General features: G+C 38.8%; 3 protein-coding genes across 4 annotated transcripts; 2 read left to right on the plus strand and 1 right to left on the minus strand.

The window, feature by feature from the left end:
• Positions 1-4,414: 4,414 nt before the first annotated feature.
• Positions 4,415-9,489, minus strand: si:dkey-226l10.6 (telomere zinc finger-associated protein). Of its 2 annotated transcripts, none has more exons than XM_042399921.1 (2): positions 9,005-9,489; positions 4,415-7,429 (listed from the first exon to the last, which is right to left on the minus strand). In XM_042399921.1, exons 1-2 carry the CDS (start codon positions 9,377-9,379, stop codon positions 6,275-6,277), a joined length of 1,530 nt encoding a protein of 509 aa, XP_042255855.1. In that variant the 5' UTR covers positions 9,380-9,489; the 3' UTR covers positions 4,415-6,274. The 2 variants fall into 2 exon arrangements, with proteins under 2 accessions (XP_042255855.1, XP_042255857.1); XM_042399923.1 differs by lacking the exon at positions 9,005-9,489 and adding an exon at positions 8,439-8,961.
• Positions 9,490-10,433: 944 nt separating this feature from the next.
• eif1axb (eukaryotic translation initiation factor 1A X-linked b) lies at positions 10,434-18,870 on the plus strand. The gene is made up of 7 exons (XM_042400040.1): positions 10,434-10,607; positions 11,762-11,845; positions 14,076-14,179; positions 14,473-14,523; positions 15,825-15,906; positions 16,151-16,242; positions 17,360-18,870. The coding sequence occupies exons 1-7, from the start codon at positions 10,592-10,594 to the stop codon at positions 17,363-17,365; spliced, it is 435 nt and encodes a 144-aa protein (XP_042255974.1). The 5' UTR covers positions 10,434-10,591; the 3' UTR covers positions 17,366-18,870.
• A 1,357-nt stretch (positions 18,871-20,227) lies between these two features.
• map7d2b (MAP7 domain containing 2b) lies at positions 20,228-56,962 on the plus strand. Its single transcript, XM_042400225.1, is given in 18 exon segments — positions 20,228-21,092; positions 22,334-22,417; positions 23,132-23,197; positions 26,411-26,571; positions 34,172-34,322; positions 38,615-38,704; positions 43,234-43,323; positions 44,797-44,915; positions 46,783-46,856; positions 46,982-47,033; positions 47,035-47,191; positions 48,465-48,603; positions 49,179-49,359; positions 50,285-50,389; positions 52,056-52,119; positions 52,761-52,905; positions 53,421-53,698; positions 54,959-56,962. Coding segments are annotated over 17 exon segments (1,986 nt in total). The 5' UTR covers positions 20,228-21,055; the 3' UTR covers positions 53,692-53,698; positions 54,959-56,962.
• The last annotated feature ends 15,127 nt before the right edge of the window (positions 56,963-72,089 follow it).

A 72,089-nucleotide genomic window follows, 5' to 3' on the forward strand; every position in this document is an offset into this window, starting at 1 on the left:
AAAAAAAAAAAAAAAAAAAAAGGCAAGAGAGCTTCCTGCTTCCACAAACGATCGGCGGCGTGAGAACACTTGAAACCCGGATCTGTACGAGCCGACTGATCATCATCTCTGTGTGTGTGTGTGTGTGCGGCCGACGGAGCTGAACTGTAAATACATAACGTGTCGAGCAACTCAGGTTTCTATGAATTAAGACAATGATGCATTTCCATTTGTCCGGGAGGAGGCGGATGTACATAATAAGCACATAGATGTTGGAGATGATGAGACGAGAGGCGACATTCATCAGACATGCTGTGTTGATAAAACAAAGAGTGTTATTCCAAAACCCGATGGATACATTTCATCTTTACTGATGTTATTATGTCATCGACGCTCTTAAATCAACAAAAGAAATCATTTAGTTTAAAGGAAAACAGAAAACTATCAGCCTTTTCCTTTAAATTTCTTCTGGTTTTGGAATGAAACTCTTCTTGTATCATGTGACCGACCTGATGTCAGCTGGTTTGTGATCTGAATGTGTTTATGTCTGTCAGCAAAGCCCTTTAAAACAAAACAAAACAAAACAAAAACAGCAGACTGTGTTAAAACTGTAGCAGAAAAAAAAACTCAGCAGGCTTCACATCCACCTGCAGCCATGTTGGAGGTCTGTCAGTGAAGCAGTTAAAGGGTCAGTTCACCCAAATTACAAGAAGACACACGGTGTTATTCACTTTAAGGAGCTCAGCGTTTTGAGAAATATCAATCTCATGAATGTGTGTTAAGCACAGAGCTAGCTTAGCTTAGCCTAGCTTAGCTTAGCATAAAGACTGAAAGCGGGGGGAAACTGCTAGCCTAGCTCTTTTGAAGCAAACACAATCCGCCTATCAGCACCTCTAAAGCTCATTAATTAACAGATTGTATCTCATTTATTTAATCCGTACACAAACGGATGATTCATTGGCTGCCGGTTGGAGTCTCTGCTGGTTGCCTGGCAACCGTTACAATGACAACAAGACTCCAGGAAGTTAATCCTTAATGTCTTTTTTACACCTCAATTTTTGTCAGGATAAAAGAAACAACTTGTAGGTGGATTTTGTTAACTGGGGACAGGCTATCAGTTTCCCTTTGTTTCCAGTCTTTATGCTAAGCTAAGCTAACCGGCTGCTGGTTGTAGCTTCACATTTAACAAACAGACACAAGAGTTGTGATGATCTTCTCATCTTACTCTCAGTGAGAGAGTGAGAAGGGCTGCAACTAATTATTATGTTCATTATCGATTAATCTTCTGATTATTTCTTCTTCTTTTTTTAATCTCTTAAAATGTCAGTAAACTGTTACGCAATGTCCGACACAGTTTCCCACAGTTTACTATCATGTACGACAAAGAAAAGCATCTAAATGTCACATCTGAGAAGCTGCAACCAGACCATTTTTGGCATTTTTGCTTTAAAACAAACGACTAAAGCGATCGATTGATTATCACAACAGTTGCAGATCGAGTCATTGACTTATTGTCCAAAAATCGGAGAAAAACATCCCTTTAAAATGCTCCGAAAAAAAAAAGAAATTTGAACATCCAAATCCACGACAACTAAGCAAACTGAGGAAGACAGTGTGATCCGATCGAAAGCTTCTGAAGAGCCACTGAGCTGTGAAAATCTTTATTTGTGTGCGTGTGTGTGTGCGTGAACTGGCCTTTTAAATACAACACAGAATCAATCACAGGGATCAGTTTTGAAATGATCGACTGTAAATACGACAGATCCGAGTGTTGATCTCACGGTTTTTCGGTATTCAGGGTCTTTCCGCAGACGTCCGTGTGTCAGCGTCATGGTCGCCTTCTGCAGTAACCTAAAGCTGAACCTGTGTGTGCCTCTGCTGCAAAAAAAAACAACAACAACAAAAAAACTCCTCTGAACTGTGATGATTTTTGAGGAGGAGTCACGAACTGTGTCGACTAAAGACAATCAGCGAGCACTAAACATAAAGTCACGTCCTCTCTCTCTCTCTCTCTCTCTGCGCCAGACGTCCTGCATCCGTCTAAAACCAGGATTCATTCATCCTGCAGCTACTCTTCTTCCTCTCTGTGGTCATCTGAATGTCTGTCAACATAAGGGATTTAACTTTACTGCTCTGTTTCTTTGGTATGTTTTATACATACATATATATACATATATATATGTATAAGAAATATATAAATGTTGATCTTTGCCTCGTCTATCGTTGTACAGCTTTGGGAAAAAAAAGGAATGTAAAAGGAATGATTTTTCTTTCTGTAATTATAAAACAGGGGAATAGCTTTCTCTCTTCTTTCTCTCCATCTCACTCCTCCTCCTCCTCCTCTTCTTCTTCTTCCTCCTCCTCTTCCTTCTCTATCTGATCTGTCAGAGATGCATTCAGCCCTGCTGCTACGCCAGCTCTCTGTTTTTGTACCTGCAGTGAGAGTTGGACTTTCTATGAAAAATAATAAAAAAGGATAATCAGCTAACGAGGCGTCGTGACTTTTATTGAACAGAAGCATCGATTCCAACACGATGGAGGAGAATCCAACACTTTCTTAGTTGTTTTATGTTAATTCTCTTGATTCTGTTGATAATTTCCAGGGTTTTTTTTCTAAAAAGGTAGTTAAAAAAATAAAGAATGTTACATTAAAGGGGACATAAGATGCTTTTAGTGACTTTTTTGTCATTTTTATACTGTTATGATGTCAGATGTTGGATGTTAAACATGGTCAAAGCTCAAGATGTAAAAACGTTCCCTGCAAGTCTAAAGTCAGGGCTGATTCTGCTCTGATGCTCCGTTTGTGACGTCATGACCACAAACAGCTGTTCCTTCAGTTAATCATTGTTGCTAAAGTTACAGATTTCCTAATTCCAGAGTACAGTTTTCTTTCCTTCCTTTATTCAGACGTTGGTTTTATTGGTGCAGGTTTTCAGGTTTTGAAAAATGACATTTACAAACTTCAACAGCGACACATCTTCTCAAAACCAGTTTCTCCTCTTCAACAGATCTCAGTGATGAATTTTCAGCTTCTGACTCAATAAATAGCAACATTTCCCTTTAATGACGTCAGAAAATTAAAAAAGACGCAACTGAGAGAATAAAAAACAAAATGTTTTACATTCCTGCATTAAAAACTCCAAAAACACTCATAAAGTTTCATATTTAATACTGAAAATCTGCTTTTTGATTCTGCATGACATCACCGCCAAACATTTCTAAAACATTAATCAAACATTATTTAAACTGAATTCTTTCGTTCCCGGCCGCCGTGTTTCTGTTAACGTCTATAAAAACAAGCTGCAGATACTTGAATCTTCGTTTAGTTGTTTTTGTTGCTGCAGTTTCAATCAAAGACTAACTAGATCTTTTAGGTTTGATGAGGAGCTCCAAACATCTGAGACTTGATTTAAGAAAAGTAAAACTGCAACAATTAATCGATCAGAAAATAAACCAGCGACTGTTTTGAAAGTTTACTATTCAGTAGTGTGAACCAAACAGCATTTATTAAATAATTGAGATAGTGATTGATTCAATAATCAACTAAAAACTCAACCTCATGGTGGAGCCAGAAGAAAGTCAGAAGATCATCAGAGTGGAACGTCTGAACCGAATGTTTTGCCGATTGATCAGGTTGATGTTGAAACGTTTCACAGCGCGAGTCAAAGCTTTGCTGGAGGCGCTGCAGGAATATTTACTGAATATCTTTTGTAAATTTATAAATTTGATGAGAATCCATCACAGAGTTCTTGAGATATTTCACTCTGAACCAAGGCTGCAACGATTAATCGATGAAAACTAATTTTAAAAGCAATTATTTTGATCATCATTGATTGTTTGAGTCACTTTTCAAACATAAAAACATTTCCTCCAAGTTTTTATATCATTTAAAGTATCAAACAGACAATAATTTGGGGTTTTTGTCACTTTATAGACCGAACAACTAATCAATTCTCTGAACCATAAATGTCGACCTCATGGTGGCGCTGGAGGAGGAGTCAGAGGATCAGAGTCGGCAGGATTCATCCTCTGACCAACATGAACAACATTTCATAACAATTCATCTGATATTGTTGAGATATTTGAGTTCGGACCATCAGATCAACCCCAGAATATAAAGACAGATGATGTGAACCAGATAAAGTGACTGTTTGTTTTTTTTTAATCAATCCAACTGTGTGACCATAAAACCAGAACTTCAATCTGACAACGTAAAAATATAAACCGACACATCAGAAACACGACGAGTTCCTACAAGTTTATGGATGAATCTTTAAACTGTAAAAACCGTCTGTAGTGATGCAAAGAACAAGATTCATTTATAATAAAATGTGCAGAAACACTTGAATCCTTTATATCAAACAGTCATTGACACAGATATTAATATTCCATCTTTTCTTTTCTATTGAAAGAAACCTGCAGTAGATCAGTAGAATCAGAGGCAGCTGCATTTATTCAGCGTTTAACTTGTTTTTACAGTTTAACCTGAAATCAGTCGGTTAAGTTACTTCCTGCATGTAAACGTCAGCGCTTTAATAAACCGTCTACTGGGACTGAGATGAAACTGGAAACAAGTCACGAGTGATACAGAATATACAGTATTTACACACACATGCACTGACTCATAACACAAATACAGCACAAACACTGGCAGGACTGCATGTTTAACGGCTTATTCACCATGTTTTCCCTTTTTTTCTTTTACAACCTGGGTCTTATTTACATTCACCTGCTCGCTGATTAATCATTTCAGTCATTTTTCAAACAAAAACAGCAAATATTCTCTGCTTTCAGCTCCTTCCATGCAACAATTGACAGCTTTTCTGTTTAATATCAGTTTAAACTGAACGTCTTTGGGTTTAATCGGACAAAACAAAACATTAGAAGTCAATCAACAGAAGATTTTTTAACATGATGGCAAAAACTTTGCTGGTTTCAGCTTTTCAAACTTGACGATTTCAGGCTTTTCTGTGTAACATGATAGTAAACTGCTGATCTGAAGACGTCTCCTGATAATAATATTAATCATGAAAATAATCTTTAGTTGCAGCCGAAGGTTTCATCAACACGATACCTGATAATTAAAATAATAACTGCAGAAAGACTCATCAGTTATGATCATATGTTACTGAATCTGATGAAGTGGATGATTACATGATTGACACTTGAACTCTTCTCTTTCGTTTTTGTGACGTCTTTTCACACAAAAAAATCTGTTTGTTGCTTGTAATTGCGAATAAATGTGTGAATCTTTCACAGCTCATGCTGAGTCACAGGAGTGGGAACTGTTTGTAAAATGTGTCAAAATGAGAGATTTGGTGACATTTGAGAAATAAACTCACTCTCTGGAGGAGAGTTACATAAGAAGATTGATGCTTTTCTCAGTAAATATGAAGCTGGAGCAGCTGGTTAGCTTAGCGTAGCTTAGCATAAAGACTAGAAACAGCTAGCCGGAGCCTGTCTGAAGCCCCTTTTCCACCACATGATACCTGCTCCACTCTTGGTTTTCCTCCTCTTGTCCTAAATCCATAACAGAGCACTTCCTTGTTTTATGACTGACGCGGCACACATGTTGAAGCTGCCACAGAGTTAAGTAGAGTTAAGTTGAGTCGAGCCGATGCCATGTTCTGGAAACACGGCATAAAGGTAACAAAATCTGACTACCAGCACCTAAAGCTAACAGATTAACATACAATATCTTATTTATTTAATCTGTAAAAAATACAAATTAGCTGTTCTTCAGAGGCGTTATATGTCAAACATTTTTCAGTCACAGTGACTCACTGAGATTCCTGGAAGAGAAACAGTTTTACAAATAACTCAGACAAGCCTTTGTTCAGAGCCAGGCAAGCTGTTTCCTCCTGTTTCCAGTCTTTATGCTAAGCTAAGCTAACAGGCTGCTGGCTCCAGCTTCATATTTACTGTACAGATGAAGCTGGTTTAGAAAAAGCTAACACATCAACATGATGGTAAAAATGACAAAAACAAGACCCAGGTTGTGACAAAAAAATCTAAATCTCCTTCGATTCCCACTGATACCAAACTGTGTTATTCTACTCAACACTGACGGCGCCTCCACCGGATGGCACAAAGTACAAACAACTTGATGCAAATGTCAAAGTAACAGGGAGGATTTGATGCTGGATAAATGTGAAACACAAACAGCTGAGTTCTTGTCCTAAGACCAGTTCAGACCAGTCAAAGATGCATAAATGACAGACGTGGGTCTGACACAGAGGAGGTCGCTGAGCTGGTGCTACTTTAGTCTCAAACACTGACGGAAACTGATGTGGAGTCAGAAGTCAGAGTCGTCTGTAGCGGAGTTGTCTGCGCTGGTGGAGACTCCGTGTGTCAGCAGGTGGTTTTCTGCAGCTTCCAGCATCTTCTGCTTCTTGTCGTGGTTTTTCAAGTGGACGCTCAGACCCCGCTCTGTCATTTCGTAGATCTTGCACTTGGCGCAGTAGTACGGCGACACGCCGACGTGCCTGAACTGATCCGACAGGTACGACACCAGCGACTTGAAGCCTTTGTTGCAGATGTCACAGCGGGGGATGATGCCCGGATGCTGCGCCTCCAGGTGTCTCCTCAGCCCCCACCTCGACCCTTTGAAGCCCGCCTTCTCCCCGCCCTCCTCCTCCTCCTCCTTGCTGTCGGAGCAGAGGAAACAGGTGAACACCGCGTCATGGTTGGCGTGGCGACGCGTGTGGACGTCCAGTTCCAGCTGCGTGCGGACCGTCTGCTTGCACGATGAGCAGAAGAAGGTTTTCTTCCCCTCCATGTTGTGCATCAGTTTTAGATGCACGGCGAGGCCCGACGCTCGCTTGAAGCACCTGCCGGGCGGCGGGCACAGCGAGCACTTCAGCTGTCTTTTATCTGAGCCCGTGTTCATCCCCATGACCTCGCTGTAGTCCTCGCCCAGCTCCAACACACTCTTGTTGCTATTAAAGCTCGCCCCCTCCTCCTTTTTCACCTCTTCTTCCTCTGTGATCATCTTCCTCTTCTGCCTCACCTCAGGTCTCTGCCTGGTCGGTCTGGACGGCTTCGGCGTCACAGGTGAAGCAGCTCTGGCGGGCTCGCTTGCTGCAGGATGTCTAATAATTGGCTTTTTGGCCGGTAGTGATCGGTCCACAGACATGGTAAACTGGTAACTCTCTCCCTCCTCTTCAGGATTTGAATACTCGATGACGTAGACGCCGTCTTCCTCTTCCTCCTCCCCGACAACCTCCTCCGCCGCGGGCAGCGAGTACTCCACCTCGTAATACCCTGACCCCTCATCCTTCAGCTTCCCCCCCGCCTGAGACTGCTCCTCTGCGATGTGGGTGTCATCTATTCTCACCACTGTTATCTGGTCCATCGCACCTGCACTGTCCCAGTGTCCGTTTCCTGTCATGACCGAGGATGACGTCCCTTTTCCTGCAGTCCCACCTCGGACCGCCAGGTGTTCAGAAGACTTGAAACAAGATGGAAAGAAAACAGATTGCTTTATGTTGTTCTTACGTTGTAAATAGATTAAACCTGCAGGAGCTGATTTTTGTCCACTTGATGTGAACACAATGTTGACATAACTTATGTTGTATGTATGTTAGTAGAGCTGCAACGATTACTCAATTAAGCCATTGACAGAAGATTAATTGGCAACTATCATTGATAATCAAATTAAAGTTTCAGTCATTTTTTAAAAGGAAAAATGTGATGATTTGAAGCTCATATGCGTCATACATGACAGTAAACTGAATATCTACATATGAGTTGTTAACAGCTCCACCAAATAGTGATTTTTCCCTCTAAACTTCTCACATGCTTTCATTTCAATAAATGTTCAAATGATCCAATATTTCAGCAAAAATCAAAGATTTGAGAAAATTCCAAAAACTGAAAACAGATTTGTGTATCAGAACTTTGTTTTTTCTTCTTTCCTCTCCCATTAATCATCTCACCACCCCTCAGATTTATCTGCTGACCCTTTGGAGGGGCCCGACCCCTAGGTTGGGAACCACTGGACTAAACTAGCTAACTGTATATAAAGTAGTGTAAACTAGCTCCACCTCCAGCAGCTACAACAGTAACATGCTGCTCTAACACTGATGCTTCACTATTAATAATCTAATGATGTCATATATAATAATATATCAGTCAGAGGGACCAAACCACTACTTTTACTGCAATACTTTAACTACATCAAGCTCATAATACTTATGTACTTTTACTGCAACACTTTAACTACATCAAGCTCATAATACTTATGTACTTTTATTGAAATACTTTAACTACATCAAGCTCATAATACTTATGTACTTTTAACTAAACAACTGCATGCAGGACTTTTACTTGTACTGGAGTGTTTGTACATTGCTGTACTGGTACTTTTACTTAAGTAGAGGATCTGAGTACTTCTTCCACAACTGAACATTGTGTATAAAAACTTTTCTTATCCCGTATCCTCTTGGACAAATACTCACCATGATCCTGCTGCTGAAGTCAGCCATCACAGCCAAACAAAACTGCAGCTAGCTTAGCAACCAGGTAGCTAACGTGCAAAGTGAAGTAGATATATGTTGAAACCAGGACTATTTTTTCCACTTTGCGCCAGTTGGCTATTTAACGGTTAAAGCGTAGAGTTAAAATACACGTCTGAATGTCCAGAAAAAGAAGATACTCAAGCTTTACTCGGTGCAGGAGGAGGGCAGCTTTCGTTTACAGGCAAAGCAAAGCAGAGCTCCCCTAAAATGTCTATTTCTTTCTGGGAAAATAAAAAAACCACAACAGCACGGCGGAGGGACACGTCGCCCCCTGGCGGCGCGGATGAATATAAACTGAAACGGAGACGCAGCCTCTACAAACAGTTTGGCGGCTTTTTTAAGTTTACAGTAAACATTCATTGACAGAAAGTTCAACACACATCACTAAAATAATACAAATAATACAATATATATATAAAACACAATAACTTAACTATGGCTGCAACTAAAGATCATTTTTATTATGATAATCTGCCGATTATATTTTTATAGAAACAATTACTTACCGGACGCGATTTACATTTCCGTCGAGCTGAGTCTCTGATGAGTCCTCCGCCGCTGGCAGCAGTACCAGAAGCTGCAGCTGCGTGTACCGAAGGAACCGCACCAGTTATCAGCCTCACCCGGTCCTGGCTCCGAAATCCCATCCTGAACGCCATCATATCACCGGGAGCGTAGTCCTCCTGTCTAAAATGAGCGCCACAAACGACTGCGTTTTGCGTTACGCATGCAGTGGTGAAGTCCGGTCTCTTAACCTGCACAAAATGCACCCAGGCACGAAAACTAGCTTCGTTCTTCTTGTTGTCAGGAAAACTGTGCACTCGATGTCCTGACAGGTTGGAATTTGTGCAACCTGCACAAACACAATAATTCACCATCATGAAAAAATGGCAAATTGCGAAGATAAGCTAGAGAAATATGCCGATACACAAACCGCTCAAACTCATCTACACCGGTAGAGTTTGGCTCCCTTATGTGACGTAATATGACGCGTTATGGTCGTGCGGTAACCCCAGATTTGCGAAAAATCTCGCGAGTGACATTTTTAACCATAACCATATTTCCTTAATCCTAACCAAATGCTTTTGTGCCTAAACCTATTGTCATGTATTGTCATGTCATAAAACATAATTGTTTTTTACAACACGCATAATGAAGAAACAAGGTATACAAATCTCGCGAGAGTTCCACAAATCCAGGGTAACCATGTCCTTTTACTGTTTTTAAGGCTGCTGCTCAAAACTGCTATTTTTCCTTCTGAATTTTTGCCTTAATTCTTTGTAAAATTAATAAAATCATAAATTGACTTTTCAAAATTAAATAATTTAGTAAAAAAATCAACCTGAAAGTTGCTCTTTAACTTTTTTTTAAGTTTCAATGGACAGTAAACATTCATAAACAGGAAGTTCAACACATATCACTGAAATAATGGAATAAAAATAATACAATACAAATATAAAACACACATAACTTAATTAGGGCTGAGACTAATGATTATTTTCTTTATTTATTAATCTGTTGATTATTTTCTCGACCAGTTGTTTGGTCTATAAAATGTCAGAAATAGTAAAAAAATGAAAATCATTGTTTCCCAAACCTCAAGGTGACGTCCTAAAATGTCTTGTTTTGTCCCAGCCAACAGTTCAAAACCCCAAAATATTCAGTTTACTGTCAAAGAGGACTAAAGAAACCAGAAAATATTCACATTTAAGAAGTTATTCCAAAGAGTCTCACAAAAGGGAAAAAGTAAGTGAACAGCAGTCTTAGGGGACTTACAACAAAATGTATAACTGATATTTAAATCTTTTCTGATTTTTAAAAATTATATCTCTCTTTATGTAGCTGGGTCCCTTTTTGAAATTCGACCCATATAATTGTCTCTGTAACAATCACCTGTTACAATAAAGCAACGCGGTTTTGAATATGTTAGCAGACGCATGCGCACACCGGCATATCGGCGAGTATCAGCGGTGACTAGCTAGCTTCTCGTAGCGTTCACTCAGTTGAGATCTGATCTGTAAACAGTTAACTTATTGTTCAACAGTAAGTCGTATCTACCCAGCGGGATTAACGTGACCGAGGCGTGAAAGAATATGCCCAAAAATAAAGGTAAGAGACGGAGGGATGTGAACGTCTGTGTGTTTTTAAAGTTGATAGTGTTTGTCGAGCCCGCCGTGGACACACGCAGCGAAAACGTGACACCGAGCAGCTAATGCTCGTTAGCAACACGGACTACACTCATTTACACAGTCGCCATCTGTGAAGCCGTGTGTCTCTGTCACCGGGGTTAATTAATCTGAGATAATGATCATGATTAAGTTATCTTGGATCAGTGAAAGTTTTCTAACACTTGTTCGGGGTTTGTAAATCCGTCTCTAGCTGCCACAGCTAACTAGCTCCATGCTAGTTAAACCCCACCCGTGTGGCCCGTGACATCTGTGACTTTATTTAACAGGTAACCATATAGTAGGTTATTAAAGTATTCTGAAAATGTAATTTGAACCTCCTAATCAGATAAGGCCTCGTAAATTATACTTAAATTAGCCGATTAGCGAGGTAAGTTGGAATAAACGCTGCTCGTCATTCTGAAAGTTATCTACTTCTGTCAGGCACAGAGAGGCTAAACACGCATTTAAATTAATATAATGCCAACGTTACAGCTATAGTAGGTTAATTAACTCATTTGAAAATCGTATTTTAGCCTCCTAATAAGATAAGAATTCTTAAATGTCACTTTCTCTACTTCTGTCAGGCACAGAAGGATAAACCCTCAGAGGAAGTGGCGTCAACTAGAAGTTTCACACAGTGAAGCACAAAGAGCTGAACAACAACTGAACTGTTGTATTTTAGATTCATATTTTGATCATATTTAAGTTGTCTGTATATGTAAATTATTCAGGTATCAATATTTAGTAAACTCAAATCTAACATCCATGGACAACCATGCATCTGACTACTGTAGCAATATCCTGTTCTTTCTGCTCTATTTATTTATTTATTTATTTGAGTTTGTCTAGTTAGTTATTGTATATAATTTAGCCTTTAATTGCACTTGTTTCTTCTTATTTTGGCTGTTGTAACATTTTAATTTACCTTTTGGGATTAATAACATAACTATCGATGCATCTCTCTCTGGAGACACAAAGAGGGAATGTGATAACTGTAAATGTGTCAGATATGATTGATATGACTGAAGCCTCATATAAGCTTCATATCAACTTTTAAATGTATTAAATCTAACTGATCTCTGCTTGTGTTTACAGGTAAGGGAGGAAAGAATCGGCGACGTGGAAAGAACGAAAATGAGTCTGAGAAGAGAGAGCTGGTGTTCAAAGAGGACGGACAGGGTGAGTTCTGGTTCTGGTGCGGTTTCCAGTTGGTTTTGGGTTGGAGGAGCCATCTGCTGACTGCAAAGTTACACCAAAGACTGTCAACTATACATCCACCTCTCTCTGATTCTGTGCTACTCAAAAAGATAGAGAATGGTTAGATAAGACATTGGTTTTACCATTAACTGCAGCTAACGATCATTATCATTTATCAATTAATCTGTTGATTATTTCCTCAATTAATCAATTCGTTTTTTGGTCCATAAAATGGTGAAATATGTCGATCATTGTTTCCCAAATCTCAAGGTGATGGCTTCAAACGTCTTGTTTTGTCCACAACACAAAGATATTTAGTTTACTGTCATAGAAACCAGCAAATAATCACATTTAAGAAGCTCAATCAATTAATCCATTATTAAAATAATTGGCAATTAATTTAATAGTTGGCATCTAATCAATTAATTGTTGCAGCTCTAAAGTCAATCAAATATACAAGAAGAATATGGTCTGAATAGGTCAGCGTGGGACAGTTGCCCGTATCATAATAGTAGATATAAATAAGAGTTAACAGCTCTGTAACTAACAGTGGTAGAAACCTGAGAAAAGATCTGACTACAGCTGTAACTATTAAACAATTAATAAATAAAATTAATTGACAAACTTTCTTTTTAAAGCAAAAATCCTCAAAATTCACAGGTTTCATAAATGGGACTATTTGCTTATTTTTCCTCATCTTCTATGATAGTAAACTGAATACTTTTTGGCTTTAAGCTGTTGATCAAACAGAAGAAGCAATTTTTAAAATGACAGAAACTTTAGAAACTGTAAAGACCAGTTTTTAGTTTTTAGTGTTTCTGACATTTTGTAGACTAAAGGAGTCAGTCTCTGCTGCAACGTTACGTCTGAGAAGATCATGTTTGGTATTTTTGTTTACAAAAATTCTCTCGTTCAGCTTCTTAAATGTGAATATTTTCTGGTTTCTTTCGTCGTCTATGACAGTAAACTGAAGATCTTTGTGTTTGTGGATAAAACAAGACATTTTAAGTTGTCTGTTGGGTTTTTGGGAAACAGGGATCAACAATTTTCTGACACTTTATAGACCAAATGACTAATCAATTAATCAAGGAAATAATCGACAGATGAATCGATAATGTAAATAATTGTTAGTTGCAGAACTAAAAAAATTGATCAAAATAGTTATTGATTCAGATTTCTGTCAAATGTAATTTCAGCACTAATATGATGTTCTAAAAGTCCTGATAAATGAAAGACGGTCGACACATCCAGTTACCTACAAAGAAAGATGAAAACATTCTGAAACTGTGAAAAATACCAATTTGGAGAAATATCTCTTCAGAAGTGATGTTTTGGAGAGTTGTCTCATCAAGCTACAGGCTGAAATATATCTGAATCTGTCCTGAGAGCTTCATGAGATGGAAACTTCAGCCTTAAAAATATTATAACTACAGGATCATCTCAAAATATTGATATCATTTTCTTATATAAATATAATTATTATTATTATCTGTTAATATTTGGAAAGAATCTGTCCTGATGCTGCATTATGTTACATAATAATGACAGTTTAACCGGAAGGATTTTTCTGTCATATTCACAATTATTTCAGAGGAACAACAAAATCATTCTTTACATTTCACAACATTAAAAATCCCTCAATACGATTACAACAACAGACAATGAATATAAAAATATGATGTACTTCCTCATTCTTGAGCTTTTTCAGTGAGCAGCACGGACGTCATGTGACTAAATATATATATATATTCCAACACTGGGATGATTCTGCTGTTTCCACCTGTTTTAACCCCAAACAATCATCCTCTTCTATTGTCAAACAGTAGAAGCTTCCTGTTCAACACCACTGATGTCGAGGCCTTTTTCTATTTTCCCTCTTCAGCTCTTCATGCTTTCATCCTGCACTTTTCTATCAAATTAAATGTCCACAGTCACTGCAGAGTTTGATATCCGTAGTAGGATAGTAGTAGTAGTGTTTAATTTCATTTTATTCTCATAAACTGTATGTTTATCATAAATATTTCATCTACTTACCATCTCATTGTCATATAACAGTTTTTGTGTCTAATCTTGTGTTTGTGCAGTTTTCCATCCAGATATTCACCTGTTAACTGACTTTTAATGTGTTAACTGTCTATATAAGTATTAATGTGTCATTTTTATTTATTTTTTACTGTGAACTGAGCATCCTCTGCTCTCCTGTGTCTTCCAGAATATGCTCAGGTGATTAAAATGTTGGGGAACGGACGTCTGGAGGCCATGTGCTTTGATGGAACCAAACGGCTTTGCCACATCAGAGGAAAACTCCGGAAAAAGGTAGGAATGTCCCGACGCTCCTCTCGCACCTTTCCCCCCCCCGGCACACATAGAGGAAACCCCCTGACGTAATGCTGAGTCAGCTTTCTCTCAGTGGTCAGTCAGCCACAGTTAATGTGGCACTATGGACTCAGTTGACCGTGTGTGTGTGTGTGTGTGTGTGTGTGTGTGTGTGTGTGTGTGTGTGTGTGAGGGTCATAAAGTGCAGTTTGTTGTGATGTGTGTGTGTGTGTGTGTGTGTGTGTGTGTAACACGAGGTAATCTTTGCTCTGCTCCTCTTTGTTTTCCTCCAGGTTTGGATCAACACGTCAGACATCATCCTGGTGGGACTGAGAGATTACCAGGTGTGTTGGTCGCTCACACTCGACACGGATCAGACCGTTAACGCCGTACTGACCCTCATCTCACATCTCCTTACTGTCCTCAGTTCATAAAGCAGCATCTCATCCAACTTTTAAAGGTTTTTGTGCTCTGAAATGGAAAACAGGAGCAGTTAGAGACGTACAATCTGTTTGTTTCTGAAGTGGAGAAACAATTTGAGCTTTTGAAATAGAAAGATTTATAGCTGCAACGATTAGCTGATTAATGGAAAGGAAATTAATCAGCAACTATTTAGATAATTGATCTCTTTTATTCAAAGTGAAAATGTTAAATGTGCTGTTTTCAGCTTCTTAAACGTGAGGATTGAATGACTTTGGGGAATTATAACGGCCATTTTTCACCATTTTCTGACATTTTAATGGACCAAACAACTGACCAATTAATGAGAAAACGCTCAACAGATCAATCAATAATGAAAATAATCCTCAGTTGCACCATAAAAAGAAACTAATTTACTATCAGAGCTGAAATGTAATAATAATATAATATAAATAATCTGTAGAATCTGTGTCCTGCTGTGGATTTAGAGACTTTAAATCTTTCATCACAAACCTTCATGGATGTGACGCCTCACATCTGCGTCCTCCATCCGTCTGTGCTCCATAAGAGTAGTTAATGTTACAGATATGATTTGGATTGTGATATAAAATATAATAATGTTAAACAGAATATGATCCTGTTACGTAACTCCCCCCCTTCCTCCTACTGCCACCGCCCCCCCCCCCCCCCCCCCCCCCCCAGCGATCAGATCGTCTATCAGTGATCTCGACGATATGAAAATAGAAACGATCAGCCAACATATTTATCTTCATTTGCGGGTGATAATCATGTGTGGAACAGGATGTTGGCCCAAATATTCAGCCATGTAACACTTCAGAGACTTATATCTTTTTTAAGATAAAGTGTTGTGTTATAGATTCACAGATGCAGCCTTTCACACGTTCTCTATTTGACTGTCTCAGTTTCGTTTTCGGTAAAATGTGGTTCAAATTGGATTTAAAAAAAAAAAATTGGATTCAACTTTATTGTCAAGTACTGAGACGACGAAGCATCTAACCAGACGTGCAAAACAGAACAAAAAAAGTGCCAAATTACAAACATAATGCATAAATATGTTAGGAAGGATATGTACAATAGAGTATATGATAAAGATTTTGGTTCGGTTTTCTTCATATCAGTCAAACTGTCTGGTGTCTGCATCTTCCTCAGAGCCTTTCTGATATCTGTAAACATGTTGACATGAACTCTGCAACCTCTGTTTCAGGATAACAAAGCTGATGTCATCCTCAAGTACAACGCAGACGAGGCTCGCAGTTTGAAAGCCTACGGAGAGCTTCCCGAGCACGGTGAGTTACAGCCGGCGTCACGTCGACACCACAGCTGCTTTATTTAGAGTGTAACTGCATCCATAAACCTCACGTAGCCGCTCCGACCTGCTGGGTTTTATTTACACGCAGTTGTTGAGTTTAAACAGCAGAGGTCCTCGTTTCCCTGACAAATAATCACAACTTCAGTGCAGAATGTTGTGTGTTTGTGTCTGTTTCAGTTCCATATTGTCACAATAATCATTTCCTGTTTTCCTTCATGCAGCCAAAATCAACGAGACAGACACCTTCGGACCTGGAGACGACGACGAGATCCAGTTTGATGACATTGGCGATGATGATGAGGACATTGATGATGTAAGATCCTTGATGACGTCTTTTAATTCATGAGTTTAGTTAATGAGAGTAAGACTGCAACTGCACAGGAACTGATAATATGCAGTTAAAATATACAACATTTTCTCATTTAATGCAGGAATTATCTGATCAAAATATAAATAAACAGGATTATGAATCTGAACCAGCAGTCGATATTTGACAGTTTCAGTCAGTAAAGAGATGCAGCCGACAATTATTTTCATTATTGATTGATCACTTGGTCAATTAAATGTTATAGAATTGTTCATAAATGCTGTTCATAATTTCAGAAGTCCAGTTCAGACCAAAGATTTACGTCAAGATGAAACCGTCACAGGGGAAAGTTGCAGTGGTGTAAACTGTCAGCTGGACTGAAGCCGACTGATGGCGTCGTTCATATTTTAAGACGTTACAGATTATATCCAGCTGCAAAAAAAGCCGTCAGTTAGGACAGACGTACAGAAAATGGTTGTCATGGAGACGATACACCGTCTCGTCTAGTCACATTGCTGTAAACTGGCAGGTTTTTGCAGAGCGGCATGTTGCAGGTAGTTGCAGTTTTCTACTCGTCTTGTCATGAATCTTTAGCTTCAGAGCTCTGTGACGTCTTCTCACAAACAGTCCTAAACTGCAAAATGTTCAAATTACTGTTATATGTCAGAGGAAAAACAGCAAATCCTCACGTGTTAGTTGGAAGAAGAGAATATTTGGCATTGTTGCTTAAAAAATGACTAAAACAATTATTCAGTTATCAGAATAGTTGCTGATTAACTTTCTATCAATGGACTATTGATAACTTTCCCCTGTTCACAGCTTCTCAAACATGTGACAATAAATTGAATATCTTTGGGGCTTAGTCAGGACATAATCAGCTGTTTGAAGACATGAAGTCATCTCAGGCTTTAGGAATTAGTTTTGATTGATGATAAATAAAGTATTTGCTAATGAAACTAATTATTAGCTGCAGCCTCATTCCTGACATGATGAAAGCTGGAGAAACATCGTCAGTGATGTTTGAGCAGAACTAACGATGATGCAGTTTCTCTTTAAGGACAACGTGCATGAAACCAATGTCATGTGAGGCTAAACCATTCTGTTTTCTCTCCTTTTCTTCCAGATCTAAAGACCTACTACGAGACGGGGAAGGAGGGATTTTGCTAGAGATGCTCCGATTGGGATATTTTGAGCCGATACAGCGCACCGATAATAATTATTTTTATTAAGATCAGCCTATGCCAATCCAATACAGTTTATTAATATACAGTATGTTTCCATTTATTCCAGTTTGTTTACCATCAATAAGATGTCTTTGTAGAAAACTTTTAAGTGCATTTCACATAAGGAGGAAAATCAGTACATCAGTACTTTTTGAGTTTATCGTTGAATGAATGAGATGCTGCTTTAAGTAGGACTGTGTCAGTTATGGCTCGTAGCAGCTGGAGGGTGAAGCTGCAGGCTGCCTGGTCGACGGACGGAGACGCAGGACAGTTTGCTTTCTCTGCCTTCACGCGGCTGGATTGGAGAATCAGAGTAGGCTGATCACCAGCATCATATTGGAGGTGAATATCAGGAGCATCGCTAGAGTTTTTATCTGTTTTTTTTTTTTTTTTTTTTCTGCTCTGAACGTCAACAAAAAATCAAAAAAATCAACATCTCATTCACTGAGTTTTTCTTCCTTTTTTTTTTTCCTTATGTAATGTCCAAGAAACACTCGCGCCGATACCATGACTGCAAAATATCTCACACCTAATGCGTCATCTTTTTAAAAATGTATTTATATTGATTTCACATTATGTGGAATTTAGCAAGAAGTACAGAATCTCTGGATTCGCCAATAAAAAGATAAACCATTTCGTGTTTTTTTTGTTTTTGTTTTTTTTTCCCCCTCTGGCAGTCTGTATCATTGTAGTTGTAGCATGTAAGACAGTTAATAAAGTTTTAGACAGTTTGAAAGCTGTTTATCGATGACAGAAGAAAGAAAATAACACTGAGTCTGTATCTTTGTCATTTTGTTAACGTCATATTCCACTGACAACTATGGACGCACTTCCTGTGCTGTGCTCATTTTTTTTTTTTTTTTTTTTTTTTTGGATTGAAACCGCGGCCACGAATGAAGGCGAACTCTCTCTCCCCTTGAAATCAAAAGAAGAAGAAGAATCGAAATGTATTTTTCTATTGTTTCCCTTATTTGTGTTTCTGTCTTGTTTTTTTTGTTCTCCATGTTCTGTTTTTGAACTCTCCGTCGCTGCTCGCTCGCTCTGTGGCTTCGACACAACGCAGTGAAGCTCGGGCCGGTCGGCCGCTCTGTCTCACGCCGGACCAGCGGTTCCCAAACGTGCACCAGTAAAACCTCAGATCAGAGCCGTCTGTCTTACACATTCTCTCAACCTCTAAAAAAGAAATTAAAGAACAGTCACATACAACACATTATATCTATTTTCCTTCCCCCCCCCCCCCCCCCCCCCCCCCCCCTCTGGGAACTTCCCCATGTTCCCTGAGGGGGGGCCAGCACCTCAGTTTGGGAACCACTGCTCTAGACTTCATGGGGCCCTGTTGTTGTAACTCTGAATTAATAAAAATGTACTATGATGCTTGAAGGCTGGGTTTCCAATAAAGATCTTAACTCTACTGACCTGGGATAGTGATTTTTGGGCGGGGGCGATACGTGCACTTCCTGTGCTGTGCGGAGGGTGGCGAGATGGAGCTGGACTAGAAGAAGCTCTGAGGTCAACTGGTCTTCAAGACCTCCAGGCTCAGAACATCCAGAGTCTGGCAGATTCTTATGTGCTGCAGCAGCCTGACATCACTTATTACACATTCAGTATACAGAACAGTACACAACAACAACCAACCCTTGTTGTCTGTATGTAACTAGTCCCATTAACATTGTACATATACAAACACTGTATGATATATAATGTATGTATAGTGTGTATGTGTACAAGACAATAAAAACTAAAGTCTGACATTACATGAAGAGACAGAAGCAACTGTGGCAACTTCTCCGAGATGCCCTTTTGTCATTTTTTTGAAGCAAAAATGTGTCTGGTAGCAGCTTCTCAAATGTGAATATGTGATTGTTTTCCAGCAAAACTCAACATCTTTGTGTTTTTGACTGTCGGTCAGACAAAACAAGTCATCTGAATATGTTAATTTAGACTTCAGGGAGTCATTTTCTGCATTTTTCAATATTTTCTGACATTTTATACACTGAACAATCAATCGATTATTAAAGAAAATAACTGTCAGACCTATTAATAATGAAAATAATAGATGTTTGCAGCCTACAATGGAATAACACTACTCTGCTGTCAGTTTTCTTTGTGAAGTTTGATAAAACAACTTTATGACAAATAAGCTCAACCTGCATGTAGACTGAGCTCCTCAGACAGGAACAGTCAGCATGTCCTTTTAAATCGCCTCTGATAACACATTTCTTTCAAAAGGATTTTGAATAATCTCTTTGAAATATTTTATTTAAATTCTGTTTTTACTATTAGCTATTAGTATTTTGCCTCTGAAAACATATTTAACCTTGTTCCCTCAGTTTTGGAAAATGTGTCTGCATGTTGTTTTTTGCATTTTCATTTTGTCCTTGTAAAGCACTTTGTAATCTCTGGTTTTGATAAGTTCTATATAAATAAACATTATCATTAGTATAATTACGATAATTATTATTATGTAAACTAAAAATATTAAAGTCGCCAAACTAGATTTTACAGAGTCCCAGAAGGACCTGTCAGAGCTCAGAGTGAACTTCAGTGGCTCAAATTTCAAACAAATTTGCGATTAATTAAATTATGTGGAGTCTTTTGATAAGGAGAAAACCTTTAGTGTGTGTCACTAAGTATAGAACAATAGAAAAAGTCAGAATTCAGTAAATCATCACGCTTGTGTTTATTTTGTTTAATTTCATTTATTTCAGTAAAAAAATATTTATTTGTTTTATTTATAGCGCTGCCATCTGACATAACTCAACATATATGACTGCAAACGGCACTGACCCATATCACGTTAACATCACGTCATCGCTCCAGCTGTGACGTAAGGCCGCCGCTGGGGCTGGCTTGTGCCTGGCACGTGCGCTGCAACACGAGCCCAGGGGCCGCGCCAAATGCAGCCACGTGAGGGGGGGAGAGGGGCGGTCACAACGGCTAAAAAAAAGCAAAGTGGCGCTAACACACCTTGGTATTAAAAATAGAAGCGATACAAACATCAGTTAAGATATTTTTAACCGCAAATTTCAAGTCAACGCGTTATTAATATTCCTCCGCCGGGCTTCTACCTGGTTGCTAGGCGACGCATCAGCGTGAGTGGCGTTTCAGGCGTATTAATATGTAAATTAGCCAACTGTGATGCGGTCACACTAACGATGAAGCTGAATCATTAATATTAATTTATTCTCCATTAGTAAATCACTGGTTCTGAAAGAGATGAAATACACTTACAGCCACGTTAGAACAATTAATAGTATTTAATTTTTTATGACATAGTGCTTTTATGTTTCTCGGTTGTGGGGAAAATAGATCCAACCGTTGATTGTGTTTCGTCACTAACTGAACCTTCAAATATAGCTGCAATATTGGCAGTTAATGTCACAGAAAAGCACAACTTGTCATATGGATGCGCTCCCCTCCCCTCTCTGTCTCAGCATAGCTCACCGCTCCTAGCATCATGTTTTCCTCCGTCTTTCCCTGAGTCATTGCGGTCTCTCGGGATTTTCAGTCGGTTTCGGCGGTTTTCAGCCTCTGCGGGATCCTGTCAGGTCCCTACCGGTGGAAAAAAAAAAAAAAAAAACTCGACGACCGTTGAGATGACTGAAGTGGCTCCGAGCTTTCCTGACATGACAGGTGAGGGAAAATATGCTTTCACGTATAAATTTATGTTATTCCCAATACATGTATAGGAATAGAAAAGGGCGTTTAACAGTTCATGTACTTGCTCACTGATTCAGACACATGATTTATAGCCCAGAACATGGACAAGCCCTAGTTTATCAATGACTTATTGATTAAAAAGCATGAATTTCCCTTTAAAAAATCCTGTTTAGGTTGCAATCTTCTGTTTAAGACTTCTTTGTGTCAGGCTATGCTTTGTACTTGATGTTTATTTTAAAGATTAATGCCAATATAAAATGGTTATAGGTTGGTTTATCCTGCATCTGGAGTGCATCCATTGAGTGCACTGTGGAATATATCTATCTATCTATCTGTCTGTATATATATATATATATATATATATATATATATATATATATATATATATATATATATATATATGTATATATATATATGTATATATATGTATATATATATGCAGAATATATTAGAAGAATATACTCATTTTTGCTGAATTTCATATTGCATCTGAATAACATGAGAATAGGTGATGTTTCTATATTGCAAAATACATGTAGAGAGTACATTTATAGATCCTGATGCTCTTTTTTAATATGCTGCATTGTATGTTTCCCTCTATTAAGGCTGCAGGACGTATGCAGCTGTCTTTCCTACATCAACCATGTTCTTTCGTTAATGCAGCAGCTTGTATGTGTGATCATACTGTACTGTATGTCACACATGCATCGACTGAAAGAAGCTATTGTCGTTTTTTAAAATGTGATTCAGACGATTTTTCTGCATGTGATGTCATCTTGAGTGCAGATTAAGCCGGAGTGGAGCCATTGGGACACTTCAGCTTAGCATGTATTTGCATATGTAATGACTGGAAGTGTGTGTTCAGAGCATGTTTTCAGCTGTCACATGTGTATGTCAATATGTAAATGTCCGCTGGCAGCTTTCATGTCAGTTTGATGGATTGAGAAATAAAAACATGAGAGGGCTGAGGGTTACACTCGAGGGGTCTTGCACTGACAGCTCGCACTGACACCTAACCCCAAAGGTGATACAGTGATTGAAAGGAGATTTATTGCATTTGGAAGCCATGTTCAATATGTGTGATTGCTAGTTTTGGAGTCTATTCTACATTTATGAATGCAACCACTCCAGCTTTATGCTTTTTTTTTGCAGTGTTTGCATCTTGGCCAGTGTAGAATAAATCATGTCTTGACTGTTCTCCCCCAAAATCACAGCCCTGGCACCTCCTCCTGCGCCGCTGCTCACCAATAGGAATGCGTCTCCTGCTCGATCACCATCCAATCACAGGAGCCCTCCAGGTAAACTTCTAATCACAATAAAATACTTTGATGTGCTGCTACTATCTCTGTAATCCAGGGCAGAAAAAATGGTAATTTAACAGCATCACTATGAGTTCAAACTATCTACAAAGTGGAAATTCTGCAAGTACACAGTGTTTAAATTACACCTCAGATAATCCAGTCTAATATTTATGATTTGCAGGTGTCTCGTCTAGTCTTGAGAGAAATAATATTTCACTCAGCTTTATTATTTCAGTTTTTTGCATGTTTGTTTGTTTTTTCCATTATAAACGATTTTTAACTGGAAGGATCTACTGTTGTCTTGTATATTAGCCTGAACACTTGTTTCCACGGTATACGACAATTTACACTTTCTTATATGGAATAACTCTCATCATGAAAAATCATGAATACTTTTATTAATCTTATTTCCTTTTAACCATTTTTTGTGGAGGGCTAGCATACTGATAACTTGTTAACACCAATATTAATATTTTTTTTCCAATTTCTTCTCAAGACTTAGATGAATTGATTATATGTAAGAGGGGAGCAGATAGTTCAGTATGTTTTAGTTATCTGACACCAAATTCACACAAAATCCTTACAAACAGACGCACACATGAAACAATACGACACAATAGAAAAGCAGCCAAGAATTTAAAACATATGTTCAACCTTACAACCTGCCGGCAGTAGAACTCGTCTCTTAATTTTTCCTTCATGTGTGTCAAGGTTCCCTGCGGACGGACCGGCAGCATTTAGCTAAAGAGCGGCGCGAGGACAGAGAGAAGACACACGGTATGAGTAACTGTCCAGCTGGTGCAGCTCTATGTGGGCTGTGCTGTTCATCTGTCACTGGCACACACACACACACACACACACACACACACACACACACACACACACAAGCTGTGGGTGCAGTGTGTGGGCTCGTGTTGAAAGTATTCACATGTTTAAAGCTTTTATGAGATACGTTTATTCATATTGACAGATAGTTAACCATAAAAATAAAAGGAGTTTACAGAATCAAGGGGTGAATGATAATAAACACCTAAATAGAAAAATATAGACAAAAAGAAATCAAGAAAAGAAAGGATTTCTGGACTATTTAAGGTATTTGGGGAGAATAGGAGTGAGGTTCTATGGGCTGATCTAACTAAAGCTGACAAGTATTTATATATACACTTAGAAATACATCTTTTATAAGTCTTACATTTAAATATTTACTTGGTAAGAAAACAGTAAATGGTAGAGAGTGTTGTACAGAACAAGACAAACTTGTAATTTGGGGTCTGTAATATAATGGATTTGACTTCATTAGACTTAGTACCAGCAATAAATGTACTCAAGTATTCAAAGTAAAAGTACTTGTTGTGAGGAAGAATAGAGTTTAGTTCCACTATCTGGTGAAAACTCTGTATGCCCAGTTTTCTGATTTTGATTCTGAAGCAAGAAAAGGACCAAAGACAGAGAAGTGGAGGTCAAAGAGGAAAGAAAGGACAAATGAAGCAAACAAAGAAGAAAAGAAAGCCAGAGATGTCTCTGAGTTTCTCTAAAAGTAACGTCATCAAGCTGTTTTTCAGAGCTCCTAAAAAGACATTGTGAATAGACAGGAATGACTTATAACCAGCTACAACCAGTAACACCAGTAACTCAATAACATTTATGGGAATTTAATGGGTTTAATTTCAATGTGATTCAAAATACTTGATTCATCCCTCAAGAGGAAATTTGAAGCAAACAAGTAAACATGTACAATTCATTTACACACATGAAAACAATCTGAAACATACAAATATGACAATGTCAGAAAGAGCTGAAACACAAGGATTAATGTCCGGTCTGTAGCTGATCAATAATATCAACACCACAAAGGCACATATGAATCAAAAGTGTCAAAAGTACAAGTGTATTTATCAGTCTATGCACAAAGTAAACTGACAACTTCTACTGTTGCTGTTCAAGTGTAACGAGACATATTGGACATGTTGGTTTGACTAAATATTTTCAGCTCTTAGTCAAAGAACTAAATTAAAGGGATTTAATATTCTTTGCCAGGATGAGCCTCCTGGCAGTGTAGAGACAACCTTTAAAAACATGTAGACCAGAATGTAGAGAGTTACATGAATTCTGTTATCGGGATGTGATTATTTTTAAATACTCTGAATTTTACAGAGGTTGGTTGGCAGGTCTAATAGATTCTCAGGTGTATGGGGTCAAGTATACCTGGCTACAGACCTGCATACAAGACCCATATTTATTCCATGAACATAAGATCTGAATATACAAGATAACTGGGGCTGCAACTAACGATTATTTTCATTATCAAATAATCATTTTGTCTATAAATGTTAGAAAATAATGAAAAAGCTTGTAGAAATTTCACACAGCTCAAGATGACATCTCGTTTTGTCTGACCAAAAGTCCAAAACCCGATATTTAGTTTACAATATGGAAATTATATATGTATTATATATGTATTAAATATGTAAATGTATGACTGACATATAATATATATAAAACTTCAGAAAATGGTCAAATGTTTTACCCAAAACCCAAAGATATTTAGTTTACTATAATGTAATGAAAGGAAAAGCATCAAATCTTCACATTTGAGAAGCACATTTTCAGCTAACCCTAACTCTAACCCCTACCCCTAACCCCTAACCCTACCCCTAACTCTAACCCCTAACCCTAACTCTAACCCCTACCCCTAACCCTAACTCTAACCCCTAACTCAAACCCCTAACCCTAATTCTAACCCCTAACCCTAACTCTAACCCCTAACTCAAACCCCTAACCCTAATTCTAACCCTAACTCTAACCCCTAACTCCTAACCCTAACCCCTAACCCTAACTCTAACCCCTAACCCTAACTCTAACCCCCAACTCAAACCCCTAACCCTAACTCTAACCCCTAACTCAAACCCCTAACCCTAATTCTAACCCTAACTCTAACCCCTAACTCCTAACCCTAACCCCTAACCCTAATCCTAACTCTAACCCCTAACCCTAATTCTAACCCCTAACCCTAACTCTAACCCCTAACCCTAACCCTAATTCTAACCCCTAACCCTAATTCTAACCCTAACTCTAACCCCTAACTCCTAACCCTAACTCTAACCCCTAACCCTAATCCTAACCCTAACTCTAACCCCTAACCCTAACTCTAACCCCTAACTCAAACCCCTAACCCTAATTCTAACCCCTAACCCTAACCCTAATTCTAACCCCTAACCCTAACTCTAACCCCTAACCCTAACTCTAACCCCTAACCCTAACTCTAACCCCCAACTCAAACCCCTAACCCTAACTCTAACCCCTAACTCAAACCCCTAACCCTAATTCTAATCCCTAACCCTAATTCTAACCCTAACTCTAACCCCTAACTCCAACTCTAACCCCTAACCCTAATCCTAACTCTAACCCCTAACCCCAATTCTAACCCCTAACCCTAACTCTAACCCTAACTCTAACCCCTAACCCTAACTCTAACCCCTAACCCTAATTCTAACCCCTAACCCTAACTCTAACCCTAACTCTAACCCCTAACTCTAACCCCTAACCCTAACCCCTAACCCTAACTCTAACCCCTAACCCTAACTCTAACCCCTAACTCAAACCCCTAACCCTAACTCTAACCCCTAACTCAAACCCCTAACCCTAACTCTAACCCCTAACCCTAATTCTAACCCCTAACCCTAATCCTAACTCTAACCCTAACCCTAACCCCTAACTCTAACCCCTAACCCTAACCTCTAACCCTAACCCTTTGACACTAATTTTCTGTCAATCGACTAATCAATTAATCTACTAATTATGGCAGCTCTAAAGATAACTAGTTCCAGCTGTCTGACAAATGTAGAGGAGAAAAAAGTACAATATTATGTAACGTAAGAGAAGAATAAAGTCTCCCAAAACAGAAATACTCCAATAAAGTACCAGCAGCTCAAAAGTTACTGAAGAACTTTATTGTGTTTAGTTACATCTCGTCTGTACTTGTGTGTGCAGAGCTGGAGGTGGTGCTGCGGGATAAGGAGCGACGTGCTCAGCAGCAGCTGGAGCGCTGCAGCGAGGAGCGAGGGAGGAAGATGGAGGAGCAGAGGAAGAAGGAGAAGCGACGCAGGTCGGCAGCTGAGGAGAAGAGACGTCTGCAGCAAGAAGCAGAGAAGGTCAGAGGTCATGGCACGCTAAAATTCACCTCGAATCATCTTCTCAAACATACTGAAATTATATTTTTACTCCTGCTGAGAAGCTTTTTAGTTGTCGGTTTGGATTCTTAGGACATTAATTGCAACTAGTTGACTGACATGAATACAGTATAAAATTAAAATCTGATTTATAGCAGGCAGCATCTGATCAAAGAAGAAGCAAACTAAAAGTCTGACAAAGCAGTCATTGTCAACTTCTGGTACTTTGCAGTTTTCACTTCATGTTGCTACGGACAGAATTAGATCAGTACTAAAAAAAAGTATTGAAATGTGATACTCACCTCATTTTGTTAAAGCTCCTAAATCCAATTCCACTAAAATGGTAAATGGACTACATTTAATGGACGGCCTTTCTAGTCTTCTGACCACTCAGAGTGCTTTACGCTACACGCCAACATTCACACACACTGATGGTGCAGCCTTCAGGAGCAACTTCAGCATCTTTCCCAAGAACACTTTGACATGTAGACTGGAGGAGCTGGGGATCGAACCGCCGATCTTCTGATTAGTGGATGACCCGCTCTACCTCCTGAGCCATTGTTGCATCACATTAAAAACCTCACAAAGACATCCCCAACTTGTTTTATTAGTTTTTAATAACATAATAAATTACACATACATCAATGAATCAACTACAGCCTCTTCAATTCATATTTATGTATCCCCTCCTTCATCTCACCTCCCCATCCTTGAACAGTGAATCCCTTCGTGTCTTTCTTGTTGTCATTCGTAAACTTAAACCAATAAATATAACTCTTGTGTGAGGAAAAACATCTTTTTCACCAGTGATCACTTCCCCTCAATCCCTTTTTCTCTCTCCGAGCTCTTTGCCGCTCGGTTTATTGACTCCACCCGTTAATGGAGTCAGTGTATTTCCAGCTGTTGTTAGGCTGAACCAGAGTTTAATAGAATAGCTAGTAATTAAAGCAGAAGCTCTAATGACTTTCTGTCAGCTGACCAATTGTGTGCATTCAACTGAGACATGAAAAGTTCGGCTGGTTTTCTCCATTTGACTTAAAGCTGCAGTGCATCAGGTCTGGATTTATTTCCCCCCCAGCTGAAGGTCATCTAAATCCTGTCCAAGTCATTCTGAAGGTTATTGTGTTCTTGTCAGAGCCAATTAGATGAGACAGCAGTGATTCACAATACAGTGGTATGAAAAAGTTTAGGCACCCCTGACAATTTCCATTATTTTCATTTATAAATCATTGAGTGTTTGGATCAGCAATTTCATTTTGATCAATCAAGTAACTGATGGACACAGCATTATGTCAGTAGTGAAATGAGGTTTATTGGATTAAGAGAAAATGTGCAATATGCATCAAAACAAAATTAGACAGGTGCATAAATTTGGGCACTCCAACAGAAAAATCACATGAATATTTAGTCAAGCCTCCTTTTTCAAAAATAACAGCCTCTAGACGCTTCCTATAGCCTCTAATGAGTGTCTGAAGGTATTTTGGACCATTCCTCCTTACAAAACATCTCCAGTTCACTTAGGTTTGATGGTTGCCGAGCATGGACAGCGTGCTTTAAATCATCCCACAGATTTTCAATGATAATCAGGTCTGGGGACTGGGATGGCCATGACAGAACATTGTACTTGTTCCTCTGCATGAATGCCTGAGTAGATTTTGAGCAGTGTTTTGGGTCGTTGTCTTGTTGAAATATCCAGCCCCGGCGTAACTTCAACTTTGTGACTTACTCTTGAACATTATTCTCAAGAATCTGCTGATATTGAGTGGAATCCATGCGACCCTCAACTTTAACAAGATTCCCAGTATCGGCACTGGCCACACAGCCCCACAGCATGTTGGAACCTCCACCAAATTATACTGTGGGCAGCAAGTGTTTCTCTTGGAATGCTGTGTTCTTTCGCCGCCATGCATAACGCCCCTTGTTATGAACAAATAAGCTTTGTTTCATCAGTCCACAGGACCTTATTCCAAACTGAAGCTGGCTTGTCCAAATGTGCTTTTGCATACCTCAAGCGACTCTGTTTGTGGTGTGTGTGCAGAAAAGGCTTCTTCCGCATCACTCTCCCATACAGCTTCTCCCTGTGCAAAGTGCGCTGAATTGTTGAACGATGCACAGTGACACCATCTGCAGCAAGATGATGTTGTAGGTCTTTGGAGGTGGTCTGTGGGTTGTCTTTGACCATTCTCACCACCCTTCGCCTTTGCCTCTCTGATATTTTTCTTGGCCTGCCACTTCTGGCCTTAACAAGAACCGTGCCTATGGTCTTCCATTTCCTCATTATGTTCCTCACAGTGGGAACTGACAGCTGAAATCTCTGAGAAAGCTTTTTGTAGCCCTCCCCTAAACTATAATGTTGAACAATCTTTGTTTTCAGGTCATTTGAGAGTTGTTTTGAGGCCCCCATGTTGCCACTCTTTAGAGGAGAGTCAAAGAGAAGAACAACTTGCAATTGGCCACCTTAAATACCTTTTCTCATGATTTGCACCTGGCTAAGAAGTTCAAGGCTTAATGATCTCACCAAACCAATTTTGTGTTCCAATTAATCAGTTCTAAGTAGTTACAGGTGTTCAAATCAACACAATGACAAGGGTGCCCAAATTTTTGCACAGTCTATTTTTCAACGTCTGATTTAATTTCATACAACTTAATATCGCTACACTAAAAATCTTTTTTCTGGAAAATACCCCAGTACTCAGCTTTTATTAGAAAATGAATGGCATGCCAATGTGATCATTTTCTATGAAGACAGAGTAAATTATTATGTAGCCTCAGAGGGGTGCCTGGACTTTTTCATACCACTGTATGATGCAAAAGGAAGTTATATAGAAATGAACAAAGTTTAGCTCACAGCTGACACCACTACCTCGGCTTTACGGAGCTTTATAGTGAGTTTCAGCTCATTGTTTATCTGTCCGGCTGAAACTTTACTGTTCTGGTTCACTCTCAGCGCTCTCATAGTGTCGTTTTCAGAGAAAAAGCTGTAAAAAGCCACTTTACACTACCTGCTCAGCACCAAACAGACACAGTTAGCTGTAGACTAGCTGGTGAACAGAATGGAGTATTTAGCAGCTAAAGAGCCAGATATTTCCCTCAGGAGTTGGTAGAGAGCAAAAACAGAGCTAAACTAGAGTGAATATTGGACTTACATTCACCAGGTGGACAGAAACACGACTCCACATGAATGATAATGTTGCTCTGTAACTGCTGGATGTGGAAATAAACTGTCTGCAAAAGACATATCAACTTAAAAGGTGATGACATGTCAGTGTTATGTTCACTACTTGTTTCTGCTGCCCTCAAGGGGCCAAAAATCTGTTACTGCAGGTTTAAGCATTTGTGGAGAAAAATGTAGTAACACATTGCTATTTGTGAACAGACTTGTACGTTGAACTTGTGAAATTCTTTGGCTGCCCATCTGCAATTATTCAAAAAATTACAGAAGTAGATGCAGCAGAGAGAAATCAGAGCGAGGAGGAGAGAGAGCAGCATATGCTACTCCCTTATTACCAGCTCTGAAGTGCTGCTGAGCAACATCCTGTCTTTACAGCAGCAGGATCTGCTCATATTCGCTTGTTTTTTGTCAGGAAGTAGCCTTTAAATTTAAAAATAAGACTCATCACTTTGTTCTCTGTGAGTCATGAGTGGGCACCGCTTTGCTGAAAACAATTGACTCATCATTTTTTTTAGCATCCGACATAAATTACCTGCAGCGTTATCTGCAATAACCCTTTCATGTCGACCTAGAATATAAATCATAAGAACCCGTTGAAACGCTGAGCAGCACGTGAAGGGTTAACGAGCTCCAAGTCAGTGACAGTCTGGTCCACAGAGGGGAGGGAGGGGTCACTGTCTATATTGATTTAAAAGCTGTGTTTGCATGCTAACAGCCCCCTCCCCCCCCCTCCTGTCCACACACTCATATACATACATTTAATGACATAATGATCCGTCGGTCTCACGGGGCGATGACATCATCGGCAGCGTATCATGTGCCGTTTACTGGAACAGACAGTCGATGCTCGCAGCGCTGTGACAAGCACATATTTCACCTCTGAAAAGGAAACAGAAATCTACACAATCAATATCAGAACAGGAGGTTTTCATAAAGAATTCATTTAGGATTTCAGTCTTTATTGTGAGCATTTACTGTAGTAAAGGTTAATGCTCGTTGCTTTCTTATAAAACTGTTTAAGTCAGAATTCTTTGTTCTTAGTCACAAATTATTCACAAAGCTCAAGCTGACGTCTTCAAATGTTTTATTTTGTCTGATCAACAGTCCAAGAATATTCATTTTATTCTTCTATTCACGATAGAAAACAGAGAAAAGCAGCAAATCCTCACATTGGAGAAGTTTTGGCATGTTGCTTGATAAATGACTTAAAACAATTAATCTGTTATCAAAATTGATCAAACTAATAAATTGATGGGCTAATAGTTTCCAGTTGCAGAGACAGCGTGGACGTTATAGTTATTATACTGTACTGTACTATATGGTCGCACCACCAGGAGTGTGGGTTTATTATCATTATAACCCCAAATAATTCAATTTTAGCACCTTTTTTTATGCTTTATGACTTTTTTTCTCTGCAATTTTTGAAATGAAATTCCAGTAACTGTCATTGAAGGTTTCTTTGTTTGAAGGAGTCAGTGTTTGTTTGTTGTTCTCTTTGCTAAATTTATAGTCGGCAGTAGTTGTCAGCATCAATCAATCAAACTTTATTCGTAAAGCACCTTTTAGTGCAATTCAAAGTGCTTTACAAGCTGATAATATGACAGTACAAATGTATGATTAACAATTAAACAATTTGAGAATATGAAAAATAAAAACTAATAAAAGCAATAAAATAGAACAAAATAGAATAAGATTAAAAAGATGAAATAGATAAAAGACAGTAACAAAAGGCTGCTACTAACAATTATTTTCATTCTTTTGATTATTTTTTTGAGTAACCAATTAATCGTTATGATATCATAATCATCTATAAAACCTCAGAAAATGGTAAAAAAAAAATGTGCATCATAATATCTTAGACCTCAAAGTGAAATCATTAAAGATATTCTATCATGTAAGAGAAGGAAAAACAGATGTTTCTGAACCTGGAAACACCAAATGTTTAGTAGTTTTACTTTAAAAAAATTACAACGGATCATCAAAATAGTTGCAGATTCATCTCCTACCGATCAGATAAATGATTGACAGTTGCAGCTCTAGTTGTCAGATAGCTGATGTGCAGTGTTTGCTTTCTAGTTTTCTGTATTGTGTCACATTTTAAAGGTGTTATGCATATGTAGCATCTCCATATGTCAGAGACATTTAACATTCTGGAAAAGTACCTCAGATGTAAATGAGCTCATTATGATTTAACTCATTTGTGATTAATGTTGTTTAATGCATGTCACTGCCCCTGATAAATAAAACAAACACCACATTAGATACAATCAACTATTCAGAATTCTCACTTTCATGCAGAAATACTACGGGGAGTTGTGAGAGGTTAAATTAGCATCCATGATATACTTAATTATACTTATATATCACTATTCTGTGCTATATTGGTTGTGTTTGTGTTGCACAGATTCTCTTAAAATCCTGAATCAGGACGCAGTGATCGACTCTGCTGCAGTCCGCTCGTCTCTGTTCTTCTGTGATCAATATCTACAGTATACCTATATCTCTTTGCACCTCTGGAAACCTACCGTTTCACTCCCTCACCTCACATTTCTGCTGCCTCCTTGTCTTCTTTTAAATCCTTCGTCTTGACTCTGAGCCACCCCCCCCCCCCCCCCCCCCTCCCTCCACCCACCTCATCCTTACCCCTCCTCCACCTCCTCTCTCCACCCTCCTGCAGTTTGTACGTGACTCTGCATGCACCTTCAGCAAACGCCCCCCCACAATGCTGAGGTGGGGCATTTGCCATCTTTTATATATAAAGACAGAGCAGCATATCGGTTTTATGTAGTGCAATTACTGTATATACCACAGCTGGCTGCTTACAAACACATTAATGGTTGTTGGTTTAAAAAAAAAATTTTGGAAATAGAAAGCTGAGCCACATAAAAAGCAGGAAGAGAAAGACAGACAGTTATATCTAATCCTAAAATACATCTTTGTTTCTCTTTTTTGACCCTGCAACAGCAAAATAATACCTGCATGTCATCATAGCTACCAATTACACATAAGGGAATAATACAATAATTAAGAAATCAGATATATTAAGCTATAAAATGTCTTGAATACATCACTAAATATACAAAATATATGTCAAAGACAAAAGTAAACATCAAAACAAGGAGTCATTCACCTCATAAAATATGCAAATTGACGTCCTGCAGAAGGTTAAACTCATATCTGTTGAGTTATTCTCAACCATTCACTCGAGTGCATGAAATCTGATTTTTATGCGACAAACTATTAATATGTAAATAAGTTTATTCACCAAAGAAAACGATGCAACTCAAACATTTGGAAAGTACAAACAGTAAATATGCAAGTAAATAAAAGGTGAGACAGAAGAGAGGAAATCATATTGTTTTACAAGCAAAAGGCTCAAACAGATAGAAAAATAATTGTCTATAAATCACATTTTGTTTTGTTGTTGTGAGCTGCATTTTTATTAGGGCGTCAGCTAAGGATTATTTTCATTATTGATCAATCTGCAGATTTTCAATAAGTCCATAAAGTGTTTGTTTACAAAATGCCATTTACAATTTCTCTGAGCCAATAGTGATGCCTTCATTTAACATGTTTTGTCTGACAAAGTGTCCAAAACCAAAATATATTCAATTTACTGTCATATATGACAAAGAAAAAGCTGAAACCAGAGAATATTTGGCATTTTTTGCTTGAAAAATGACTAGATTGATACATTTCTCCCATTGATTGATTGACTTGAGCTCTTAAATGTATGTAAAGTATAAAAGGGGGAAAAGGACAGGAATGTAAAGTGAAGCCAACAGAAAGAGACAGGAAATGGGAAGAAAAAAAGAGCACCAGAGATCAAACAAATGCAACCATTATCAATATCCAATCCACCCACTCAGTCTGTGTGTGTGTGTGTGTGTGTGTGTGTGTGTGTGTGTGTGTGTGTGTGTGTGTGTGATCATGCATGTGTGTGTATGTGGGGGTGGTGACGGGTTGCATTTTGTCCCCTCCCGTCTGACTAAAGTGCTCTCTGAGATAGACTCAGTCATTGGAGAGAGAGAGAGAGGGAGAGGTAGAGAGAGAGAGAGAGAGAGATCGAGGTAGAGAGAGAGAGGGAGGGTGGGGTGAATAACTGCGAGGTAGGAGAGAGAGCGAGAGAGGGACTCAGTGCTACCTAGAGGGAGCGGCAGACGGAGAGAGAGAGAGCTGCTGTATTATGTATCACTGAGTGACAGACGAGCGAGCGAGCGAGCAAGCGTTCGAGTGCCAGCAGACAGAGAAACAGACGAGTGTGAAGAGGACGGAGGGGCGAGGCCGCTGCGGTTGCATGCGGTAACCATGGCGCAGCCGTCTCCGAGCGCATCGCCGGGCATCCGTCGCCGTAGCGATGGTTCAGTGAGAGAGTGTCTTGTCTTCCCTGTTTCTGAACGGAACGAGCAGGAGAGGCTGGAGGCCCTGGTACGCCGGAGAGCAGGAGGCGCTGATAAGAGAGGAGGAGGAGGAGGAGGAGGAGGAGGAGGGGAGGCCCAGGACCACCTGGATAACAGGCCTAAACGGTGGACATGGGGAGGACCGCCTGATGGAGTGGAGGGTGAGTATGATGATGATGGGGTGGTGGTGGTGGTGGGGGGGGTTTGTTGACGAGGTGATGGAGAGAAAGACGGGAAATGATCATGATGATGTCAGCGGAGGGTTGGTTTGAGATGTAGAACAGGGGAGAGCGTACGGGTTGGATGCTGGATGTTGATGGGGGCTGGGAGAGGAGGAGGAGGAGGAGGAGGAGGAGGAGAGGTGTTTAGGGAGGAGGTCTGGAGGTCAGGGGGGGAAAAAGGATGAGGGGGGGGATGGTTGGATGGAAGGGTGGGGACAACAAAGCAGAGGAGGGCGGCGGTGGATAAAGATCAGGTGAAATGAGGATAAAGAGAGGAAGGAGAGGATGTGATGAAAAGGGCAGTGATGGAAAAGGGTGTGGAGGCTGCAATGCAGGAGCTGCTCAGCGCTTTGTCTCCAAATCTCATCAGGGTTACGAGACGCTGTGTGTGTGTGTGTGTGTGTGAGAGAGAGTGTGTGTTTACAGTCACGTATATCATCTGCGTGATCACACATATTAAAGTCCTGCTGTTAGCTGGTGGTTTTAGCTTGTAAATGTGCCACAGGTGTGTGTGTGTGCGTGTCTGTTTGTGTGTGTTGTTTTATTTCCGTGCTGGGAGGCAGGTCTAATTTCCAGAAAAGCAGGAGTTACACATCTAACCTTGAACACAACAAGGCCACGAACATAAACACAGACGGAGAGCGACATGAGGATGTTTACCGCGCCGACATCCGTCTTCTCTTATTTTACGCCTCTTTCTGCTTCACTCGTCGTCTTTTCTGAGATGATCTCTGCCGTCATGTCAGCCAGCAGGAGGCCAGAGCGCCACCAGCGAGGCTCCCAGATCCTGTGGTGCATTCATAACGCCATCAATTATTCACAGACAGTACCCATCAGCCCGATCCGTCCTGGCACTGACCCGGGATCGGGGTCCACCCAGCAGCTCGTTTGGCTCCTGCCCGGCTGACTGGCAGAGAGGCTGCTCTGGGATCTGTCGGACCCAGCAGAACAGCTCACTGCAGCAGAAACAGCAGCATCTCATCTTACAGCGCTCCACTCGATTAAAGGACAGAGACTCACTAAAGACGCAAAATGTGTGTGTATGTGTGCCTGCTGCGTATTTTCCTCCTTTTCCGAAGGTAAAAGTCTGCACACTCACAGCTGCCTTTTCTCTGATTAATCTGACAGAAACAGATGCTCCGAACCGGGACTACAACACAACAGACTCATTCATGTTCACGTGCTTTACGGTCTGAAAAACTGAAAGAAATATGGAGGCAATTGATCGGCCAATAACAAACTGACCTTCCAGGCTATAAATTTAGCAGCTACAGTATAAGAGGCTACTTCACCATGATAATAATGCAAATACAACAGGAAACTGAATACTGCTGTACAAAGTTGATCAAGAAAGTGTTTCTGTTCACATCACCACCTGGTCATTATTACAGACTTTCTTCAAATACACAGAACTTTATCTTAAATTCTAGTGAAGATCCCAAAGTTTACAAAAATACCAAATATGTCAGGCTGAAGTTTGTATAAAATGAAGCACAAGACATCTAGAATATTTCAGTTTCTTATCATAAAACCTCAATAAAGAGCTGGAGCAAGATGATATAGAATATATATAGAGAGAATATACAGTATATGATGCTGTCAGAGTGGAAAAAGATGATTTTTTCCAGCCATAAAGCTACTTTAGGTTAAATACAAAGGAAGAGCTTGATGTTCAGGGTTTACACAGTGCCTTCAAGTGATGTTTTAGTGTTTATGAGAAGAATTCAGTCATATGTTGGATTCAAAACTTTGTATGTTAAAGAGGAAAGAGGAAATTCTTTTTGCAGCAAGGCAACATAATAACACAAAATCATGAAAACACAATAAAAACACACAGAGACAATAAGAGCCAGTGTTATACATGCAAATGTCAGAACTAATAGACGTTACCTTTTATTACTGCAATTTCTCAAATAGTTTATTAACCTCAACTGCAGAGACAAGCAGGCCTTTATTTGAAACACTTATATAGCGACTGGCCTTGTCAGCAGGACATCTCTTGGGAGGACAGTGAATCACCATATTGGTACAGACTGAAATTTCTCAACTACTATTGGATGGATTTTCATGAAATTTTGTACAGACCTTCATTGTTCCCAGATAATGTATCCTACTGACTTTGGTGATGCCCTGACTTTTCATCTAGCGTCATCATCATGGCAAAATTTCAGTTTGTCCCATAAATTCTCAGGATGGGGTCGTACTAGAAAAGAAGGAGTTTGTTCAACGTGTTGTCCGACCATGTTGGAGGTAGAGGCGTTCAGTACATGTACGAACAAATCTTTATCAACGAATCTTCAAAGTGAACTGAATGAATCATCATTTTCATGGACTGAATCTGTAGTTTCTAACAGTGGAGCTCCCCGCTGTTGTCAGCTCAGCAGCGAGTCACAGTATATTACTTCCTCCTTATACCATTGTCTGCGTGAATACTTGATTCTGATTGGGTGTCCATTAAATCCTGATAATGGACAACTACTAAGGAGTTCCAGTGAAACCGTGTCTGTTCACTGTTCTAATTCTCTTATCACTACAATGAGTGACTTCAACATTTCTTTTAACTTGTTTGAAGAATTTGACAACCTTGATGACTGAGATGCAGCTGAAGAAAGAGAAACTGAAAAGAAAAGGGAGAAACAGCACAAGGAGTTAACACCAGGATAGCTAGCTAGTCTTATTGTTAAACATACTGTTAAATTATATTTACTGTTCGTCAACTGTACACAGTATTATTGACTTTGAATCTTGCTAGCATAACGTTAGCTTTCTAGCTCATAGCTGAGCCAAAGGGTTCTATGAGCTGAGTGGACTAAAAATATCTCCTGTTGCCAAGTCGTATCTGAGGTTCTTCCTGTTTACTAGAGTAGTGAACAACGTTTCCGTTGCATAAGAACCTTATGGGATGTCAATGATTGTTCCAGGTATTAGTCAAACCCACAAGTGTTACCAGGGAAACTGAGTTATTGCTTGTAAAAAAAAAACATTAGATTTTGATTGCAAAACGCATGAAAATATAAATTAATTGTCTTAATTTTTTCTTTAGCAAGTGACCATGGTATAAGCAGGATAATGAAATCCTGCAATTATCCCTTACTTAAGGCATATTGAAAGACCACAAAAGCTACAGAAACAACTATAATCTGATATCTTTGTTTGAAATAATAGGCTGCTGAGCTGTTCGACTTATGAAAAGTGCTCATATTGGTTGGTTTTATACTGAACTGAATGCGACAGCTTGGACTCAACAGACTGAACGTATTATTTAACTGAGGACAGAATCAGTGCTGGATATCAGGTCATATGAACAGTAATGTGTTCAGTTACTGGCATACATACTGTAGTGCATTTAAATAGTGATGCAACCGCTTAGCCAATAAAAAAAGAGAACAAATCAGTGAGTATGAATCTTTGAAATGAAATGAATTACCAAAGTGATTTGTGGTTTCCACCTTTAATTGGAAGGCAGAAGTGTGAGTCGCCGAGTGGCAGAAAGCCTGAATATTGGGATTAATATGGGGATAACATGGCACATTCATCGTGTTACGCTTGGTTGTTGACATATAATGAATGGAAAAGAGAGCTTGAGAGAGGACTTTAGAGCCTGCTTACTTTCTCACCTCTGCACTCCCAGCCAATCACGGTGTGAAGTTGGTGTGAATGTCAGATTGATGGTTGTGGAAAGTTACAGAAATGGCCCTACGCAGCTCTTTCTATTGTCATGTTTGAAAGGTTTGACTTTGGGGGTTTCCGAAGCTATTCTACCATCCAACAAGCTCTTCTGGTGGAGTATACTGGCGCCTTTTATTCTTGTTATTGTCAACCACCTAACAACAGTATCCTGTACTAGACTTTATATGTTGAAAATATGCTTTTTGAAGCGTTACACTTGTAGCTTTGGTTTACTTGCAGTTTTATTGCATAATGTTTCACTCTGCTCAGCCATGTTTGGTAAGATGTTGGTAACATGCGTTCATTTTGCATCTAGAATCTTGTTTTGTCCAACATATGGAGGTTTTGATGACTTCCTGCTGGGGGTCTTGTGGTTTATCTCAGACGTTTCTGTCCTGGTTTTGTCAGTATGTGTGAATGGAAGTCGTTGTTGTTGTTACCTGTGTGTGTGTCAGATCTGTCATGTGTTATTGACGCAGGTGTGTTCGTATGAGTGTGTGTTTACATGCGAGTGTGTGAGTGTAATGCTTTGCTTTCTCCGCTCTGCTTCACCTGCTGCCCAGGTAACCCTAAGACCCCGCCCTGCCCTGCCATTGGCTCCGCTCAGCCCAATGAGCTTCCTGCTGCTTCCAGTGCCCGCAAATCCCGTAACGGTACAGACCACATCTCTGTGTGCCACGCCTATACCGCCCGCCCACCACACCTACCTTTCACCTGCAGCTGATCCTGTGTCTGCATGCGTTGTAGACGTCTTTGTACTGTCTCACTGGCTGTGATATCGTCCTGCAGTGTGTTTATTAAATGTGTTTTCTGTGCGTGGTGGTGAATTCAACGCAGTGTTGTGGACACTTCCTTGTAAAAGTCATCAGCTGCTTCATTTTCATTCACTCATCTTGACATTTTTTTCTAGTTATGTTGGCGTTTAAGAAAAGGAGAACATGCTTCACCGAGGACATCTTTATATACTGATGCAGCAGAAATATCTATGATTTCACACAGGTTGGCAGTAGAGATGTGCCAGTATCAAATTTTAATTCTACGATTATTGTGGCCAAAAATACAGTATTATCATGATAATCATCAAACTTTTCTGAAATACCACTATACATACAATAAAATCACTTCACATGATGATCTCTTTGGATTTAATTGAACCAAACAAACTGAACAGTGATCAATATTAGGGCTGCAACTAATGATTATTTTCATTAGTGATTAATCTGTCTGTCATTTTCTCGATTTGTCGATCAGTTGTTTGGCCCAGAAAATGGTGAAAAATCTCACTGTTTCCCAAAGCCCAAGGTGACGTCCTTGAACATCTTGTTTTTATCCAACCAACAGTCCCCAACCCAAAGATATTCAGTTCACTATATATATAAACCACATTCATATTTGAGAAGCTGGAATCAGAGAATATGGACATTTTTTTCTTAAAAAATGTCACAAAATGATGATTGAAATACTTGGCGATTAATAGTTGACAACTAATTGATTAATTAACTAATCATTGCAGCTCTAAACTGTATATTGCTGCAGCCTGCAAATGCAAAATGACATCAAAAACTCTAAAAACACCACAAACAAAAGCAGGTTGTTTGTTTAAAGTTTAATGACTTTAAATGCAGCTTAGTGTCTCTTATTTTAGATTCTCTGCATGGTCTGATTTGTTTTGGCTGTTAATAGCTGTGAAAGAACCAAAAAATCCTGTCGATCACTTGGATTCACTTAACCGTAAACTAGCCGCATATCATCAGGTGGACTAGCTAATGTTAGCATAGCAAGTCATGGCAAGAGAAGCCTGGTTCTCTGGTCCTTCTGTGTCTCTATTTGACTGGTAAAAAAAAATGCAGTTTTTTAGGGGTTTATCAAAGTCAAACTTGCTAATAAAGACAGCAATAATCATAGTAATTGAAATGATTGGCAGTATTGTTAGCATCAGAATGTTTCACCACAGTATAAATGGAGGGAAAACGGTATACTGACAAACCTATATTTTACAGAATCTCAACTATAACTCAAACCTCTCTACAATCCATTGTGTCAAACAAATGCAGGAAAGGATATCCAGCAGCTAAAACAAACAACCAGATGGTGAAAGAACACAGACGGTTTATTGTATTTTATTATTTTCTATGGTAGAAGTTCAGGTTTCTGTTTCTGTCTGGTTTGGTGAGCGTGACTCAGCCCCTGGTGCACAGATTAATGTCACTTGCATGTATGTTGGCCGACACTAGTGCAAAGATCTGGAGGTGTTTACAGACCTGCGGAGGCAGAAATATGTTTCTGAAACTGGCAAAAATACCTCAGATCTAATAATTCTTTTTGACCTCATTACTTCATAAATATGCTGAAGGAATATAATGGTTTGAGCTGCCAAGAAATACTTAAAAATGCAAATCCAAGCTGAAATACTGCTGCCATTTATATCAAGCAGATGTCACGCTGATGACTTCCCTCTGCTCCTCTATATATCTGCCTGATATTTATGTACTTATTATGTCCAATTACAGTTCAGATTTTACTAATGTGGCTGTATTTGGTCATTCTGATTCATCTTCAGTGATGTGATGTTCAAAAACAACTGCAAAGACTTGTTGTTTATGGAAAAATAATGAACCTGCAAGATGTGAATTAACAAAAGCTTCATTAGTACGAAAGAAAAATCAAACTGATGTTTAAAAGCAATAACAGACTGGAAGAGAATTTAAAAAGCCTTAAGTCACTGAACATAAACACACTGAGTGTATGAACTCATACAAAAAACAGAGAAAAACAATAGTGCTGCTGTTCCACATATTTCCACTTATTTTTTCCTTTGTGGCTAATGAGTGTCTGGTTTGGAAACCCGATTTCACACACACACACACACACACACACACAACCACCACACCAACCCCCCCCCCACACACACACACACACACACACACACTCCCCACCCCTATCACAACAAAGGGCTGCTCCACTTCCTGTCTTCCAGGCCCAGGGCCGTGTTTAGCGATGCATACATATCATTCTCAGGAGGGAGCCCAGTCTATAAAACACCCCACTCCTCTGCACACACAAACACACACAAACACACACAGACACACACAAAGACACACAGACACACACAGACACACACAGACACACAGACACACAGAGACACACACAGACACACACAAACACACACAGACACACAGACACACAGAGACACACACAAACACACGTACACAATCATACATCATACCAGACATTCACCCTGTAGCTATCTGTGAAACTTATTAGACCCCACCTACACAAAAAGCAAGTGCAGTCGGATCGAAACCCACACACACACACACACACACACACACACACACACACACACACACACACACACACGTCCCATATTACAGATACAGGCACTGTGGAAATCAGTGTTTTTTTTATTTTTTCTGAACCTCTGCTGCACTTTTGCACTAAACCCGAGAGGAATTTCACTGGAAAAAAATGTGGTTTTATTCAGTTTTAAACTACCAATATAATATATAATAATAATATAATAGCGTTGTTTTCTAATATTGAAGCTCCTCTACTTTGTGGAATAAGGAAGAAAAAACAGCCTCCAGCACTGATGCAGGATATTAGACACTGAAAAGATCATTTTTATATCATCTGGCCAGAATCAGTCTGGCTCATTTACTGTTCTGTTTCTTTATATTGATCAGTGAGGTTTGTCCCTGTCACATAAACTAATAACATAAAATAAATGAATAGCACAAAATGCTGTACAGTAAAAACAACAAAGCAAAACACAGAGACCAGTACAATTAGCTAAAATAATAAGATAATAAAGCAGGAGAATATAATTAGTTGAATATTTCATCATACAGTTCCCAGTAGAGTGAAATATTGGTTTCAGTTTTTCATTCTCTTCATTTTGCATACTGTGTGAGATAATGATCAGATTTTAACTGATTTAAGTTATCATGATGATGATGTTTGCGTTAGCTGTCATGTCGTCACCTTTGCTGGTTTTTAAAACTAAAATTAGAGTAAACGTAACCTAATAAACAGATTCAGATCTCTAACTGGCATGTTAAGATGCTGTTTAACCCTCCTGTTGTCTTCGGGTCAAATTTGACCCGTTTTCAAATGTTTTTATATCAGAAATATGGATTTCTTTAATCTAATTACCTGGAAATCACATGGATGGTTCTATACCACACACTTTGCAAGTAAAAATAATGATCACTACTTTCATTGAATTTTGGGTTTTTTATTGTGGACTTTTGTTCTCCCGAGTCAAAATTGACCCGGGAGGACAAAAGTGGTCGACGAGAAGACAACAGGAGGGTTAATGAAGTTTCTCAGAGTGGAAAACAATGAATACCAAGAAAATCCTTTTATTTTCTTTCTCTTTTATTTACCATATTTAAAAAAAAAAAGGTTAATAAGTGTCTAAATGTGCCAAATTTAGTCAAAAAAATTACAAAAAATTAGTAATTCCTGGGCAGATGTTAATGACAGAAGAAACTTCAAGAGACATATACAAAATAAAACACAAAATAAAACAGCTCTGTGGTTCGATGCCCCACATTCACTCAAACAGACGACTGAGCATCTGACTGACAGGAAGAATATTCTGAGATGAGCTTCCTGTCCAGCTCGAGTGTTACTAGAGGTCAGAAACTCCACATGCTGCCTTTAATCTGAATCAAACACATCCTGTAAACTCAGATTATTGGGGTAAATTGTACTACTGTGATCCTTGTAAAAACCTTAAATCCAACTATCATCTTAATCCTGTAATTCACAGTAATCCAGTAACACTGAGTCTTAATGTCTGTACTCGCTGGTATGTAGGCTTCTCTTCCCTCCGTATCATCATCCTCCATTTCATGATGAAGCAGGCTGCAGACAGACTCGCTGCGTCTGCCTCTGCTCTCTGTTCTGCTGCTTCATTTCTGTCTTACATCACCAAGGTTAATTCATTCAGCGGCCTGCATGGCTCATCGATCTGCTGGATTATTTTCTGTGTGAGCTGGCAGTTTTGTGCTTGTCGTGTGCCGGGTGTTTGTTCTGTTATCGGGACGTTTATTGAATATATTTGTGACTTTTACATCATCAGTCAATACAGCAGAAGCAGCTGTGGGTGCATTTATTCAGTGTCATGTATGTGTCTGTGTTAGTGACTTGTATGTTTTTGGTCTTTTTTTGTCAGTCGGTGACTTCCTGTCTCCACCCACTTCAGATCAACCAATGAACAAACAGCTCTCCAGCTCCTCAGCTGCCCTCCACTCACCAGAGAGAGGTGAGAGAGACATGCAGATCAGATTTATCAGTGTTTTCTTAAACCTAAGATGCAAAACATGTTAAAGCACAAAACCTCCGTCACTCTCTGCTGAATGACAGATAACCTGCAGTTGCTCTAAAGGTATATTTATCATTTTAAAAGCTCTTTTGAACCATCCAGGTCTCTGTGGGAGAGGAAAAAGGGAAAATCAACATAAAACATTCAACTTGTGAGATGTGAGGCAAAGATACAGCCTGAGGTGAAAGAGACAGGTGCACGCTGAGTATCTAAAAAAACAACGAGATGTTAGTTGTTCTAGTTTGGTTGCAGCTGGAGCTGCAGCAGCAGATGTGACACGCTGCTCATGGAGACAATTAAAGTACTTAAAAACACTTAGCGCCTAATTGCTGCAGTTTGTGTGAGAAATTCACACTCTTCCTCAAAGTCAAATCTGAACACACAGGCATAATAAACATGTTTTTAGTTGGGCTGAAACTATTATTATTGTTGATTAATCCGATGATTATTTTCCAGATTAATCGATTCATTGTTTTGTCTATAAAATGTCAGAAAATAGTGAAAATTACATATAAATTATAATTTCCTAATCCCAAAAGTGACGTTTTTAGATGTCTCGTTGTGTCTGATCAAAAGTCAAAAATCAAAAGATTCTCACTTTACTGTCATGTCTGACATCCTGAGAGGCAGCAGCCAGCAGATGGTCGACATTATTCCTTAAAAAATTACTAAAATGATTATTTGATTATCAAAGTAGTTGCTGACTAATTGTTGCGGCTCTAATTTGTCGATTCAGTGTGAATTACACTATTGGAGGATATTATTATCGTCACAAATAAATGTCCATAAATCTGCTTAGCAATCATAGAAAAAAAGAAGAAGAATCATCACATTTTCAAGTTTTCTTCAGTATTAAAGTGATCCAGTGATAGTCATCTATACATCCATTAAAAACAGGAACTGCTAACAGCTAATTCTGCGTAGTTTTATGGTGCTGATTTGCCATAAATGTAAACAAGAGTAAACATCTGTAATTGTCTGTAGGTGTGAGTGTGAATGTCTATATGTGTCAGCAACCTGTCCTGCTTCTTATCTAATGTGAGACTCTACACAGGATAAACAAATATAAATAATGTATGAAACCCAAACACATGGTTAAAAAATAATTGCAGAGACAACGTTCTAAATCTAAACATTCACTTGTATTTCACCTGCATCTAATTTATACTAACTTATCTGATTTTTTTGACTGAAGTGCCATTTTTCTCGTGCAGTGTTTTATTTTTTCTAGAAAATTCTTGAAACATTGCAGACAGGTTGAAATATTAATGTTTTTCTTTGGTTTATGGAGGTTTTGAGAGGTTTGATTGTTCCTCTTCACTCATTTGGACTTTCTGATTCCCTCGTTCTGTGTTTGTGTTGTTATGTCGTTGTTTTCCATCTGTTCGTGTGTGTCGGTCTGTGACTCGTCAGTGTCTTTTGTGTCCCATCGAACAGCTTCCTCCAACAACCACAGACCGTACAGAAGTTCCTCCAACCGCAGGAGCATCGCTGGATTCCCCGAGGACACGTCCAAAGCCAAAACACCCACGGTAAGCACACACACACACACACACACACACACACACACACACACACACACACACACACACATAACAACAGAGACTTGCAACCTCATTATAAATGAAGTGTTCAGGACTTAAAGGGCACATTAGCAAGTGTCGTGAGCCAGTTTGTTTATTATGGTAATATCACAGATTTATACACGTCTGCAGCTGTAAACTGCAGAATTAAAGGTCTTTCTGTATGTGCCGATTACTTTAAATGCGTCTGTAGAATAACTGTACACACACAAGACCAGCGGTTGTAACTGCTGTTGTTTCTTCAGAATGACGCGACATTTCCACATAAACCTTCCTGGATCCTTGTTGACAGATGGAGTTATTGCTGCTGTGGTCAGATGTTTCTTTCCTGAAGAGGATTAAGATGTTTTCAGTCTTTCTACCATCAACAGGAATATACTATGAGAATCTTTAGCTGTTTGCACTACAAGAACTAAAACCTTGTCCTGTTCTGAGCACAGTTCTTGTAGTAAAATGCAGAGTTAAAGTGCCGACGTAGCTCGGGAGCCTCAGGAAGATTTTTTTATTGTGTCATCAAAATTAAGATTGTAAAACTGAGCCTCAGGACTGGAAGAAGTCTGGAAAAATTCATGTTATAGCAGGTTTTTATACTTCTCTTTTTCTCCAAATCATTTTCAGAAGTCTATTGTTTATAATATCAGATTTTAAAAATGACATTTGCATTTGTAGGTCGACTGCATCATCGTTTCTCTGCATTTCCCGTTCTTCACTTTTTATTACCGTAAACACTCTGAGCAGTGCTCATCACAATACGACTTCAGTTTGTGCAGCAAACACAACACAAACTGGTTTTGGTTTGCAGATAAAATCCAGACAGAAATTAGCTTAATCTGATCACATCCTTCTTGAAAAATCACGTATTTCGTCAGAAGAAATTGGTAAAAACTGATAATAATGAGCCTTAGTGAAATGATTATGATCTATCAGTTGTTTTATAGGCTTCAGTCCTTTCAGCACTTTATATTTACTTCATACAAATTGAAGCTGTTTTCACAATGTGGAGCCAGTTCAGTCCGAGTGATGGAGGTCGTTGTGAGATCTGTGCAGGATACGAGCGTAATGCCGACAGTCGCAGGAACAGGATCGGACAGGAAAGATGGATCGATGTTTGTCGAGACAGGAAGAAGATTTCATTCTCATGTCAGGCTCTAATGAAGCTGACAGGCTTCTCAGTAATGGACTCGATATTTTACAGTAGTTACTCTCATGTTTAAAAATTAATGTTCTTGTCAGTTATTGCCGGATGATTCAGTGGCTCTTTGCTGAAACACATTGAAAGTCATTTTAAGTTCTAGTGGAGAACTCAAACTTTCCAAAGATACTTTTGGGAAATTGGAAAATTGGGTTAAAAGAAAAGTGGATTTCCCCCAAAATGTTGGTGAAAAGTGTGTAAAACTGATAATTTTCTGTGAAAAGTCAGAATGGTGCACCTAGAGCTGCAACGATTAGTCAATTAATCAATTAGTTACCAACTATTTTGATAAGCAATTAATCATTTTGAGCCATTTTTAAAGAAAAAAAGCCTAAATTCTCTGATTCCAGCTTCTCAAATGTGAAGAGAGTAAACTGAATATCTTTAGGTTATGGACAAAACAAAACATTTGAAGACGTCACTTCTTCACCATTTTATAGAACAAACAACTAATCAGTTAATTGAGAAAATAATCAACAGATTAATCAATAATGAAAATAATGCACCACCTCCTCAGTTGTATGTGTCTAATTATGTAAAACAAACATTGCTGAGTCATTTTTGATCATTTATTTACAACATATATTAATATTATTATTAATATTTGTAAAATGTGACTTGCAGGGGGAGACTCCGAACACACCGGCCCGTAGCTCTTCCTTCAGGGCCAACAGCAAAGGCCCCGCCACACCGAAACGGTACCACACACACACACACACACACACACACACATACACACACACACACACACACACGCACACACACACACACACACACACACACACACACTATCCTGCTCATACTTCAGTTGTGTTGGTTACAGGGTGAGATCAAACAGGAGTCGGGCCCAGTCTCCCTGCTCCCCCGGCCAGTACCCCCCCCTCCCCGCACCGGCAGAGGGCCAGCACCCCCAGCAATGACGACAGGGGTCACAATGAGGTCAAAGGTCATGGCACCCTGGAGAGGAAATCCACCAAATCTGAGACCTCAGAGAAGAAGATCCCCAAATCCACCAGCAGAGAACTGACTGCAGGTGTGTTTGTGTTTGTGAACACATTGTTGAGTGTTTATTATTAGCCTTGTCACAGAGGATTTAGTTCATAAGCTCACTGAAGTCGTCATTTTTACACTCTGTATTGCTGCAAACGGATGCATCATCCTCGAAGACGTCACAGTTAATCCAAATTTTCAGCTGCATTTCCACAAAGACCTCTGAAAAGAAGAATTTATTAATAGAAAACTACAAAGACATCCACCCTGTAATTGTAATATTTGCCTTTAAGTCCTGAGACACCAAGTTTTACACACTGAAGCCCAGTTTATACTTCCTGCATCTGCGTCCATATGATGTCAGTGAGGGTCTGCACGGAGCATTCGTGTGCAGCCCAAATATGTGTGAAGATGTCTGGCTACGCAGACACCCAATCAGGTAAAAACAGAACCAACTATATCCACCCCTCTGATTTATTCAGAGTATCTGCAGATCTGCAGGCAAAGACAAAGGTCTTGAATGTTTCCTCTTGCCTGCAGTAGACAGTAACAGTGTCTCCCCCGCACACACGACGATGCCAAGCCAACGTTTTCAGATTTACACACTGGAGGCATTTTTGGAAAAGATTCATTTTTGGGGAAGAAAAACGCTGTTTTAGTCTGGATGAAGGGCCACAACGCAGAGAAAAGGATCTGTTTATAAATGTAACTGGCTCAGTGTGGACATGGTCTAAGACTGGTGCTGCAGATACAGTCACTAGGAAGCTCATCCACTCACACTGGACAAGTCAAGATTATAGCAAAAACTTAAATGAATCATTATTACGCTATATAATGAATGATATTACTAGGAATCATTGTTATATGTATCTGGGAAGTAGTGACAAAAATGTGATATAAATGTAAATTCATGTTCTTAATAAGTAACATTATGGTTTCCCATCACACTTTGACCAGTATGATCATGAAACAGGTATTAAATTATATTCTATGTGGTATTAAAAAGGTCTTTAAATTTTACATTTTTTGGTGGAAACTGCAGAAACCCTGTTATTATATCATTACAATCATGTTCTTACTGTTAAAAGGTGCTCAGCTTGCTTTATTTCATTTTATATTATTAAACAGTTTTAAACACTAAAATGTAACTAGTTTGTGATTGGAGCGTTTAATTGTCTCCTTGCAATGAAAAACTCACCTCACCGCCGTTTTCTCTCACCGCCAAAAGGGTTTTTAACAAACGTTACTGCATACATGCATACATCTCCTTACTGAACCGTCTTTGTTCTCTCCATCCTCCACCTCCACCACCACAGAGTCTCCTGGCACGCCCACAGGCAGGAGTGTTGGTGGGACGACGGATGCCGAGGAGGCGTCCAGACTGCTGGCAGAGAGACGCCGTCTGGCCCGAATACAGAAGGAGCAGGAGGAGAGACAACGGCAGGAGGAGGAGAGGTGTGTGTTTCTGATGATATGTTATATATACTGTACATATATGGACTAACGTTACAGATCATTTCAGCTTCTTTTAGTCTGTTGCTACGAAAAACAGAAGAAATATTTATAATAACCAGATTAACTCCTTCACGTTGTTAATATAGACAACTAAATGTTGTTTTATTGATTTACAATTAACTTAATATTGTGTTTCATCGATTCACAAATAAAAACAATTATTTTATCGACAAACAATGAGCAAAATATATTGCAACGATTAGTCAATAGACAAAATATTAATTGCCAACTATTTTGATGATATAAAAATGCCAAAATTCTCTGTTTGCAGCTTCTTAAATGTGAATATTTTCTGGTTTCTTTCATCTTCTGTGACAGTAAACTGAAAATCTTTGTGGACTGTTAGTTGGGACATAAGACAACGTTTAGATTCCATCTTGGGCTTCGGGAAACAGTGATCAAAAAAACAAATTATTCTAGAAACCGGGTTAAATATATGTCAGATTATATTCTTTAATCATGCTAGTTGTATTCTACGGTGGCCCGTACAGCTCAAACTTGATGTGTTCCTGCAGACTGAGAGCTGAGGAGGAGCAGAGGAGGAAGCAGGAGGCCAGAGAGCAGCAGGAAAGAGCGTTACGACAGGCCGAGGAGGAGAGAGTGAGGCGGGAGGAGGAGAGGAGGAGCAGGGAGGAAGAGGAGAGACGACAGAAGGAGCAGCGATGGAAGGACATGCAGGATCAGCTGGACAAAGAGGTAAACGTCATGTTTTTAATGTTTGGAGAAGACAGACAGAGTGTTGTAGTGTTTTAATTAAAGTATTTGATTTAAGCTGGTTTGTGCATCATTTTAACATCAATAAATTATCACATTAATGTTGAGACGTTCAGTCACAAACCCAATTAATCATGTTTCAAGTTTTCAGGTGCAATAATGATACCTAATCATCAAAAATATAAATAATTGTGATTCAACAGAGAAAGGAAAACATTTTTTAACAAATTAATACTTCTACAGTCAGTGTGTTTATAAGAGTAACTGAGTCAGTGTTCTGCAGTAGATTTCTTCGTCATGTGATTAAAGTAGAAAATTACAGAAACTTGATTTCTTCAGCAGGATTTTCTCTGAGAAAACCAACATTTTGGGCTTTTTACACGTCTGCAGAAAAAGACTTCAGACAGGGAACGTAGTGGATAACAGGAGAGACTATTATACAAAATATTCCAAATACAACTGAAACTCCTTCACTTCAGTCTGTTTCCTCTGTATTTTTCTTATTTTAATACAATTAAAATACAGTAATTAAGCCTTTATTACTTAAAAAGTCAGATTACTAATCAACTGCATGTTTACATGAAACCCCAAAAAGTAGAAATGTTTCTTTATTTTGTTCATTTATATAACTGTACATCCTCTGGCAAATAACAAATTATGATTAAATTTATTATCATGCTTTTCTTAATATTGGTATTATACAGAAATAAAGAAGAACTACTGTTTGTTCTGTTATGATGTCATGATATAAAAAATGGCGATTGGACAGTAAGAGATATTATGATAAATAAATCAAACTGAAACTGTAAAAGGGGATTAAAACAGTGGAAATTACACCTTGAATACAGTACGGACTTAAACATACAGTTGTAGAAAAAGAGAGAGTAAGTGACTGGATGTTTTTCAGAGGGAGGAGGCCTTCCTGCGAGCCCAAAGAGAAGCTGAGAGGAAGAGACTGGAGAGAGAGCAGCTGCACATCCAAGAGGAGCAGGAGAGACTGCAGAGGAAGAAGGTACCAAACAGATCTACTTTAACCCTCACACACCCACCACAGACCAGGGGATGTTTAGGGGGATCAAGATTAATTTGAGATGCAGCTCAGCACTGTGTGTCTCTGTGTTTCTACTCATAAATCTATAATAAACATTGTGTTTCGTTAGACACCTATTCAAATTTTGAATGTTCATGGTGTATAAGGGTTTATAACTTTATGATGGAAGTATATGATGGTCATCCACCTACTCAATTAATATCTCATAAATTGTTGCAGCAATTTTTGGGTTGATACTATTTGTTACATGGATTTGGTGCAAAATTTAACCATTTTTTACCAGTCGAGGATTAATAAAAATGGTCAAAAATCCCTCCAAAATAACACATTAAGACACTTGGACTTTGAGGAACACCAAAGAAAAATTCATGTTGTGATTTGGTATCAAAAACTTTTGACATTTGGAGATTTCTGTAAGAATTGCATTTTTCAGAGATTGGATGGTGAGCACTTCTGTTCTGGAAATTGCTCAGAAACCCTCTTATTGTTAATATACCCAGGAAAGCCAAACGTCCTCTGAATGCTCTCGGTCTCTAGTTTGTAGTTGTTAAGTTTCATGAGGCTGTGATGATCCTAGAGGTCACAATAGGTCATTTTATAAAGTGAGGTCAAGTTTCAAAAAATGGTCTCACTATAATGAAATGACTAACATCATCACACATGAATACAGTTGGGCTCATTGAATCCGCAAGAGTCTCAGTTTTCCAGTCAGACTCAATTAATGCAATTCTGAGACAGTTTAGGGACCTGGAATGCAGAAATATTCAATACATTTATACTGCATGCAAAAAACTGCATGGGATTAGCATAAAGTGAGCATGTTTGTAAAGGGGAGACTCGTCGGTAACCATGGAAGCCATTTTCATTCAGATATCTGAGGTCAGACGTCAAGGGACCCCTTTGAAAATGTCAATGCCAGTTTTTCCCTCAGAAAAGCCTTTGGAGCGTTATTCAGCCTCCTTCACAACAAGCTAGCATGACATGATTGGTACCAATAGATCTTAAGGTCGTCTAGAGTGGATTAAAATTTAAAAATTACAGATTATTGTACAGATTCACATCAAACTCGTCACATGGCCTTTTTTGAATGTGGTGAAAATGACAATAATAAAAAATGAAACACTTTTAGTTTCTTTCTTAGAAACCAGAGCAGTAATTGAGATTCATTCTTGACCTTGAAAACAGCAGAAACAATCTCCAATCAAAAGTTCATTCAGTAGCTTCCCTGCTGCTTTTGATATTATCACATATGATATGATCTTCATCAGCAGGTGGAGTTTGCCCAGTTGTCATTTTATTTTAGATGCTCAGATTTTCTTTTTTTCTGGTGAAATTTTTATCTTAACTTTCTCAGCTGCTGTTTTCAAGGTCAAGAAGGAAATTTGAATCTCAGCTTTTGAGCCGACATGACGAGACGTCCTTAAACTGCTCTGAAAAAAGGGAAATTATGACATCTACAATTCTATTACAACCAAGCAAAAATCATGTGATATGATCCAAAGCACCAGGACACTAAATCCAAAGTCAAGAGTGAACGTTGAACAGCTGCTAAATGTTCCTCGTTGTGGTGAGATTTGTTCGTCAACGACATCATCGGTCACATCTGTGTTTCTGTCTGTTTCAACAGAGAATTGAGGAAATCATGAAGAGAACAAGGAAGAGTGAAGTGGACACTCCATCTAGTGCTGCAGGTGAATGTTAAATAGACACAAACACCTTCCTGAACACTTCCAAACATCCTCTCATCTGTCTGATGACTTCATTTTCTGCACTAAAGCAATTCAATGTCTTTAATTTCTGTCAATCCTTGACTTTTTATTTTTGCTATGTCGTGTCTTTCTTTCTGTCTTTATTTAATTTGGATGCAAATTTTTTATTTTTAATCCTTATTAATCTGGTTTCTGTCACATAATTAGTTTTGTATAAAACTGATGTTGATGCGTCTCAGCTGCAGTGTGACTCAGCAGTGTTCGTCAGGCAGGAGAGCAGCGCCTCCTCATGGTTATTGGCAGTAACACCAATAACACCGACACAATACTGCAGCAATTGATGAACTCTCTGACCCACAGCGGCTTACAGCACATTACAACTGTTTTATCAGCATAGTGGGAATAAACCACATTGATTCCTCCGTTATTAAACACTAAGTTACAAAATCTGTTAAACGAATCATCCAATCTGTGACCAACAGACACACTTACTGCACCACATTTACTGAACATAATCCATAAATATATTCTGTTTATATGACCACTCATTCGATTACAAGAGCTTAAAGACCTGCAGCTCCTCTGTTGTAAAATAACTTTCCGTTGACGCTGCCTGTTCGCAGCATCTGACGTGAGAGCAGAGCCTGCTGTCGGCTTGGATGAAGACGTCCCGACTCCTGCTGAAGCCCCCGTCATCATGCTGGGACCCCTGGAGAACAAGAGCTTTGTGGACGAGCTGTCCGACGGAGTCCAGTCCATGGACGTCAGGTGAGACGTCTCTGATGTTTCCTGCCGTCTCAGGCTCTGTTCACAATTAGCATCGACTCAAGACGTGCAGAGTAGAACAGAAGAAGCTGTTTTGTTGTTCTTTTTCATGCTGTTTGTACGTTTCTTCACATTTCAGTGTGTCTGCCAGGTTTTGACTCCCCACATACCAATAAAGTCGGCCTTTTTTGGCTTCTTTTTCTCCAGTCTTGCATCTCATTGTCATCCCTTGCCAGTGTCTCTCAGCCCAACAGATACAATTACGTATGAGGTGTCTCAGATGAAAGAAGAAAGATTCATTTATTGTCATGTGACACTCACAAATTCTAATTTGAACTTTCAAATACAAAATTATTATTTATGAATCATCCAGATCTGATTTTGTATCATGTAAGACCAAAAAATGAGGAAAAAATGACTCAGTATTGTTAATTAATATTAAATACTGAAATCGGAAATCAATTAAATATTATCTCTGTCATCATTGTTTCTTTAAGTTCTCCATCTGTCTCCATCAGTCCGGTTTCCAGGGAGGAGCAGGCGAGCGCTCAGGAGTTTTCTCCGGTCACTGAGGGAACAGACGGCTGCCCCCTGGAGCACCTGATGGACCTGGACCCCCACGGGCGAGAACAGCAACAGGGTGCAGAAACGCCTCCCTTCCCCAAGCTGCAGGCCGGCAGCGGGGTCGGCGACCTCAACAAGAACCTGCTGATCCAAGGGTACAGCGCCGCCTCCAGCGAATCCTCCCAGCTCATCCACAGCGTCAGTCCCAGCAAACTGGACGTCTAGTAGCCAGGTAGAAGTTTGTCCACAGTGACAAAAATATCTTTTGCTTCATCACTGCAGCCATAAATTAAAACCAAAAGCAAGACAGTTGAGGACAGACGTTAAGAAAAGGACATAAAACAGAAGACGGAGATGCAGTTTAAAGTTTAGTTAGTAAAAGTAAAAGTTTGTTGCTGTCACGTGAAGCTGCATTTGCTCTACAGATTTTTGGTAAAATCTCAGTGTGTCATGTTTTTTCCAGTCAGCGGTGACTGGGCCGGATTCTGAGTGCATTTTGCAAGTTTCAAAACAAGCAAATCATATTATATTTGTAGATGGGTTAGCCTAACAACCGTAGCTAGGAAACACTAAGTAGCATTAAAAGCATCGAGCTCATCTGATAACTCAGGAAGGTTGTTTGTTAACTGAGTTGTGGGTTTAAAACACTGACAAAATGACATTATATACATTAAATCATATGTTACAAATCATTTTTGTAGCGTATGATTTGGTTGGCTTGAAATTAATTTAACGATTCATCTCAAGTATTTTCTCAATTAATGGATTAATCATTTCTTCTACAGAATGTCCACAAATAGTAAAAAAGGCTCATCAGGAGTTCTCAGAGCCCGTTGTGATTTATTAAAATTTAATTAAAATCTTTTTTAATCCAACTAACAATCTAAAGCCAAAAGATATTCAGTTTAATATCATAGAAGAATTTAAAAAATGAAAATATTCACTTTTGAGATGCTGGAACTAGTGAATTTTGCCATTCTTGCATCTAAATCTTTACACATGTATTTGGTGAATAAAGTCTTAAAACTCTGGTTTGACAAAAAAAAAATTCACCAAAGGTCCACTTAGAGGCTTTTCCCTCACAGCTGCATCTTAATCATCGGACTGAGTTTGCTCCGTTGTCATGGAGACGGCTTAATTGTCACCACACGACAGTCACATGACTACAGGTGGTCGTTCTGTCCATCCACACCTTTTTCCCCCAAATACGACCACCTGTTATCATATGAGTGAAGTTCCATACTCAGGTCACATGATGACAACTCCAGTGGAAGGCTTGAAAGCTCTGGAAAGAGCTAGTAAGTAACCCTTGAGTGAAGGTTTTTTATGTGCTTTAAATGTGTTTAATCAGCCGGGTGTTCATGATGCAGCTGCAGAATATTGATCATAAAATGAAAACATACAGAGAAAGAAATGTTTCAAAGCTTTTATTGATAATATTGTAGATTTAAACTTCTACTAAGTTTTCAGTTTTTGACTTTGTGTCTTTCAGGAGGTTTTCAGGTTCGGTGTAAACAGGAACCAGGAGAAACAGACCACTAGACCATCACCTCCGTCTGCAACTACAACAATCATCATTTCCACAAGGAACGACTGCTGAACACCTGATTTCTCATCTGTATTAAACCACAAACGCACATAACTGTTACGCTTCTGGACACGTTTTGAGGCAGTGCAGATGGGCAATTTTGACTCTCACAGACTCAGTTATTAACAAAAATTAAAATATTACTACAGTAAGTTTAGTTTTTGAAATGATTGTGAGACAGAGGAAGAAGTTCACATCATTCTTGCATGTTTGTCACGTGAAAACATTAAGTTTAGGAAAGTGAAGCAACTATATAAACTTAATGTCATGGTTATGTTTATGCATCTAAAACTTAACCGGAAAATAAAACTCTATAAATGCTATTTCGAGGTCAATATCAGCCCAAATCTGCACACATCAAACTGCTTTTCATTTACAGATTTTTTCACAGAAGCTCCTTGCAGCCTTCTTAAATCAGCACCGATGCGTCTTGCCTACATCTGTTCCCGTTGAAGCCAATATTGCTCATCTGCATCACCGCAAAATATCACTCGAGTGTCATCCGCTTTAATCTCTCATCCCCGCTTTTGTAAAACTCTGTAAATAGATCTGACTGGGCGGTGGAGTCTGTCGCCGTAGAGACAGGGAAGCAGCTCTGTAGCAGTTTATCCCGACGAGACGCCGTGAAACAGACACTGTTGTGTGAATCCTGTGTAGCATCTTCAGTGAGGACTAGCTAGTTGAGCTGTTAATGGCTGTGGTTGTAGCTGTGTACTTCTACAGTGTGTGGGAATTTCTCTCTTTCTGTCAGTGTTTTCTGATGGTTACTGTGTGTTTATCTCACCACTGACCTGCTCTACTGCTGACAGCCACTCTTACTACTATAAAACCCCAGTCTGCTGTAGATTTCCTGTCATCCTGACGCTGGAGAAACCATCAACAACCGATATTATAACCCTGCTGTCGACCCGTAACACGTAGCCTATAGCTTCGGATTCTCTGCTGCTCGTCTCTGGACAATTTGTGGAGGAGAAACAATCCACAGCGAGGATTTAAACAAATACCTGTGAGGGGGAGGGGGAAGGGGTTAAAAAAATATATCCTGTATTTTTATCCACGGGTCAGGAAAATATTGACACAGTATGTTGTGTATTTGTCTGGCACTGACTGTAACCACGCTAGCTGCAGTTTAGAGTGTGCACTTACAGTAGTTGTGTGTTTCACTGCTCTGAAGACGCTTGTATCTCCACCTCATACGGACTTGGATAGCTCATTTTCCCCCCGACAACAACAACAACAACAAAAAAAACAAAAAAAATACCTCACCAACACAAAACAGACTCTGGTGTTAAAACAGCGTTCATCACCTCGCAGCTCATCACCTCTGAGGCCTTAAACCTCTGTGCAGTCAACATCCTCCCATCCTCTGTGCTTTGACCTCTGGCTGTGTTACATCCAGCATGTGCACTTTTGCTGTTTAAAGGCCCTTTTCCACTAAAACATCCTGGAAGAAATGTTTCCTGAGCAGGTCTGTGTATGCCTCTCAGCTGCACCTCAAGAGCCACAAAGATTAGACAGATTAGAAGGAAGTGGAAGAAGATTAGAAGGAAGTGAGGGGAAAGAATGTGAACTGTAGCCCAATAATTTGTGCCGCAGCTTCGTTCTGTGGATGATCAGTCACGAGTTCAGAAATACTGAGGTAATAAGTCTCTAAGCCACCATCAGAGCCTCATAAACTTAAGAAAACTTTGACCAACCACCAATCAAACTCTGCAATTTTCTGAAAAAAATCAGGAGAATCACATTCTATTTATTGAATTGTTCAGTCATATATATATTTAATTATATCTCCCTACATTATGATCTGATGGCGGGTATAGAGAGATAATGCTAAATTCATTTTGTTTTTCGTATAGAAAGACACACAAAAAAGTATTAGAATCAACCTTAAAGGCATACTATGCAGAATTTTCCTAAACAAAAAAACAAACAAACAATGTATAGACTCATAGAAAAATAATCCCTCTCAATCATCACTCATGACCCGCTAGAAGTGGGGACGTCTGGACGTTTCTGGGTGTGTAGCTCTCAGCCAATAACAGCGCACAGGTGAGAGGTCGGGACTCTATAAAAACGTAGCGACCAGGTTACATCGCTGTGTTTTTTGTTTTTTTTTAAATGTGCTTCAGTGTTTCCCCCGCTTCTCTCTCCTCTGCTGTCTGTGTGTCTGTTTGACTGAGCTACACACACACACACACACACACACACACACACACAGGATGAAGCTTTGGCTACATTCACATCAAATCCGGCAATGCGGCACCTTCCCGCAGGGTTGTGCGGAGGTGTGGGCGTGTTTATTGGTTCTCGCCAGCGTCGCTCGATCTCTTTTTTTTCACTTTCTAGCTCGCTCGACCACTGCTGCTCTCTCTCTCTCTCTCTCGCTCGTTGAGCCGGGGAGGAGGGGCCAACTGACAAATCCTGCATAGTATGCCTTTAAAAAACACAAAATGTGTAGTATGGATTGGAAAATCACATATTTATTCGACTTTTCATTTAGGTTTTTTGTAAATTTGATCTCCCCACGTTGTCTATTACATATATCTACTCTAAAAACATTAAATTCTTTTAGTTTTTAAAGTGAATTTATTTTGGTTTTTACCTTAAAGACAGTCAAAAACAACATATATAATGTGTGAAATCACAGAATATAAACTTAAGGCCATCATAAACCTCCCACATTTCCAGAGATATTCAGTGTCCTCGGTGGAAACACCTTCCTTATTTAAGTTTATATTGTGCTTTTATGGCGCACACTCCCATATAAATATGTGAATTTGTTTACTTAAAGGTGACAAGTCAGCTGGTGTGTTAATGCGGCCATGGTTTAAAGTAAAGCCTTAGTCACAGGGACTTTTTGGCAGATAGGAAATGTGGGAAAAGAACCAAAATTGGATCTGGGTGCACAGAGAGTTTCCTGCTGTGGAAAAAGGGCTCTACTGCTGCTCTAAAGTGTCACATTGAGGTAAAAAAGTATTTACATGCCACTGCGGCAAAACTTCAGCGTTTCGGTTTACGTTTCCTGTCGGCTTCCTTCTTTCCGTGTTAAATCATTACTCCTCCAGAATCTGCTGAATCTCATTGTAAGAGGGTCTCCTGGGTTCCCTTGTATATGAAGTGAGAAATAAAGGACATAATGTTTATCCTAATATTACTTAAACTCTGTGACACTGCAGCTTGGTGGAATATATCATTGTAGATGTGGTGCATGGATAACTGCTGAAAAAGAACAATAAACTTCATCAAGCCATTTGTGTCAGTGAGTTGGATAAATTCACAAATGTAAATTAATGAATGAAGGGAAATGTTTAAAAAGTGTATGAGATGTTTAGTCTTTGACATTGATAACAAGTGTGAAATTACAAATGTAGAGTAGGACTTAAAGCAGACACTTATTTATAATTACATCTCACTGTGTGTTAAATTTATGCTGCACTGGAATTAAAACTGATCTGCAAAAACTGGGAGTGAAAAATGAATGTTTGCTTGACTATTAAGACATCAGAAGCACAAATACTCACAGCGTCCTGACAATGTGCCAACGTTTGGCAACTATTAGAAAGCAATAATAATAATAAATAGTCTCCTGATCATAACTCACCTCAAATTTTGTTCCCTTCTTAAAGTCTGAAGAAGACGAGTAGTGGTTGAGGTGTTTCAGTGGACCAGGACTCCAACCAAGAACAGTTACATTGCTGTTTATACAGTATTTGAACCAAAGATCATAATATTTATCAAGACAGGTTTGAACTTTAAAAAATCTGATATTAACACATGACCCAGGTTACACACACCCATTTCTGTCAGGAAAGAAAAGATTGAAATAATATTTGACTTATGCCAAAATTTTGACTAAAATGTTAAAATTTTATGTATCATATCATTTTTTTTTCTTAGTATTCAATACTTCTGACTTAACAAGTTATAATTTTTGGGTTACCTTTTTTTTTTTTTTGTAACATTTAATCAAAAGTATGGAGCTTTGTTAAGTAAAAATTGACCTGTGACATAAGTTCAACTTTAAAAAGAAGACGTATCATTTTGACTTACTGTGAAAATTTTTCTCTCAGTTCATCTTTTTTTTTTTTCCTCTTGAAAAATCGGCTTCCATACTTATAATATAAAACTCTAGTTCATGTTTTATGTGACATCATTCTTGGCAAATAACGCAGAAATAGCAAACTCCTACAATCTGCTGTACTTTAACAGGACATTGAAGTGCTTCAGCTGCAGTATAAACATATAAAGTATAGTCTGCACGGCTGGATTACCAACCGGGTTATGTCAATCTAAGGTTGAGGCCCAGTCAAAAGGCCAATTTCATCTGGGAAAAGCTCAAACCCTCCTGCTCAGGATAAGCAGGTATAGATGATGGATTGAAGGATGCACTAAATAAATAGAAATATCTTATTGATGAGATTAAAGATATTCGTTTTTTTAAATGGGAAACTGAAATATATATTATTTTATGTTTGCCAGGAAGCAAATTTGGCCCGTATGAGATGAGAAAATTGTTTATGTTTTTAGAATTGTATATAAAATCTTCCACACTGAGAAAGATGAGTTCATTAGATGCAAATAAAACATTTTGTGGAACAAGTAAAATAAAATAAAAAGTAGAAAATTAAGATATTTTCTACAAAGCTACAACCTGACCAGTTAAAAACAAAATAAAACAAGCTGAATAAAAGTCAAGTTAAGTTCACTCTGTTTGCCAACACTTCCAGTGAAATGCAGATGATAAATATTCATATCTTCCTCTTTTCTGTTGCTTCATCTGTCCTTCATCTGTCCTTCATCCGTCCTGTCACCATGACTATGTGTTTCTGTGGCTTTTCTGAACAGTTGTCAACATGGATGGTTTTTTGGTGAAGACTCCTTTATATTTTTCATTATAGTTTCATCAGCAGGGTTTGTTTTGCTGCTGAGAAGAACACCGCTCTAGAGTTAGCGGCTAGAGTTAGCGGCTAGCGTTAGCATTGACTAGACACGGCTAAACTGTGTTAGTGGAACGGCTTGAGCCTCAAGTGAAAGTTAATTCTAGCCAAAAAAGGTAAATCTTTAATCTCATCAATAACTTCTCACCATTTTAAACTTCAAATATTTTTATGTGTTCATAGATTTCTCACATTAAAGTTATTGTACAACTTCATGGTCTCAAGCTACAATAAATGTTTTCATAGGAAGCCAGTAAGATCAGCACCACTGCCATGTGCTTAAGAAATAAAATATATATTCATTTTGACAACTTTATTACATTTTCCAATTGTGAACTGATCTATAAATGTCAAAACCGAAGCTGCTGGTGCTCAGAGACCTGAGAAAACCTGTCAGCATTTCTAGATCAGTAAGAATAATAAAAGACCTGCACCACCTGCAAGACTGTCATCATTATGCATAAAAAACACAAAACTCGTTATGAAATAGTCAGAGACAGCTCGCCACCTGGAGTCATGACAGACCCGTAAACTGCAGCAGGTGTTTAAGTATTGTGACTAATTAAGTCGTGACTCAAAAGGCTAATGTAGCAGCTATCATCTACCTCACTTTATGACTTAAAAATAAACTTTGTGTGCATAATTTAATATCTCAATTTTCCTGATTTAGACATTTTACATATCATGCAAAAACAAAAATTCAAATTAATTGAATTAGTTTGAGGTATCTCCCAGACTTATGTGGGGAGTTTTCAGACTTAATCTGTTTTGTGTAACACACAGAACTCAAACTGGATCATAACTGGGATTATTTTGACTCCAATATGAAGCAGTTTCTGAAGAGTGATCATTACAATTTGTATTTTCTATTTCTTGTTTGTGTTTTGTGTAACTGCATATGTATTTTTGTTGCACTGTATGTAGTTTTAGCTGATGCAGTAAATTCTTGGATATGTGGATTGATCCATCAATGAGACTGATTGAGTTATGATTGAATTTATTATATATCAGGATAAACCCCTTGAGATGTATCATCTTGTTTTTAAGGGGGTCCCAAACAACACTCACAAAACAAATGGAAAAGGTACAAGACACAATGATATATAACACAGCAATGATACAACAAACGAACAATGTAATGTCATGTAATACTGGAAACACTTGTGTGGGTGTGCAGGGCCTTTAACATTTCCTCAAAACTTTTTTCATTTCAACTTGCTGGCTGCAGGACTTCTTTTCTCCACTTGCTGGTGACAAAGTTTTGATAAACACTGACCTGTAGTGAACATCGACTCCACACACAGGTGAAGTATGTGCTGTACATGGTGTTTGTGTGCAGCGAACCTTCAAAGACTCTCATCAGACTGGTTTCAGTGGAGAGTTTCAGTGTTGCTGATGATCCAAACATCCATTCAGAGGCTTTTCCTGCATGAAGAGAACAAAAAGTCTGAGGAAAACATGAAATATTTCAACATTTTAGCATGAAAATTAGCAAAATATATATATCAACAATACAAAACGCTCCTCACAAATTAGTGTCTTAATGGTTTGTCTTAGATATTTTGGGTATTTTTCAGTTAAAACTGTATCAAGTATGTCACAGGCTATTGTTTTTACCCTCTTCCACATGACAGTTGTGGATTAATGCATGTTTAATAATTGTTTTTACTGATTTTTTTCCACCACACCACCACCAACAAATATGAACAGGTCTTCATTTTGACCTGCAGGGGGAGACACTCACACACATCAATCACAGACCCACACCAAAAGGAAACAGAAATATTTCAGGCAAAAGAGAAGCTGCTTCAGGTTTCCTTCAGTCAGCTTAAGAGTTAAACTATGAAGACTTTCTGCTTTAAAATCAAAACATCAACTCTAAATCGGTCACCTGTTTTTGCTTGGACCATCCATTTAATTTGGAAACAGGGTGAAATTTGTGTGGTCTATGAAACATTCCTAATCACAGTACTCACTGCTCTTTTTTTGAAAAAGAAATGAATAAATACATTTTAAATAAATCCGTCTGAAGTAAAAAGCAGAGTCAGCACTTACTGGAGATCAAACTTTTCAAAGTAACCTATTAATGAATGAAAATCTCCTCAAACTGCATAACAGATCACACCATCAATCATTCATCACTCTCACTGTATGTGTCGAAATGAGTCTGTGTGACCTTTTCTCTAGTTGACATTTACAACTTAACAGTCAACAGATCTCGCACTAACAAGTTACAAATGAATTAATTGAATAGTAATGATGAACAAGCAGCACAAAATGACAACCAGCATCTTTATATTTACATCTTAAAACAATGTAAAAGAGGTCAAAAGTTATATAAAGCTACTGCAGTTACAGACAATTCAATCCAAATTAAATTAAATTAAACTGACTGATTTATATTAAATACAATCTTTTCAATAGTCATTTTGATTTCCCTCTTTAATTCTAATTACGGCTGAAAGATTCTGATAAAATATCTAATTGTGATTATTTTGACTGATATTGTAGTTGTGATATGATTTGTGATATTAGAAGGAATCATAATTTTTACATCATTATTGTAATTTTAATTGAAAAACAAAAAAGAAGAGAAAAGAAAAGAGCAACTCTTCCTCAGGTGACTGAAAATGTCAATGCATGACGTGATCAGACTGTCAGCAAGAACAGTCTGTTGACAATTACATAAAGAGGGATATTATAGTAAGGTTGCGGTGTATAAACCCCTTATTTCAAAGATGAATGTACATTTGAGAGTTCAGTGGTCTACAGAGATGTGGATAAAAGTGAAAGTGAAATCCAGTTTTTGTTCTCATCATGCTTTTAATTTTAGGACATTAAAGTGTTAAAATGTTTAACCTTTCTTTCTGCCTCTCTGCACCACAGGGAAGATTGAGGTGTCCTCCAGAATTCTCAGTCGAAGGCAGATTTGAAGTGGTGGATGAAGATGATCTGGAATAAAAACAGCAGCCCAGAACAATTTCTGATGATTTACTACTTATTGCTTTTACTGAAATATCAAGATGTTTCAAGCAGAGTTGTTCTTTTTTGGGAGAAATAAACCTGAAGCCAGAAATAAATCATATTAAATTAATTTGAAAAGTGACTGACTGTTGTTTTTCTACATTTATAAAGTTCACTTTTAGTACAGGAGTTCATAGTAGCAGAGCAGATGGACCCAAATGCAGGAGACATCAGGCACAGGAACTGAAGAATTATCTTTGTTAAGTCTCAGAAATGCAGGCAAAGCAAAACTGAACAGGACAGAACAAAACTGAGCTACAAAGGATCCAACAAGACTGAACTAAAACACAAGACTGAAATACTAAATGAACTAACGAGGAGATGAGGTGCAGGTGGGGAGATGGGCTGAGAAACTCAAGTGAGGGGAATGAGGAGATGAAACAGGAGAACAGGAAAGAAGCTGATAGGTTGGGGAAAACACTGGGAAAAGGGCAGGGCCTACGAGGCTGAATGCAGGACAAGTGTGAGGGAAAAGCAGGCTGGGGAAGAGCACAGGAAGACAGGAGGGAAACAGTGCAAACAGACAACCAAAAACACAAGCAGGCTCAAGAAAGCCTTAAATACCAGCAGGCCAAATACAAACAAAAAACACTACAGAGCTACATGGGCTTAAAGTCCCAAAACATAGATCTGTTCCATGACCCAAAAACTGATACATCACCAGTTGGAGGGTGAAAAGTATGAAAAACACTAAACCTGCAGCTCAGAGAAACCAGCCTGAAACACATTCTCACAACAATCTGGTCATAAAACAATTATTCTCAGTATTAACCAGGTGAAGACAAAAGTATTTCATATTTCACTTCAGTTCTGTTTGCTCTTCCAATCGAGCACATGTATTATGAACTAGGCAGTAAAATGTCTGGACAAAGGTTCAATGCAACAAGCATCAGTATCTCCACTGGTCCTTAAATATAATCTGCAACATATCTTCTCTTCTGTATCTTAACAGAATACAATGCAATGCAATGTGAAGCAATGATATACATTTACATGTTGTTCCACTTTATCTGAGCTTATGATGAAGTAACATCTGTCAGTTACTGATATCAACATGAACTAAAAACCAGGTGTGTCTCCAAACTGCCAGTCTAAACTGATTATTTCATATCTGATTAATCATTATTGCTACATCATGATATGTTCCTTTTTATGCCGAAACACTAAGACACGTTGATGAAGATAAAAAGCCATCGGCATGTTGACACCTGTTTAGAGAAGCCAAAGAAACACATCGTCATGGTGACAGGACAGATGAAGGACAGATGAAGGACAAATGAAGCAACAGCAAAGAGGAAGAGACTCAAACCATGATATCCAAAAAGGTGATTGCTTCACATTAACGTTCATGAGCATGAACGTGTTGTTTATAATCTGCATTTCACTGGAAGCCTTAGCAAAGACAGAGTGAACTTTAATTTGGCTTGTATTCAGCTTGTTTTATTTTATTTTTAACTGGTCAGGTTGTAGCTTTGTAGAAAATATCTCGATTTTCTACTCTTTTTTTTTTACAAAATGTTTTATTTGCATCTAATGAGCTCATCTTTCTCAGTGTGGAACATTTAATGAGGTTTTATATACAATTCTGAAAACATAAACAATTTTTCATCTCATATGGACCAAATTTGCTTCCTGCCAAAAATATATATTTTAGATTCCCATTTTAAAAAACATGTAAATCTTTAATCTCATCAATAACTTCTCACCATTTTATGCATTCGTAGATTTCTCACATTAAAGTTATTGTACAACTTCATGGTCTCAAGCTACAATAAATGTTTTCATAGTAAGCCAGTAAGATCAGCACCACTGCCATGTGCTTAAGAAATAAAATATATATTCATTTTGACAACTTTATTACATTTTCCAATTGTGAACTGATCTATAAATGTCAAAACCGAAGCTGCTGCTGCTCAGAGACCTGAGAAAACCTGTCAGGATTTCTAGATCAGTAACTCAGGGTGCAGCTGTGGATATAGGACTGGCCGATACGGACAAAAAAATCAAATATCAAGTTTTTTTCAAGCTTGGTGTCAATTCACGCTTTTCATTTCCCTGCAAAATGCAGACCTGAAACATCAAGCAAGAATAATAAAAGACGTGCACCACCTGCAAGACTGTCATCATGATGCATAAAAAACACAAAACTCGTTATGAAATAGTCAGAGACAGCTCGCCACCTGGAGTCAATGACTCAAAGGCTAATGTAGCAGCTATCATCTACCTTACTTTATGACTTAAAAATAAACTTTTCGTGCAAAAACAAAAATTTGAATTCAAATTAAGTTGAGATATCTCCCAGACTTATGTGGGGAGTTTTCAGACTTTATCTGTTCAGGGGATCAATATGTGTAACACACAGAACTCAAACTGGATCATAACTGGGATTATTTTGACTCCAATCTGAAGCAGTTTCTGAAGAGTGATCATTACAATTTGTATTTGCTACGTCTTGTTTGTATTTTGTGTAACTGCATATGTATTTTTGTTGCACTGTATGTAGTTTTAGCTGAAGCAGTAAATTCTTGGATATGTGGATTGATCCATCAATGAGACTGATCGAGTCATATATTCCAGACCAGCATGTAAAGTGGGGTAAACTGGTTGTCTTGTAGTGAAGTCCCTACACACCTGTGGTCCACCCACAGAGGTGTTCACTTATTTTGACATATTCTTGAGACGTGAGTGTGGAAAGACTGAACTGACCTTTTACCATCATGTCGTACTTTCAGTCAGTCTGCATTCTCTGTTAAAGCTGAAACTCCATCCCAGCAACTATTAGAGAACTGGACATGTATAGTTCATTTAGAGCTCATTTAAAGAAATGGTTAATTAGTGCTCAGCTCTGTCAGCACTAAGACTTAGTCGCAGCTTGCTGTCCTCAGTCTGTCTGTGCTGAACTTCCCTTGCTGTCTACTGTCACCTGTCACTATCTTGCTACCGTCAGTCTGCCTTCATGTACCTGCATGCATGTCTTATTGTGGTTTTACTTTTATTGTGTCAGACTAATTTATGTATTTTACATACTGTGCATGCTTTTTGTATCTGTGCTTCTGCTTTGCATGTTCTAGTTAGTGTCTAACAATGCAGCTCAATGTGGTCTTATTCAATCTACTTTTCTATTAACATTAATATCTTCATGTATTTATTGTTTTGCATATCATGAGGCTCTGTGTTGCATGTTTTAAGGATGTCCTGAATGATGTTTTTTATTAATATTATATATGTTCTTCTTTCTTCATTTCATTAATTGTTCCACATGCTTATAAATGACCTCAGTAACTTTGTAATTTCAATCTCATTTTCATATTCTGTTTTTAGGGTGACTCTGTAACATCTGTCCAGGGACTACAGATGAAAAATAGCCTCTTGGCTAACTGGTGCATTTACAGCAATGTTTGTTTGTCTAAAATATTTATTTGATGCTTACATATTTGCCAGGAAGCAAATTTAGCCTGTATGAGATGGAAAATTGTTTATGTTTTTAGAATTGTATATAAATTCATTTGTTCATTAGATGCAAATAAAATATTTTTTAAAAACATGTTCATGCTGATGAATGTTATCGCGGTTTGTGTTTGGCCAAAAACACCTTCCTCTTTTCTGTTGCTTCATCTGTCCTTCATATGTCCTTCATATGTCCTTCATCTGTCCTGTCACCATGACGATGTGTTTCTGTGGTTTTTCTGAATAGTTGTCAACATGGATGGTAAAGAAAGACATCGGTCATAATAATTACCAGTTTATAGTGATATTTGACAGACGTGATCACTATAAGCAGTTTCCACTGTATTTATATCCCTCTCCAGTTTCTTCATCTCCAACTGCAATTTCTTATTTTTTAACTTTCATTAACGCTTGTGAAAGAGAAAATGTATCAAAGAGTAGATGATAATGTTGGTTCTCTTAAGTTGCCGACACCATCATTTGAAACATACATCCGATATTATCTAGCCTACTGATAATATAACCACAGTCAGTGATCTGAATGCTCATTTATTCACAAATGAAGATAAAACCATGAAAAGGGACAAGTGCTGCTCCTCACTTTCCCCACCCACATTCATCAAGCTGGATGGGGGGATCGAACCGTCAACCTTCAAGTACTAAATTAACTCTCCTAACTTTTAGGCCATCACTACCCACTTATGGGTAGTTTCTTATTGCAACATAGTATCGTCTTTTCAACTGTTCTGGGCTCCTTATGTCCTCCGTGCACACGCACACTGCAAGTTTATTCCAGCCTGGCTAGAGTTAGCGTTGACAAGACATGGCTAAACTGTGTTAGTGGAACGGCTTGAGCCTCAAGTGTAAGTTAATTCTAGCCAGGCTTTTTCAAGTAAAGCAATCCACCTGCCAGGTATGAAGTAGATCAGATGAACGGTTCTCCAGATATGTGAAGGACAAACTTACATACATACAGACAGACAGAGATTCCTTGCTTGCTCTTGCTAGAGAGATATATAGAAAGATTGTTGTTGTTTTTGTTGTTGAATGTTACAATTACACATTGTTACTAATTAATAATTAATTAATTGCTAGTTGCACAAATTCAGATTATTCAAGAACTGCGCGATAAGGGGGAAGGGTGGAAGCTTCACGACTGGGCAGAGATGGAAGAAAAATATCTGGAGCTGCAACAGTCCAGCAAAGTCTTAGAAGAGGAAATAAAAGTGCTTGGTGTCAAATTGAACATATTTGATAACGCCACAGTAAACCCGATCCAGAACCTGCCGCCATCTAAGGTGCCAGAAGTGACCATCTGCTAAAAACAATATTAAAAGGGACATTACAAAGAAGATGACGCATCTGACCTGCACCAAAAACTGATCAGCACAAGATCCTTTTTTCAGAGCTATTGAACTAAAAGACAGACTGCTGTTTGCATCCAAGGAGAGAGAGTCAGAGGAACACTACAATGCAGATCTAGTCAAAAGGAAGTTTCTGAGGTCAGTGGGTACAGGACTGCTCAACGCCAATATCAAATTCCTTTCTTGATAACCTGGATGTGACGAATGAAACCCTTGAAGAACAGCACCAAGACACCCAGAGTGGCTGAGCTGCAGACAACCAGCAACACCAAAGCAAAAACAGCTCCCTCTCCACCTGAGCCTGAGGTGTACATCCTGGTAAGAGAACTTCAGACAGAGGTAGCTGAAATGAAACAGATGGTACTCGCCTCCATGAGTACTGTCAAATCACAGAACTCCAAGCAAGTGGCAGAGAGCAGGGACATATGGAGGAGGGGCTGTAGGGTGTGTCAGGACAAAGGAGAGGGAGGAAGAATGCACAGACAGAAGGTTACAGATATGTACAGATTGTTCAGCTACAGTCTATTGCTCCAAGGTCTGTCAGGAGTACCGCTGGCAGGAACACAAACCCCTGTGTAGAGCAGTCAGGCTAGTCGAACAACACTTAGCTGGGGAAGAGGCACAAAGAAACAAGTTAGCAGAGATATGCAAAGTTGATTACCTCTCAGTAAGACGAGGTAAAAAACATATCCAATTGATAGGGAAATGTAAAATGGTGAAATGTACCTTTGATAATGTACCAGTGACAGCACTGTGGGACACAGACGCTCAAGCAGCTGTAATAAATGACAAATGGTGAGCTGAACATCTGCCCAATAGCACTATCAGAGCAATAGATTAACTCCTAGGGCCGGTACCATTAAATGGACTTGCTGCCAATCAGACGGAAATATCATTTATGGGGTGGATACCTGTTGAATTCAAACCTAGCAGGTTAGATACTGTTAGTGCTAGTCTGCTAGTGCTGGTACTGGTTTCCAGTGACCCCAATGTGGCAGAAGATCCTATCATTGGCTTTAATGTAATAGAGGAAGTGATTAATGGCCAACTTAAACAACAACAGAAGACAGCCAAGGGATCGGCCGAGGGGATCATGGTAAGGACGGGCAAAAGTAAAGTTGTCTTACATCTGGGCAAAGTCACCACAGTGAGATGTTGCACACACACAGACTGAGAAAGACACTGTAATGCTGTTCTGCCCCAAAATGAACACAGACCTACCTGAGGGGTTACACATTCAAGAAGTGCGATTCACCATGAAAAGAGGTAATTCGGCTACTGTCCCCATCCCTGTGATCAACACCACAGGACACAATATCACATTGGCTGCACAAGTTAGCCTGGGACACATGGAGAGTGTTAAAGCTTTGTACCCAGCAGCTGTCCAATCTGTGACACAGCACATCCCACCACCAACAGTAGTGAAACTTGGGACCCCCTTGTAGCATTAGATCACTTAACTGGTGACCAGCAGGTCCTAGTAAGACAAATGCTTAGAGAGGAATGTAAAGCCTTTGCCCAAAATGAGAATAATGTAGGCTGTATACCTTCACTCCATATACACTTTACCTTAACAGACCAGACACCAGACCAAAAAACTTACATCAGTGTGCCTAAGCCATTACATCGGGAAGTAGAGGAGTATTTGCAGGACTTGATTAACAGGGGCTGGATTACAAAATCAAAATCACCTTATTCATCACCCATAGTGTGTATGAGAAAGAAATCAGGTGAATTGAAACTCTGTGTGGACTATTGCAAACTAAATCGAAAGTCAGTGCCAGATAGACATCCAATCCAAAAAACTGGCACAGGTAAAGATGACTGGCTCTGTACTGTGGCTCAACAGGGGAGTGGTGAAAGCTGACTCTTTTCCTAAAGGGTAAGATTGGACATATCACTAATATAGTATAGTGAAATTAAACAAAGACCAGATGAATCAGCGGCCTACCTCTTCAACATGAGGCTACAGAAAATCCATCAAACTGGATCAAGTGGGAAACAGCTGCACCACAACTCTATATGCAAGAAAACCAATTAGATTCCCAATACACCCAAACCAAATACACCCAAACCTCCCTTATCTGCACAACCAAAGCAGTCCTACCACACGTCTACCAGGCCTCAGACAAAAGAAGAGCAAATTGTCCACACCGGTCCTTATCATGGGGAAGAGATCTCTCTACTAGGTTGGTGATCCCAACCTGGATGCCAGCCCTCACATCTGCAAACTCATTTCATGTCATCTCTACCATCAGCAAGTGGCAAAGTGTCTTTTCTTTTTTGTCTAGTCAACGCTCACTCTAGCCAGGCTGGAATAAACTTGCAGTGTGCGTGTGCACGGAGGACATAAAGAGCCCAGAACAGTTGATTGTCAAAAAGACGATACTATGTCGCAAAAAGAAGGGAAAACTAGAGCGGTGTTCTTCTCAGCAGCAAAACAAACCCTGCTGATGAAACTATAATGAAAAATATAAAGGAGTCTTCACCAAAAAGGGCAATACTGCTGCAATTTACAAGGTGAAGGAGATGGCTTGACACAAAATTGGTGACAGATGACAGAAAGTGAGGAGCAGCGCTTGTCCCTATTCATGGTTTTATCTTTATTTGTGAATAAATGAGCATTCAGATCACTGACTGTGGTTATATTATCAGTAGGCTAGATAATATCAGATGTATGTTTCAAATGATGGTGTCGGCAACTTAAGAGAACCAACATTATCATCACTCTTTGATACATTTTCTCTTTCACAAGCGTTAATGAAAGTTAAAAAATAAGAAATTGCAGTTGGAGATGAAGAAACTGGAGAGGGATACAAATACAGTAGAAACTGCTTATAGTGATCACGTCTGTCAAATATCACCATAAACTGGTAATTATTATGACCGATGTCTTTGTTTACCATCCATGTTGACAACTGTTCAGAGAAGCCACAGAAACACTTCGTCATGGTGACAGGACAGATGAAGGACAGATGAAAAACAGATGAAGCAACAGAAAAAAGATGTTTTTGGCCAAACACAAACCACAATAACATTCATCAGCATGAATGTGCTGTTTATAATCTGCATTTCACTGGAAGTGTTGGCAAACAGAGTGAACTTAACTTGACTTTTAGTCAGCTTGTTTTATTTTGTTTTTAACTGGTCAGGTTGTAGCTTTGTAGAAAATATCTTAATTTTCTTCTTTTTTCCTGGCAAATATGTAAAGCATCAAATAAATATTTTAGATTCCCATTTTAAAAAACATGTAAATCTTTAACTGTAAACTTTAACTGTAAATATGCATCATGCAAAAACAAAAATTTGATTGAATCGAATTAAGTTGAGATATCTCCCGGCCTTACGTGGGGGATCAATATGTGTAACACACAGAACACAAACTGGATCATAACTGGGATTATTTTGATTCCAAGCTGAGGCAGTTTATGAAGAGTGATCATTGCATTTTGTCTTTTCTATTTCTTGTTTGTATTTTGTGTAACTGCATATGTATTTTTGTTGCACTGTATGAGTTTTAGCTGAAGCAGTAAATTCTTGGATATGTGGATTGATCCATCAATGAGACTGATTGAGTTATATATTCCAGACCAGCATGTTAAGTGGGGTAAACTGGTTGTCTTGTAGTAAAGTCTCTACAAACCTGTGGTCCACCCACAGAGGTATTCACTTATTTTCAGTGTGGAAAGACCGAACTGACCTTTTACCATCATATATTTACTATTGTTATCAGCTTGTTTGGCTCATTCACGCAATTCCAGCAGAGCTCCAACCAACTTCCACATGAGCAGAGGTCTAATCAGCTAAAACACTGGAAACACTTGTGTGGGTGTGCAGGGCCTTTAACATTTCCTCAAAACTTTTTTCATTTCAACTTGGTGGCTGCAGGACTTCTTTTCCCCACTTGCTGGTGACAAAGTTTTGATAAACACTGACCTGTAGTGAACATTGACTCCACACACAGGTGAAGTATGTGCTGTACGTGGTGTTTGTGCGCAGTGATCCTTCAAAGACACTCATCAGACTGGTTTCAGTGGAGAGTTTCAGTGTTGCTGATGATCCAAACATCCATTCAAAGGCTTTTCCTGCATGAAGAGAACAAAAAGCCTGAGAGGGAAGAAAAATCAACAATGGAAAATATTCGTCACAAATTAGCGTCTGAATGTTTTGTCTTAGATATTTTGGGTATTTTTCAGTTAAAGCTCTATCAAGTATGTCACAGGCTATTGTTTTTAGCCTCTTCCACAAGACAGTTGTGGATTA

Source organism: Thunnus maccoyii, chromosome 21 (assembly GCF_910596095.1).
Source record: "Thunnus maccoyii chromosome 21, fThuMac1.1, whole genome shotgun sequence".
Lineage (NCBI taxonomy): Eukaryota > Metazoa > Chordata > Actinopteri > Scombriformes > Scombridae > Thunnus > Thunnus maccoyii.

Bases quoted from the DNA above. Each gene is read 5' to 3' on its own strand.
- eif1axb (XM_042400040.1), top strand. The intron at 14,180-14,472 runs GTAGGAATGTCC...GTTTTCCTCCAG, and splicing joins GAGGAAAACTCCGGAAAAAG to GTTTGGATCAACACGTCAGA. The intron at 14,524-15,824 runs GTGTGTTGGTCG...CCTCTGTTTCAG, and splicing joins TGGGACTGAGAGATTACCAG to GATAACAAAGCTGATGTCAT.
- si:dkey-226l10.6 (XM_042399921.1), bottom strand. From the start codon at position 9,379: ATGATGGTGAATTATTGTGTTTGTGCAGGTTGCACAAATTCCAACCTG. The intron at 7,430-9,004 runs GTAAGTAATTGT...TCTTGTTTCAAG, and splicing joins GGAAATGTAAATCGCGTCCG to TCTTCTGAACACCTGGCGGT.